General features: G+C 47.5%; 1 protein-coding gene across 2 annotated transcripts; it reads left to right on the plus strand.

The window, feature by feature from the left end:
* Positions 1-9,413: 9,413 nt before the first annotated feature.
* On the plus strand, positions 9,414-38,589 carry LOC144803190 (uncharacterized). Of its 2 annotated transcripts, none has more exons than XM_078671851.1 (2): positions 9,414-9,817; positions 34,837-38,589. In XM_078671851.1, the coding sequence occupies exon 2, from the start codon at positions 35,626-35,628 to the stop codon at positions 36,889-36,891; it is 1,266 nt and encodes a 421-aa protein (XP_078527977.1). In that variant the 5' UTR covers positions 9,414-9,817; positions 34,837-35,625; the 3' UTR covers positions 36,892-38,589. The 2 variants fall into 2 exon arrangements, with proteins under 2 accessions (XP_078527977.1, XP_078527978.1); XM_078671852.1 differs by having other exon boundaries at positions 9,414-9,693.
* Positions 38,590-72,089: the final 33,500 nt, after the last annotated feature.

Below are 72,089 nucleotides of genomic sequence, written 5' to 3' on the forward strand. Positions count from 1 at the left end.
AGAGAGTGTCCGGGGGTGGATTGAACATCCATGAGGTGGAATCAAGACTGCGCAGCCTTGGTATTCAGCACCCGACATTCAATAGTGTCCGCTGTGGGCTTCTGAGCACAACTTTGGGCCCGGCTCTAATTCTTTTACAAACTAAGCACTGGATGTAGTAGTGTACAACGCAGGGCAGCAGGACCCTGCAGTAACAGAGAGTTGTCCCTCCCCAGACACCTGGACATTACTTCTGCTGAGGAGGGAGGGAACAGAGAGTAGGGGGATTATTAGGTCAAGAAGTGACACGCCTGCTCCAGTGGTAGTGATATAGGACTCTGTGGTACCAGCGGTTCCTGTCTCCGGCGCGGGCCTTGCAACCCGGGCGGGACTGGGAACCAGCAGTGACCCTGTCAAAAATGCTCTCATCAGCTTCTTGTGCAATCTCTCTCTCACTTTCCATCCATCCATTCATTCAGCCATCTATTCATCCACTCACCCATCCATCCATCCACCATCCATTCATCTATCCATCCATCCAAAACATCCATCTGCCCATCCATCCATCTTTCCATCTACCCACACATACACCCACATGTTCATCCATCAATCCACCTATCCAACCACCCGCCGACACATCCATCCATCCACACATCCATCCATCTATCCATCCATCCACCCATCCATCCATCTACCCATCTACCCATCCACCCATGAACCCATCCATCCATCCTACGATCCATCAATCTACCCTTCTACCCATCCTTCTAACCATCCATCAACCCACCCATTCATCCACCCACCTATACATCTATCCCGAATCCATTCATCTATCCATTCACCCATCCATCTACCTATCCATCCACCCACACTGCCATACACTCACCTAGTTATCCACCAACCCATCCATCCACCCACCCACCCATCCATCCACCATTGATCAATTCATCTAGTCATCCACCCACACATTCATCAACCCAGCCATCCATCTACCCATCCATCCATCCATCCATCCACCCACACATACACCCACCTATCCACCTATCCATCAATCCATCCATCCATCTGTCCATCCATAAATCAACCCACACACTCACCCACCCATTCACCCACCCATCCACTCACCTATCCATCCATACATTTATCCATCCACCCACACATCCATCCACACACATCTATCCACCCACCCATCAATCCAACATCCATCCATTCATCTATCCATCCACCCAAAACATCCATCTGCCCATCCATCTACCAATCCGTCCATCTACCTATCAATCCATCTATCCATCCACCCACACATACACCCACCCATCCGTCCATCCATCTATCCGTCCATCCATCCACATTTCACCCACCCATCTGCCCAGCCATCCACCCACAGATCCATCCATCCACCCATCCATCAATCCATCCACCCACACATCCATCCATCCACTCATCCATCCACACATCCATCCATCTATCCATCCATCCACCCATCCATCCATCTACCCATCCACCCATGAACAGATCCATCCATCCTACGATCCATCAATCTATCCATCCATCCATTCATCACACCTATCCATCCATCTAACCATCCATCCATCCATCTACCCATAAATTCACACACACATTCATCTATCCATCCATCCATCAAACCATCCATCCACCCATCCATCTAACCATCCATCTACCCACACATCCATCCACCCATCCATTCATCCACACACCTATCTATCCACCCACCCACCCATCCACTATCCATTCATCTATCCATCCATCCAAAACATCCATCTTTCTAACCATCCATCTACCCACCCATTCATCTACCCACCTAGCCATCTATCCCAAATCCATTCATCTATCCATTCCCCATCCATCTACCCATCCATTCATCACACCCATCCATCCATCTACCCATCCATCCATCTACCCATCTACCCATCCATCCATCCATCCATCTACCCATAAATCCACACACACATTCATCCCTCCATCCATCCATCCAACCATCCTTCCACCCATCCATCTAACCATCCATCTACCCACCCATCCATCCACCCATCCATTCATCCACACACCTATCTATCCATCCACCCATCCATCCATCTATCATCCATCCACCCATCCATCCATCTACCCATCCACCCATGAACCCATCCATCCATCCCACGATCCATCAATCTACCCATCCATCCATTAATCACACCCATCCATCCATCTACCCATCCATCTATCTACCCATCCATCCATCCATCTACCCATAAATCCACACATTCATCCATCCATCCATCCATCCATCCAACCATCCATCCACCCATCCATCTAACCATCCATCTACCCACACATCCATCCACCCATCCATTCATCCACACACCTATATATCCACCCACCCATCCATCCACTATCCATTCATCTATCCATCCATCCAAAACATCCATCTGCCCATCCATCCATCTACCCACACATACACCCACACGTTCATCCATCAATCCACCCATCCATCCACCCACTGACACATCCATTCATCCATACATCTATCCACCCATCCATCTACCCATGAACCCATCCATCCATCGATCCATAAATCTACCCATTCATCCATCTTTCTAACCATCCATCTACCCACCCATTCATCTACCCACCTAGCCATCTATCCCAAATCCATTCATCTATCCATTCCCCATCCATCTACCCATCCATCCACTCACACATCCATCCACCCACACTGCCATACACTCACCTAGTCATCCACCCACCTATCCATCCACCCACCCACCCATCCACCCACCCACCCACCCATCCATCCACCATTGACCCATTCATCTAGTCATCCACCCACACATCCATCTACCCAGCCATCCATCTACCCATCCACCCACACAACACCCACCCACCCATCAATCTACCCATCCATCCACCCACACATCCATTCACACACATCTATCCACCCACCCATCCATCCAACATCCATCCATTCATCTATCCATCCACCCAAAACATCCATCTGCCAATCCATCTACCAATGCATCAATCTACCTATCAATCCATCTATCCATCCACCCACACATACACTCACCCATCCGTCCATCCATCCATCCGTCCAACCATCCACATTTCACCCACCCTTCTGCCCAGCCATCCACCCACAGATCCATCCATCCACCCACCCATCCGTCAATCCATCCACCCACACATCCATCCATCCACCCATCCATCCACACATCCATTCATCTATCCATCGACCCATCCATCCATCCATCTACCCATCCACCCATGAACCCATCCATCCATCCTATGATCCATCAATCTACCCATCCATCCATTCATCACACCCATCCATCCACCCATCCATCCATCCATCTACCCATAAATCCACACACACATTCATCCATCCATCCATCCATCGAACCATCCACCCACCCATCCATCTAACCATCCATCTACCCACACATCCATCCACCCACCCATCCATTCATTCACACACCTATCTATACACCCACCCACCCATCCACTATCCATTCATCTATCCATCCATCCAAAACATCCATCTGCCCATCCATCCATCTACCCACACATACACCCACACGTTCATCCATCAATCCACCCATCCATCCACCCACTGACACATCCATCCATCCATCCACACATCCATCCATCTATCCACCCATCCATCTGCCCATCCACCCATGAACCCATCCATCCATCCTACAATACATCAATCTACCCATCCACCCATCCTTCTAACCATCCATCAACTCACCCATTCATCCACCCACCTATCCATCTATCCCTAATCCATTCATCTATCCATCTACCCATTCATCTACCCATCCATCCACTCACACATCCATCCACCCACACTGCCATACACTCACCTAGTTATCCACCCACCTATCCATCCACCCACCCACCATTGATCCATTCATCTAGTCATCCACCCACACATCCATCTACCCAGCCATCCATCTACTCATGCATCCATCTATCCAACCACCCACACATACACCCACCTATCCATCCATCAATCCATCCATCCATCCATCTGTCCATCCATAAATCAACCCACACACTCACCCACCCATTCACCCACCCATCCACCCACCTAACCATCCATTGCCCCCATCCATCCACTCACCTATCCATCCATTCACCATCCATTCATTTATCCATCCACCCACCCATCCATCTACCCATCCATCCACCCACACATCCATCCACACACATCTATCCACCCACCCATCCAACATCCATCCATTCATCTATCCATCCACCCAAAACATCCATCTGCCCATCCATCTACCAATCCATCCATCTACCTATCAATCCTTCTATCCATCCACCCACACATCCACCCACCCATCCGTCCATCCATCCATCCATCCATCCATCCGTCCATCCATCCATCCATCCATCCATCCATCCATCCATCCATCCACATTTCACCCACCCATCTGCCCAGCCATCCACCCACAGATCCATCCATCCACCTGTCCGTCAATCCATCCACCCACACATCCATCCATCCACCCAAAGACACATCCATCCATCCATCCACCCATCCATCCATCTATCCATCCATTTACCCATCCACCCATGAACCCATCCATCCATCCTATGATCCATCAATCTACCCATCCATCCATTCATCACACCCATCCATAAATCTACTCATCCATCCATCTACCCATCCATCCATCTACCCATAAATCTACACACACATTCATCCATCCATCCGTCCATCCATCCACCCATCCATCTAACCATCCATCTACCCACACATCCATCCACCCATCCATTCATCCACACACCTATCTATCCACCCACCCACCCATCCACTATCCATTCATCTATCCATCCATCCAAAACATCCATCTGCCCATCCATCCATCTACCCACACATACACCCACACGTTCATCCATCAATCCACCCACCAACACATCCATTCATCCATCCACACATCCATCCATCTATCCACCCATCCATCTACCCATCCACCCATGAACCCATCCATCCATCCTATGATCCATCAATCTACCCATCCATCCATCTTTCTAACTATCCATCCACCCACCCATTCATCCACCCACCTATCCATCTATCCTGAATCCATTCATCTATCCATCCCCCATCCATCCACTCACACATCCATCCACCCACACTGCCATACACTCACCTAGTCATCCACCCACCTGTCCATCCACCCACCCATCCATCCACCATTGATCCATTCATCTTGTCATCCACCCACACATCCATCTACCCAGCCATCCATCTACCCATCCATCCATCTATCCATCCACCCACACAACACCCACCTATCCATCCATCAATCCATCCATCCATCTGTCCATCCATCTACCCATAAATCAACCCACACACTCACCCACCCATTCACCCACCCATCCATCCATATAACCATCCATTGACCCACCCATCCATCCACTCACCTATCCATCCATCCACAATCCATTCATTAATCCATCCACCCACCCATCTATCCATCCATCCACCCACACATCCATCCAAACACATCTATCCACCCACCCATCCATCCAACATCGATCCACTCATCTATCCATCCACCCAAAACATCCATCTGCCCATCCATCTACCAATCCATGCATCTACCTATCAATCCATCTATCTATCCATCCACCCACACATCCATTCATCCATCAATCCACCTATCCATCCACCCACTGACACATACACCCATCCATCCAGCCACCCACCCACCCAACTATCAATCCATCCATCCATCCACATTTCACCTAACCATCTGCCCAGCCATCCACCCACAGATCCATCCATCCACCCATCCGTCAATCCATCCACCCACACATCCATCCATCCACCCACAGGCACATCCATCCATCCGTCTGTCCATCCACCTACCCACACATCCATCCATCCATCAACCCACACATACATCCATCCATCAACCCACACATACATCCATCCATCAACCCACACATACATCCATCTCACCTATCCATCCATCCATCCACAGATCCATCCCATCCATCCATCCATCCACCGACCCACCCACCCATCTATGCATCCATCCATCCATCCATCCATCCATCCATCCACCGATCCATCCCACCCCACCCATCCATCCTTCCATTCACCTACCCATCCACCCCTCTCCACTTCTTTCCTCTCCCTCTGATCGCTTTCTCTCTACCTCTCCTCTACCTGTTTCTCCCTCTCCCTCCTCCTAGAGACGTGTTAAGGCCTTGGCAAAGAGGGCTCTGGCCCCGGGCCCCAGCCTTTCAGGGGCCCCTGGTAGACCTGGCTCTGTTCTCCACACAGCCCAGCCCTGATGACCTTGAATGTTTTTTAAACACAGCTTGTTTTCATATATATGTATTACAGGTGGGTGGCAGGTATTATGCGCAGTGACGTCAGTGAGCTACTGCTCAGTCATTAGACACACTTTAGAGTTTGGAGCAGTCTGATTGGATCATGAATTTCACAACTGGTCTGAGTAGGGGTCCCAAAATGTTTGGTCCAGGGTCCCAAAATGTTTGGTCCAGGGCCCCAAAAATCGTTAGGATGTCCCAGCCTCCCCCTTCCTCTCTTTCCATCCATCTAACTTCTCCCCCCCCACCCTCACAAGGAGGGCAGAGGGCCCCCTCCGCCAAGTTAAAGCATGGGGGCCCTCCCCCACCCCTACAAGGAGAAGCAGGAAAGCCCCCTTACAAGAAGCAGAGGGCCCCTCAAGCAAAGGCATGGGGCCTTCCCATGGGAGAAGTAGAGGGGCCCCTCCCACAAGGAGCAGCAGAGGGGCCCCTCTCACAAGGAGCAACAGAGGGGCCCCTCTCACAAGGAGCAGCAGAGGGGCCCCTCCCACAAGGAGCAGCAGAGGGGCCCCTCCCACAAAGAGCAGCAGAGGGGCCCCTCCCACAAAGAGCAGCAGAGGGGCCCTCCCACAAGGAGCAGCAGAGGGGCCCTCCCACAAGGAGCAGCAGAGGGGCCCTCCCACAAGGAGCAGCAGAGGGGCCCCTCTCACAAGGAGCAGCAGAGGGGCCCCTCCCACAAGGAGCAGCAGAGGGGCCCCTCCCACAAGGAGCAGCAGTGGGGCCCCTCCCACAAGGAGCAGCAGAGGGGCCCCTCCCACAAGGAGCAGCAGTGGGGCCCCTCCCACAAGGAGCAGCAGAGGGGCCCCTCCCACAAGGAGCAGCAGAGGGGCCCCTCCCACAGGGAGAAGCAGAGGGGCCCCTCCCACAAGGAGCAGCAGAGGGGCCCCTCCCACAAGGAGCAGCAGAGGGGCCCCTCCCACAAGGAGCAGCAGTGGGGCCCCTCCCACAAGGAGCAGCAGAGGGGCCCTCCCACAAAGAGCAGCAGAGGGGCCCTCCCACAAGGAGCAGCAGAGGGGCCCTCCCACAAGGAGCAGCAGAGGGGCCCCTCCCACAAGGAGCAGCAGAGGGGCCCCTCCCACAAGGAGCAGCAGTGGGGCCCCTCCCACAAGGAGCAGCAGAGGGGCCCCTCTCACAAGGAGCAGCAGAGGGGCCCCTCCCACAAGGAGCAGCAGTGGGGCCCCTCCCACAAGGAGCAGCAGAGGGGCCCCTCCCACAAGGAGCAGCAGAGGGGCCCCTCCCACAAGGAGCAGCAGTGGGGCCCCTCCCACAAGGAGCAGCAGAAGGGCCCCTCCCACATGGAGCAGCAGAAGGGCCCCTCCCACAGGGAGAAGCAGAGGGCCCCTCCCACAAGGAGAAGCAGAGGGGCCCCTCTCACAAGGAGCAGCAGAGGGGCCCCTCCCACAAGGAGCAGCAGAGGGGCCCCTCCCACAAGGAGCAGCAGTGGGGCCCCTCCCACAAGGAGCAGCAGAGGGGCCCCTCTCACAAGGAGCAGCAGAGGGGCCCCTCCCACAAGGAGCAGCAGAGGGGCCCCTCCCACAAGGAGCAGCAGTGGGGCCCCTCCCACAAGGAGCAGCAGAGGGCCCCTCCCACAAGGAGCAGCAGAGGGGCCCCTCCCACAAGGAGCAGCAGAGGGGCCCCTCCCACAAGGAGCAGCAGAGGGGCCCCTCTCACAAGGAGCAGCAGAGGGGCCCCTCCCACAAGGAGCAGCAGAGGGGCCCCTCCCACAAGGAGCAGCAGTGGGGCCCCTCCCACAAGGAGCAGCAGAGGGGCCCCACCCACAAGCAGAAGCAGGGGGCCCCCTTCTATAAGGAGACGCAGGGGGGGGGCGTCCTTAATAGAGAAGCAGAAGGGCCCCTCACACAAGGAGCAGCAGAAGGGCCCCTCCCACAAGGAGCAGCAGAGGGGCCCCTCTCACAAGGAGCAGCAGAGGGGCCCCTCCCACAAGGAGCAGCAGAGGGGCCCCTCCCACAAGGAGCAGCAGTGGGGCCCCTCCCACAAGGAGCAGCAGAGGGGCCCCTCTCACAAGGAGCAGCAGAGGGGCCCCTCCCACAAGGAGCAGCAGTGGGGCCCCTCCCACAAGGAGCAGCAGAGGGGCCCCTCTCACAAGGAGCAGCAGAGGGGCCCCTCCCACAAGGAGCAGCAGAGGGGCCCCTCCCACAAGGAGCAGCAGTGGGGCCCCTCCCACAAGGAGCAGCAGAGGGGCCCCTCTCACAAGGAGCAGCAGAGGGGCCCCTCCCACAAGGAGCAGCAGAGGGGCCCCTCCCACAAGGAGCAGCAGTGGGGCCCCTCCCACAAGGAGCAGCAGAGGGGCCCCACCCACAAGCAGAAGCAGGGGGCCCCCTTCTATAAGGAGACGCAGGGGGGGGGCGTCCTTAATAGAGAAGCAGAAGGGCCCCTCCCACAAGGAGCAGCAGAAGGGCCCCTCCCACAAGGAGCAGCAGAGGGGCCCCTCCCACAAGGAGAAGCAGAGGGGCCCCTCCCACAGGAGGCACCGGAGGGGCCCCTTCTAACCTACTACAGGTGCCCCCAGGGGGAGGCAGCAGCAGTTTATAGCAGGAGGGGTTTATTCTGTATTTATTTTAGGACGTTTATAAAGCGTGAAGGGGGGGGGGGGGGGTCAAGGCGCCTCGTATTAAACATTTATTTTCACAAGTTGTGCACACAGTATAACACCCCCAGAGGGACAGACATCAGGAGTGGGGTACAGTGTCAGATGCACAAGACACGATCATCACCACAACAAGTCAGAAATACCCCCGGAGATCTGCCCCCTCCCAGAGAGGACGCTTCCGGGTTTAAGGTCACTTTTTGAGGACGGATCATTGATGGGGGGCAACAGCATCACCGGAACCAGGTCCCGGGGCTGAAAGATGGAAATGGATCAGGACATTTCCCTCATTCCCCTCATTCTGAGGGATGAACACGTGCCTGGTGTGTAGCGCCTCGTGCCTGGTGTGTAGCGCCTCGTGTCTGGTGTGTGGTATTAAAGCGCCCTCTGTCCGAGCCACAGTCCTGCCTCTGGGCAGGTCCAGGGGAGCAGCGTCTCTCTTCGGGGCCTGTGCATAGCGCACCGAGGCTCAGGGTGGAGTCAGAGGCGCTGGATGAGGTGGAATGAACTCGGGGCTCCTCTGTCCTTAATCAGAAATCTTCACCGAGAGGCCTGTCCAGAGGAGGGGCAGAGGAGGAGAGGCCTGTCCAAAGGCGTGAGGAGGAGGTGAGGCCTGTCCAGGGATGAAGAGGCGGTGAGGCTTGTCCAGGAGTGCAGAGGAAGAGAGGACTGTCCAGGGGTGCAGAGGTGGTGAGGCCTGCCCAGGAGTGCAGAGGAGGAGATAAGGCCTGTCCAGGAGTGCAGAGGAGGAGGTGAGGCCTGTCCAGGGGTGCAGAGGAGGAGGTGAGGCCTGTCCAGGGGTGCAGAGGAGGAGATGAGGCCTGTCCAGGAGTGCAGAGGAGGAGATGAGGCCTGTCCAGGAGTGCAGAGGAGGAGGTGAGGCCTGTCCAGGGGTGCAGAGGAGGAGGTGAGGCCTGTCCAGGGGTGCAGAGGAGGTGATGCCTGTCCAGGGGTGCATGGGAGGTGATGCCTGTCCAGGGGTGCAGAGGAGCTGAGGCCTGTTTAGGGGTTCCCAGGAGGTAAGGCCTGTTTAGGGGTTCCCAGGAGGTGAGGTCTGTTTAGGGGTTCCCAGGAGGTGAGGCCTGTCCAGGTGTGCTGAGGAGGTGAGGCCTGTCCAGGGGGCTACAGAGGAGGAGAGGCCTGTCCAGGGGTGCAAGGGCGGTGAGGCCTGTCAAGGAGTGCAGAGGAGGAGGTGAGGCCTGTCCAGGGGTGCAGAGGAGGAGGTGAGGCCTGTCCAGGGGTGCAGAGGAGGTGATGCCTGTCCAGGGGTGCATGGGAGGTGATGCCTGTCCAGGGGTGCAGAGGAGCTGAGGCCTTTTTAGGGGTTCCCAGGAGGTGAGGCCTGTTCAGGGGTTCCCAGGAGGTGAGGCCTGTCCAGGTGTGCCGAGGAGGTGAGGCCTGTCCATGGGGCTACAGAGGAGGAGAGGCCTGTCCAGGGGTGTAGAGGAGGTGAGGCCTGTTCAGGGGTGCAGAGGAGGTGAGGCCTGTCCAAAGGATGCAGAGGAAGTAAGGCCTGTCCAGGGGTGCAGAGGAGGTGACGACTGTCCAGGGGTGCAGAGGAGGTGAGGCCTGTCCCGGTGTGAAGAGGAGGAGAGGCCTGTCCAGGGGTGCAGAAGAGGAGAGGCCTGTCCAGAGTTGCAGAGGAAGGGAGGCCTGTCCCGGGGTTCAGAGGAGGTGAGGCCTGTCCAAGGGGGTGCAGAGGTGGTGAGGCCTGTCCTTGGGTGCAGGGGAGAGGCCTGTCCAGGGGTGCAGAGGAGGTAGGGCCTGTCCAGCGGTGATGGGAAGGCAAGGTCTGTCCAGGGCGGGCAGAGAGGGAGAGGCCTGTCCAGGGGTGCAAAGGAGGAGAGGCCCCTGTCCAGGAGTGCAGAGGAGGTGAGGCCTGTCCAGGGGTGCACAGGAGGTGAAGCCTGCCCAGGGAAGCCTAGGAGGAGAGGCCTGTCCAGCTGTCTAGGGGTGCAGAGGAGGAGAGGCCTGTCCAGCGGAGGGGTGTCTCTCTTCGGTGCCTATGCATAGCGCCCCGAGGCTCAGGGCGGAGTCAGAGGCGCTGTATGGCGTGGAATGAACTCCAGGCTCCTCTGTCCTTAATGAGAATCCTTCACCGATAGTTCCTGCGAGAAGCGCCGAGAGGCCTGTCCAGGGATGCAGAGGAGGAGATGCCATAACAGGGGTGCAGAAGAGCAGAGTCCTGTCCAGGGGAGCAGAGGCGGAGAGGCCTGTCCAAGGGTGCAGAGGAGGAGAGGCCTGTCCAGGGGTGCAGATGAGGAGAAGCCTATCCAGGGGTGCAGATGAGGAGAGGCCTGTCCAGGGGTGCAGAGGACGAGAGGCCTGTAGAGGGGAGCAGATGAGGTGAGGCCTGTGCAGGGGTGCAGAGGAAATGAGGCCTGTCCAGGGGTGCAGAGGAGTTGAGGCCTGTGCACGGGTGCATGAGGAGAGGCCTGTCTAGGGGTGCAGAGGAAGAGAGGCTCACGTCCTGGTCCCTACCAGGCTCCGACACACGTCCTGATCCTCACAAGGCCCTGATCACATCCTGGTCCTCACTAGACTCCTGCTCACGTCCTGGTCCTCATAATCCCCTGACTCACATACTGGTGCTCAACAGGCCCTGATCACATCCTCGTCCTCACTAGACTCCGGCTCACGTGCAGGTCCTCACCTGGTCAAGCCGGAGAGAGAGATCAATTGGTTGTTCTCCCACAATGCCACCTCAAACAGGAAGCAGACATATGCAAATCAGCTTTAGACTCCTTCCAATAGGATCAGTCCAGCCTGAAGAGCCAATCCGGATCCCTTCTGAACTGGAACACAATCAACCTAAGACCGGATCTGGGCCTTGACTGTAGGGTGCGATTTGATTCCAGCGGTGCAGCGAGCATGAGATCCACATCTGGGCACACCTGGCATATTTATGAATAATACAAAATGATGGTTGGAATGTTTGAGTTTATCCCAGGCTCTGGTAATGACTCTGGGATACATCAAAGCCCAACCTTCTTGTTCTTGCCCTCCGTAGCAACCAATCAGAGTCTTTTAGACAACATTACTTCCAGATGTCTGCTCCAGTAGTTACAGCCGTTCTAACTCTAAGGATCGGCCTGTCTATCTGAAAAGATGTCAATATAAAGCACTTTGTCATAAACGCTCTACAATCAGCTGGTTCATTCTTATCTGTCCTCGCTTTTTGCCTGGTATCAGCTTGCCGAGTGGTGAGATCCCATTATACTTTGCTGCGTAAAGTTTCTAAGTTTATGTAAATCAGAATAGATGGCTGTTCTCTGCCTGTGGTGACGGCAGGTACCTGGAATGGAATGTCCTCCCACCTGCCCTGTACGCCCAAGAAAACATGAGTTCTTTCAGGAAACAAATCAAAACCTTTCTGTACATGTTCAGGGGCTGTGTGATTTATGTGCTTATACTAGCGACTGGACACTTTTTTCCCGATCTAGCTGTGCAGCGCTATATAAATTGGATCTCACATCCCATCATAAGCCATCGATCTCTGGGCAACAGATCGTTGCAGCTATAGACGCCCCGGAGGAGGAAAAGCTCAATGATCTGAAGGTCAGGTGTAGAGATTTACAAAGCTTAGAAATAAATACTGGACGCATATCTGCCGGAGGTGTATGCCGAGGCATTAAAGGGTGGTGTGTCTCTGCTGTCTATAAGGGACACAATCATATCAGCACTCCCCAAGCTTTGGACAGATCCGGCTAAGTGTACCTCTTATCGTCCTCTGTCACTGCTTCACTGTGATAATAAATTCCTGCCTGAGGTGATGCGACTCGGCTATCCCTCCTACTAGAGAGAATAGTCTCCCCGGTACAGTTGGGATTTGTCCCTCATAAATCCATAGTGGTTCATCTACGGACGGTATTCGCAGTGCTGCATCATGAAAACACACACGTGAAGGCTGTGATGCTGATAAGGTGTTTGACTCCCTGGAATAGCCTTTTATGATTGAGACATTTAGGCTCAGGGAGTTTGAGATCACTCATAAAGCTGCTGGACACACAGCTTATGGCCTGGGTTTACGTAAATGGGCTCAACTTCAGATCGCCTGGGGCACTGGGCTGGGACGCCCTCTGTCACCCGTTCTTTATACCAGGAAGGAACACTTAGGCCCGTGAACTCCAGGAGAGGCATACCATAACCATACTGGGCTGACTCCTTTTAGACACTGAAACCAAGAAGAAAACACATCTTTATAAATTGACAGGTTTATAGTCACGGTGGCCAGGCTGGGAGGTGGGTTGAGAGTTGAGAAGGTCAGACGACAGAACTTCAGAGTTCAATTGTTCGAAATCCTTGAAGTTAGAAGTTTTCTGGACAGGTCCGCTGTCCTCTGGAGATCTGGTCTTCAATGAAGAGTAGAAAATAAAATATTCTCTAAGAATCACCAAATGGGGGGTGTGGCCTGGCGGCAACCAAGATGGCCGCATAGAATCGTGGCGCTGCCGGGGGTGAGCCATTAGCCCGATAAATCCTGCTTTCATCCTGCCGCGCGAGAGCTGCGGATACCGGATTCGGTGCCCAGAAGTGGTCCGGAGCCGGTGGGGGCAACTCCGGTTCCTCTCCGTCCGTGATCGGCGGAGATTCGAGGCCCGGTGGCTGTGGGGCCTCCAGCGGCCTTCCCGCCGGAAGACCCGACAACGAAGCACCGGCCTCGAGTGCCAGTGGGGTCGGGTGCAGTAGTAGGGAGTCGGTGCCGGATCCAAGGAAAAGCGGCGGCCCATCGAGGCGGGGCCGGCCGGACTTGGCCCTACTGCGGATGAGGAGGCAGTGAGGGCTCCGGAGACAGGCCTTGTAAAGGAGCGTAAGCGGCAACAGGAAGGAGGCGCGAGGCGCACGCTCACCCCGGTGTCCCCCTGCGGTTAATGGCGGCGCTCTAGGAGGAATCTGGCCCCCTTGTGCTGGCACAGTGGGACCTGAGGCAGCCGAGAAGTGGAGGTGTGTGCTGGGCCAGGTCAGTGGGAGACGCCCGGGAGCTGCGGGGAGCATCTGGTCCCTGAAAAGGCGGAGTGGGGGCCCAAGTTCTCCGTATCCTGGGGGAGAGTTGCCGCAAGAGTGGGTAGGACCCCCACGATTTCACCGGCCTTCCTGGGAGGAATAGCCTGGGATCGGCGGAGCACAAGAATGACACGCTGCTTTCTTCACAACAGGAGAGTGGCTCACTGGACAGTAGAATTTGGCACACGGAGAGGAGGGCACCACTTGACTTGGTGTCTGTGAAGCGGCCCGACAGTCCGGGGTGTAGTGCGTAGGGTCCGGGGGGACTGAACCTTCTGCCAGCGATCCTCTCCAGGCGGCCTAGTACCTGGCTCGGACTAGTCAGCTCCAGCAGCGATAGGGGGACAGCCTGACGGGGCGGTAGCAGGTGTACGGCGGACATAGCGCATGGTGTCGGGGGCCCGTACAGAGATAAAATGAAGCCCAAGAAGTCTACCACCACGCAGACCAACACAATGAACAACTACATGGCTTCGACTGGGGGGGGGGGCGGAAGGTGCTCCTCTTGAGGGTCCGGTCCGCACCGTGGAGTCATTCCTGGCCTCCATCATGCAGGCCATACAAGCCTAGGGCACGACGCTGGAAACTAAAATCGATAAAGTCATCATAGAAATGGCTCTCCAGCGGGCGGACCTGAATAAGACCTCGGAGAAGGCCACTCAAAACGCTGCGGCGATCACCGAGCTCCAACGCACCACCAAAATGCTGAAGGACCAGGTCCAGCAGTTGACCTGCCAGCAGAAGCAAATGGAGGCCAGGCTGGAGGACCAGGAAGGGAGGGTCCGAAGGAACAATATTTGAGTGGTGGGAGTGCCGGAGAAAATGGAGGGGCCGAGTATCGACTTGTTCCAAGAGTAAATTATCCTGAACCAGCTAAAGCCCAAAAGACTCTCAAAGTTCTTTGTTATTAAGAAAGCGCACAGGGCTCCGATCCCCCCGCCGCGCCCCGGGGCTCCTCCAAGAACGATTATTGCCTGGGTCCTTAATTATAGGGATCGAGACGCCATCTTGCAGGCTGCCCGGCAGCACGGAGACCTTAGGATCGACAATGCCACCATCCGGTTCTTTCCCGATTTTACCCTCAAGGTCCAACAGGAGCGTCAGTCGTACGACGGAGTCAAAAAGGTGCTTCGGGATCGTGACATTAAGTACATGATGTTTTTCCCGGCGCGTCTCAAGCTTCTTTTGCATGGGAAGTCCTTCTTCACGTCCACGGAGGACGCTCACGCTTGGTTGGAGGAGCATATGAAGCAACCCAATAATCCACGGCCGAGAGACAACTGGAGAAACACCATGTTTCGCTACCCAACCTCCTCCACGTGGTCAGCGGGGAGAGAGTGACGGCGGTGTGGCTGTCCTGCAGGGCCTGGCGGACACAGGTCGAGGAGTCTTTCTGCCTTGCCGGATCTCGAATGAAGTGGCGGAGGATGCCTGGCTGGGAGGGCCAAGTTGGAGCTTACGTAAAGTATGAGTGTCAAATTGTTGGGACTTTGCTGCAACGCGGTGTACCTGCCCTCACTGACTGATGGATGTGACGATGGATCCCAATTTGACATCCAAAGCGGGCATGGCCAATTGGGGGGGGAGGGTTTGATACATATATCAGGTTGTACTATCTATACTGCTTGTCTTGTCTCCCCTAGGAAGCGTTCTTACAGTGGCATGAGATATAGAATGTGGGCTGGGCGAACCCCTCAGGTTGCCCAATTGGTTTTAGCAGACACTCCCCCTAAGTTTTTGTTTATGGGCGACAGACGCTCTGCTGGTTGGGGTGTATCGGATCATGTTGTCCTGAGAAGCAGGGTAGCAGAGAGGGGGAGGGCACAGGAGGGTAGGGGGGGCAGTTGAATGTTTGCAGGTTACATTTTGGCTTGTACAAGATACTGTTTTTGGGCTCAATTGGCACTCACGATGGACATGAGGGTGGCTGGTGGCGGTGAGGGTGGGCACACACCTCTAAGGTTTGTTATTTCAGCTGTTTATGATGCATACACCGAAGGCACAGAGGATTAATATATTGTCTTGGAACGTTAATGGTCTGCAGAACAAGATAAAGCGCACCATGGTCCTCCAGTATCTCCACAGACATGCCCCAGACGTAGTCTTCCTCCAGGAGACACATCTGATAGGTAATCACTACAAGGCCCTTAACAGATTTTGGTACACACTGCAGGCCCAGGCAGGCTTCACCACGGGCTCCAGGGGTACCGGAAACCTAGTGAAAAACTCACTCCCTATGGTGATTGAGTGCAGATGGTTGGATTCTCTGGGGCGCTATGCGGCGGTATCTGGGCGGTGGGAGGGACGCACGCTTAATCTCTGCTCTGTCTATATTCCTCTAAAACTGCACGACACCACTCTCCCAGATATAGGGAAATAGCTCTTGGATATGCCGGCCGGAGTCCTAATCATGGGGGGTACATGAACGAGGTGATGGCCGGAGACATGGCTAGGTCAGCGGCTCTGCCTGACTGGGGGTGGACGTCAAATGCGGGACTTCATACATACGATGGGTTTGGTGGACCTATGGAGGGCACACAATCCCACCTTAGACAAAACATGCACATCTCTGTGGCGCACGGGTCGGGGTCCAGGATTGATTACCTCTTTGCACAGGTGGGACGCAGGAGGCCTTTTTCAAAGTAGTTGTCATAAAGCCAGAGGAATATCTGACCATGCCCCATGAGGGATTGGTCTGCCCCTCCCAGGTTGGATGTCTTCTTGTTCAAGGACCAGGAGTTTCAGGAACAGTTTGGGGGAGCGAGTGGACCAATACTTTGATGAAAATGTGGGCTTAGTTAGATCTCAGTGTACCCTCTGGGAGGCTTACAAAACTGTTGCCAGGGACTTTGTGCAGGCGGAGACAGGGAAATGAAGAAAAGAAAAATATGCCCAAATTGATAGTCTGGAAGCAGAGATTCACGCCTTGGAGTGCGCTACGGGGGGAGTCACAGGATCGGGAGCAGGAAATCAGCCACAAACTGCGCCTCAAAGAAAAAGAACTAAGGGATGTGTTGGCTGACGAGGCGAGATCGCGTGCTATAGCTACGCAGTGGCGCGTCTATGACCTGGGGGATAAAGCGAATAAGATGATAGCCTGGCTTGAGAAACGGGACAGGGACCGTAACTGGGTACCTGGAATCCGGACCACAGCTGGGACTATGCGAGACACCAGTGCTGACATAGCTGAGACATTTGCACAATACTACGAGACTATTTATCAGCCGCACACTGAGAAGCGGGAGTGGGAGTGCGACGACTTCTTACATGACATACCTCTGCCCTGCTTAGATCCTGATGACAGGGCAATCCTGGAGTCGGATATCACGGTGGAGGAAGTCGAGGCGGCCATGGGAGACCGGCAGGCGGGGAAGGCACCAGGTCCTAATGGGTTCCCGGCGGAGGCGTTTAGATGTGTGTCGGGAAGGGTTGCTCCACATATGTTATGGATGTTTAATGAGGCCAAGCAGGAAGGGCTGCTCCCGAGAGGACTCCGATCTGCCACAATAGTGGTGATACATAAGTCTGCCAAGCCACAGGATTCATGCAGCTCCTACAGGCCCATTTCACTCCTTAATTATGAAACCAAGATCCTGGGCAAATTCCTAGCCACCAGGTTGGGGGTGGTCATTCAATCCCTGATCCACCCGGATCAATCGGGCTTTATGCCCCACAGGAACACAAGGCTCACTTGCGACGCGTATTTGGAGTGCTACAAGCGGTACACGATCGCCCGACAGTGCTGGCGGCTCTACTTTCACTCGATGCTCATATGGTCACTGATAGTGGGGAATGGCAGTATATCTACGCAGTTTTGGCCAGACTGGGCTTTGGTCACAATTTCCGAGCATGGGTGAGGTTGTTGTACACAGCGCTGCTCGCAAGGGTCCGTGTAAATGGTGCCCTATCCAGGGAGTTTCCACTGAGGTGGGGCACGAGGCTGGGCTGTCAGCTTTCCCCGACACTATTTGCCCTGGCCCTGGAGCTGCTGGCGGCTTGGGTGCGAACTGATCCCATGGTGTGGGGCATTGACTTGGGGGGCGGCTGGGAGGAGTGTATATCGTTGTACTCTGCCGATGTGCTGATGTATGTCCAAAAAACGGCCGAATCTATTCGGAGGCACACGCTGCTCCTGAGCTTGTTTGGCGAATACTCCGGGTACCGCATTAACTGGGACAAATCCCTGGGTCATCTGATGGCAGGACCTCTGCCGGACTTAGCAGCAGAATGCCAGGGGCTGGCACGGAAAGAGACTTTCCGATACTTGGGTATCTGGATTACGACATCGGAGGAGGAGTTCATGCGTCTGAACATGTATGCTCAATTTGAGCCACTACGTGGGGATGTAGCACATTGGAGAACTCTCCCGCTCTCCTTGATGGGACGGGCTGTCCTATTTAAAATGATGGCCCTTCCCCGTTTGCTGTACGCTCTGCAGAGCACTCCCTTTCCAGTCCCGGAGAAGGTCTTCCGGGCGATTGACTCGGAACTGCGTACACTACTTTGGGGAGGGGGATGCTCGAGAATTGCTCTGACGAAACGCCAGAGAGAGGTCTATGAGGGAGGACTAGCAGTCCCAGATGTTAGGCTCTACTATTGGGCGGCGCAATTAGTCGCCGACAGTGCTGGCGGCTCTACTTTCACCTGATGGCCATATGGCCTTTGATAGTGTGGAATGGCAGTATATCTACGCAGTTTTGGCCAGACTGGGCTTTGGTGACAATTTCCGAGCATGGGTGAGGTTGTTGTACACGGCGCCGCTCGCAAGGGTCCGCGTAAACGGTGCCCTATCCAGGGAGTTTCCACTGGGGCGGGGCACGAGGCAGGGCTGTCCGCTTTCCCCGACACTATTTGCCCTGGCCCTGGAGCCAGTGGCGGCTTGGGTGCGGACTGATCCCATGGTGTGGGGCATTGACTTGGGGGGCGGCTGGGAGGACCGTATATCGCTGTACGCTGCCGATGTGCTGATGTATGTCCAAAAAACGGCCGAATCTATTCGGAGGCACATGCTGATCCTGAGCTTGTTTGGCAAATGATTCGGGTACCGCATTAACTGGGACAAATCCCTGGGTCAACTGATGGCAGGACCTCTGCCGGACTTAGCGGCAGAATGCCAGGGGCTGGCATGGAAAGAGACTTTCCGATACTTGGGTATCTGGATTACGACATCGGAGGAGGAGTTCATGCGTCTGAACATGTACACTCAATTGGAGCGGCTACGTGGGGATGTAGCACATTGGAGAACTCTCCCGCTCTCCTTGATGGGACGGGCTGTCCTATTTAAAATGGTGGCCCTTCCCCGTTTGCTGTACGCTCTGCAGAGCACTCCCTTTCCAGTCCCGGAGAAGGTCTTCCGGGAGATTGACTCGGAACGGCGTACACTACTTTGGGGAGGGGGATGCCCGAGAATTGCTCTGATGAAACGCCAGAGAGAGGTCTATGAGGGAGGACTAGCAGTCCCAGATGTTAGCCTCTACTATTGGGTGGCGCAATTAGTCAACGTCAATGGGTGGGTGTTCGCCCCGATGGAGGAACCGGCATATAGGGTGGACCACATGGTATTAGGCAGTGGTACCTACTTGGACGCACTGTATCGTAGGGGTTGAGGATGCTTACATCTGCCGAGTCAGATAAGTGTTTCATGGCCCTTCCTTTGATCTGTGGCTCAAAGAGCAGCACAGGACAGAATAACAAGTAAATAAAGCTAGAATAATCACTGTGATGCAGCTTGAGTGTGTGTGTGTGTGTGTGGGAGGGGGGGGGGTGGCGGGTGCAGAGGGTGCCGAAGTAGCCAAAAGTGGCGACAGAAAAATTATGATAATAGTAAATAAAAAAAAGCACAAGCCAAATAGCAGGAGAAAGCGAAGGAAAAATAGAATGCAAATAATGAAAGAAAGCTGGAAAGAAAGAGAAAGATTTAGATTTAACAATGGAAGGAAGGACAAGAGGATGATTAAATGGGAAAAATGAAACCAAATGAATGTTAATGTGGAAAATGGAAATATGAAAAGAAAGTGAAATATGAATTTAAAGAATAGAGAGAGACTGAGAGACGAAATGAAAAGGTTCACAGACAGAAAGATGGAAAGAAAATAAATGGAGGATGTAAAGAAGAAAGAGAACAAAGGTGGATAGAAAGAAGGACATAAGGAAAAAAAGAAAATGAAAAGACGGAAAAAATAAAAGACAAACAATCAAAATAGGTAAATGCAGTTTTTGACTAAGTTTCTTTCCAGCTGTAAAAAGCACAATTTTGCATTATTTTTGCTAACTTTTATCAGGGGAACAATTTTCACAGACTTCAAAAGGAAAGACCAGGATAGCTCACTATCCTCCTTTATTTAGTGCCATATAAAGTGTGGTTAATTTATTTTTCTGCCTACTCTCTTGCAATGGGCCCTTGTGTAGTTACAGCATGTGGTGTGCCCTCCTCTGCATAGGCCTAGGGCACTGCATGCTGGAGGACTAAGCTACATTTTGAAATATCCAACAGGATGAAAGGCAAAGACTTCTGAGTGCTTTGCGCTACTGCAATTTTCGGGCCATAACAAAACTGTCTATTGTACCTCTGGTGATTAGTGTATCTCTTGGAGAGATCTGAGGTTTCACTAATCCCGGTTTTGACTCATCATAAAAAAGCATAGAGGCATAATGCATCTCTTGTAAAGCACAAAGTGTAACATGCAGAGTAAAGTATTTATTTGTATTATAATTGTAAAGACAACCCCCACCGCTATGTTATGTGTTATATCCTCAGTTTGTATTTGGGGTCACTGGAATTATGCAATTGTGCGGCTTCAACAGTTTTCGCATGATTATGGATTTGTCGCATGTGCCACATAATCCATCATTAGCTGAATATAGATGGAGATTATAATTTAAAAACAGTTGCTACCTCAAAAGGTTAAAAAATAACTAAAAAGGCAGTGATGTATTGTAAAGGTCGACGGGTCACCTTCCTTTGCATATGACTATATTTGGGTGTTATACGGGTACTGATGAGGTGCAACCTACGACCAGAAAGTTTTAAAATGTGCAAAAATGAGAAAATAATATGGTAACACTATGACAAAATTTGCAGCATTATGCTGCATACATTCCTTTGTGTTACCAAATAATTTAGTCAACCCTGCAGCATAATTTGGCCCTCTGAGCTGCATTATTTCAGTGGCTCTTCATATAGAGGCTACCAGAATGGATGCCATGTGACTCTTGCACGCTGTAGCCCTCCTTGTCTTAAGTAACATTAACTATATATTGATTTACATTCTTATATGAGTCATTGTCTCTGAACAATAAGTGTGTGAGCTAAAGCGCTCAACACCCTACATTGGACTGAGCACCACTATAAATGACATACACATGAGCGAGGGTCTATACAGCGATGAGGGGCACCCTGGGAGGTTGATAGTGAGGGAATCTGTGCAGAGGGAGGTCTTTGGTGAAGGGGTGTAATGAAGGCTGAAGGCGTCTGCATCCCGTGCAGTGCAGGTGGGACAACACTTCAAAGGAACCCCAAACTGAAAACAATACATCATATGAAATACCACAAAAAGACCTGCACAGTTGCTCAAAACTGTGCACATACCAAAACAGGGAGTTACACAACTGTCTCAACTTAATATAAACGTATTTTGACATGTATTATGTTGGTGGTCTATTTACTTACTTATGCACTATTGTACGACTTCCTCTGATGTGTCTGAAAACGCACCTTTTGTCCCAAATTTCTGTCCTGAATTTTGACCTTTTGTCCTGAATTTTTACACTCACTCTCCTGAATTTGCACCTGTGCCAGCTGGTTACCCTAGGGACTTGTGACCCGAGGCCACAGCCTCTCCTCCATGACTGGTGACCCGCAGCCCCTCCCTCATCACTGGGGACCACAGCCCCTGCCACATCACTGGTGACCACAGCCCTTCCCTATCACTGGTGACCACAGCCCCTCCCCCATCACTGGTGACCACAGCCCCTCCCCATCACTGGTGACCCGCCGCCCCTCCATCATCACTGGTGACCACAGCCCCTCCCCATCACTGGTGACCACAGCCCCTCCCTCATCACTGGTGACCACAGCCCCTCCCCCATCACTCGTGACCACAGCCCCTCTCCCATCACTGGTGACCACAGCCCCTCCCCATCACTGGTGACCAGCAGCCCCTCCCCCATCACTGGTGACCACAGCCCCTCCCCATCACTGGTGACCACATCGGAGGAGGAGTTCATGCGTCTGAACATGTACACTCAATTGGAGGGGCTACGTGGGGATGTAGCACATTGGAGAACTCTCCCGCTCTCCTTGATGGGACGGGCTGTCCTATTTAAAATGGTGGCCCTTCCCCGTTTGCTGTACGCTCTGCAGAGCACTCCCTTTCCAGTCCCGGAGAAGGTCTTCCGGGAGATTGACTCGGAACGGCGTACACTACTTTGGGGAGGGGGATGCCCGAGAATTGCTCTGATGAAACGCCAGAGAGAGGTCTATGAGGGAGGACTAGCAGTCCCAGATGTTAGCCTCTACTATTGGGTGGCGCAATTAGTCAACGTCAATGGGTGGGTGTTCGCCCCGATGGAGGAACCGGCATATAGGGTGGACCGCATGGTATTAGGCAGTGGTACCTACTTGGACGCACTGTATCGTAGGGGTTGAGGATGCTTACATCTGCCACCGTCGACAGCAGCGGTTGTGGTGGCATGGAGGAGGGCGACAAAACTGCTGGGGTGGGAGGCGAAACTCACGGCACAAACCCCGCTGTGGGCTGGGACTTATCTTCCTGAGGTTGCGAAATTGAAAGGCCTTCGCAAATGGAGCCTAATTGGCATAGATGTGTTGGGTGACATATGGAAGAGAGGGGACATGCTAGAGTTCTCTGCCCTGCAGGCGGAATTTCAGATGGGGAAGGGGGAGTTCCTTCACTACCAGCAACTTGAACATGCTATCTACCAACACCTTCACCACGGGTACCAGCTGCCTGACTACGCCCCTCTGGAAGATAGATTGTTGCTGGACCCTATGATTGATAAGACCATTTTCCTCACGTATAAAAAGCTTATTAATAACCTGAATGATCCCCTGCAGTCTTTACGAGAAAAATGGGAATCGGAGGTTGGGTTGTTAGAGGAAGATGAATGGAGAGAAGCCCTGCAGAGCCCCCGGGAGGTGGCGATTCGGGCCCATTTTGGACTAGTTCAGCTGCGCATCCTTCATCGCTCCTATACCCCGCGCACGACGCAATACCGTATTGGGTATGTTGACTCGCCGTTCTGTTTGAGGGGCTGTGGAGAGCAAGGCACTTTCTTCCACATTTTGTGGGATTGCGCCAGGATCCGGGGTTATTGGTCCAGGCTGGCGAATATAATGTCTGAAGTGGTTGGCGAGGAGGTCCCTCTAGAGGCACGCTGGCACATCTTGGGTGTGACGAGTGACATCACCTGGCCTAGGTGGGATATGGCCTGGCTGGCATTGGCAAGTATGGCCGCCAAGTGCAATATTGCAAGATTGTGGGGCAGTAATGTATTGCCAACAGTGGAAGAGTGGGGTAATGATCTAGATTGGTGCCAAAGGGCTGAAAAAGTGATATATAAGAGTAGAGGGTGTCCCAAGAAGTGGGAAAAGATCTGGGGGCGTGGAGGCCGTACAGGGGGGATTTGGTGGATACCCAATCTTATTCTGCAGCTAGCTAATGTGGTGCGTGAATTTCAGACTATGTATGCAGATCGAGATGTTCAAGACGACTACTGTGTATGTCATTATCAATTGTATGTCCATTTGCCATCGGATGTTTTACAGTGTCGCTGTTTTGGAGCTGATTTATTTTAATAAAAAAGTTTTTTTTTTAAGTATCACCAAATAGGTTTAGCCACCAATCAATCCACTCTACTGAATCACATCCACACAAGATCTGTTAATTATACATATATACCACCACGAAAGAAATTCCACATAATAGCTTTAATATACAAAAATTCCAACTCCTGTTATTTCCTTTGTACGTAAAAAGGAGATTATATATGTGACTCCCTATAACCAGTTCTAATTTTAATCCTCCAGTACAAAATATAATTTGGCGCACTAAAACACTTCAGATAAAAATACATGAGGTACGGGCATCAGTGTGGGTTTAATGTGCTGAGAAGTTGGATACCAAACTTCCCAGGTTTCAGTGTAGCCATTATGGTGTTGCGGAGTTCATAATGACAAACTCCCAGCACCATATACTGTTAATGTAAGCAATGTACTTACAATGACCAAGAATAGACTTGGGCACTGAAGGGGTACAGGGCTCATTCACCTGTACCCTCACCACTGGTATAGTGCACCAAGCTGGAGTGGTGGCTGATCTAGGCCAGGGCAGTGTGTTGTAGGCATGGCACACACTTTGTATTAATACAACTAGATATTTACACATTTTCTTTCAACCACATCTCGGTGGCTTACGGTGTTTTTATCATCTTCAGCATCGTTCTGTTTTGACTGCAAGTAGGCACATTAGAGTTGATATGTTTCTTTTGTACACTGCTAGTTCCTTCTTTGGACATTGTTGTGCGTTGCATCACTGTTATAACAATATTAATGTAACAGTTTTAGTAATGTTCCTTTCATTGTATGTTTTTCTTTTTACCAGTGCCCCTGAAGAAGGGATAAATCCCAAAATGCATTGGGCATGACCAAGACGATTTACTTAATCACAAGTATTCAGCAATTATTTTTGTATAGTGGACTCACTATTGTGTAAACTATATTATTTCCTCAACACAAATTGTCACAGTAATATTCATTGTTGTGCAATATACATGATTTCAATACAATGAAATAATTGTATGTCTTCGTGTTTCAATTTCAAGCCAACATGTTTACTTAAAATGCTATGTATGTTTTGTATGAATATGCGCTAAGGTGTTATACTTTATAGCAGCAGTGCGCTTGGTATACTAGTGGTTTCCCACCAGCAGTTGTTAACTTTGACAAATTATTTGGTTTCACATTGTAGAAATAGGGTGTGCACAGACTATTCTCATATTTTTTGATCACACAAGGATGTGTGCCATGTCGACTCTTCTCTTTCTTCTGTATCAAAACACGCAGTCTGCAAAGGCAGTGTGTGTGTGTGTGTGTGTGTGTAGAGGTACAGGGCCTCTAAGGGTGGCACAATAAGTGCTGCAGCCCTTAGAGGTCTTCCCTGGTCACAGTGCCCTGGGTATCTGTATTACGATTTACCAGGGGCTGACCTGTGGCCAGAGAGGCCAATTGGGTTAGTTTTGGGGAAAGAATACAGGCCCTGGGAACCTGATTGGCAGGGTACCAGGGCACATCAAGTCAAAGTGCATCAGTGGTCTGGCAAAAAGTGGGGGGTTACTACAACAGAAACCCACTTTCCTACAGGTAGTCTTTGAACAAAATGTGGAGATGCATACCATGCATTCTAACTTGTCATGTGCTGGTCTGTGTACCAGAAGGGTCTCTCTTGGAGTCCACCAAGCACGTTTCATCGTATTTTCAGCAACTTGTTTGGGTATCCGCGTTACTTTAATTTGTTCTCAAGAATTTCTGCATTCATGAAATAATCACATTTACCTGAGCAAATCCGTCTTATTCGGAGAAATTGGCTCTAAGGCAAATTGTCACATAAACTGCGTGGATGATGACTAGTATAATGCAGGGCATTGTTACTAACCCTTGATTTGGTAAACAATGTAGTTCATAATCGGCCATTGTAGCCAAAGACTGCTACATCCAAAAATTTGATAGATGACTGGCTACTGGACACACAGAATTGTATATCTACTGATATGGCATTCAACTATTCAATAAACACATTTAAGATATCCTCTTGTCCATCCCAAATGCAAACAATTTAATCAATAAACCGAAACCATTTGTGGATATGATGCACAAATGGATTGCTATCATAGGTAAATTTCTCCTAAAATTTGGCGATGAATAACACGGCCAGCTCTGGGGCAAAGACTGAGACAGACCATCGCTGTCTCTTTCATTTCCTCTCCATGCGCAGCTCGCTGGTGTGACAGTGTCTCCATGAAGACACATTCAGATGTCTGCCCAAGTAGTTATGGCGGAAGGTCATCCCGGAAGACTTGCAGAAACTAGGCAATGTGCCCCCGCCTACAGGGGTTCGCTATCAGTGATGCTTATCTTGAAACAGCGGCTCTTCGTGTCGGGCTGGAAAGCAACTTGAGTTACAACAAAGCCCATATGATTGCCACCCATTTTTCTGTGGTATTTTCAGACCCTGAATGCTTATTCCCTGTCTGGGTTTACCGGTTTCCCTGGTTGCATTTCATCATCCATTTTCTTCTGCTGCACAAACAAGGACTTTGTGGAGAGTGATTGCTGCTCACAGCAGGTAGCGATGATGCTGCCTCCATGCGGGAATACTTACAACATGAGCACAGTAAGTGTGACCGTTCTAAAAGGTCGTCCTGACTCCATCCCTCCACCCTTGTGTCCAAAGTTACACCCTTCATGTCTGGATTGCTGACAATATTGCCCATCTTGTGCCATGTTAGATGATGGGCAATCGAACATGGATGTAACCTCACAGTAATCTTTCAAAAAATTACTCTTTGTCACGGGGAACCTCCAGGTTTTTCGCACCCTTGGGTGGTCTGCTCCATTGTCCGCACTCATCTAGTGCAGCTCGGTGATGCCAGCACAACTGGAACAGCCTGGCAGGGCGCACACAGCTCAGCTATACAAGTCCTGCTTGTTTGATGCTGGGTGGCAGGAGCTGCCAGGCAGCAAGGATCCCGTAGTGAGTGTCCACATGCCAGTTTGTGGATCGTGTTTGCAACCCAACCCAACCATATCAGCATACTACAAATATTTGCCCCACCACACAAGCAAACTGACCCATGATTACAAATTAGCCATGGCGGCTCCGGGCTTACATTGATGGTTCCACCCAGGTCTCTGGTCCTCTGGACAGCTATCTAAACAGAGGACATGCCTTTTGAGAAGGTGATAACCCCTGTGCTTCTTCGAACAGTTCTTTTATCGTGGGACTCCATTTTAAGCGACCAACTGTCACCCCAATGGCCTCCGCAAAATGGTGTGATGTTTGGGTGACGATTCGTTGCACGAAGTCCTGAAGCTTACATAAAGCACAAGCCCGAAACCCATCGACCTATATCTTCCAGGATCAACACCTAACAAGAAGAACAAACGGAGAATTCAAATGTTTTGATAGGCCAATGTCAAATTCACAGTTTGATGCACTGTAGTTGTTCACTGTATTAGCAGGTCTTTTGTAATTAGGCACTCCTACGGGGAGACTGTTGTTATGTGGTCACTATTAATAAGGGTTTATTGTTCTCCATTGTGGTTTCACTGTCTACCTTGATACTTCTGCTTTTCCTTAACCTTTGTATTGCTCTAAAAGTACCAGTAACATTTATAAGAAAAGGTTGGTAAGCTTTATGATGTTGTCTATCAGTTGTCAATTTGTCTAATTCTTTTAAAATATTTAAGCCAAACTTGAAATAAGTACATTTGTTGTGAGAATAGCTATTGTTGCTGGTTATTTCTTTTATTGCAGCACAGCAATGCCTCTATTCTAAATCTAACATTGATTATTCAAATAGTATTGATTTCATTCCAGAGTGTCTTTTGCACCATTAAGGCGATAAATGATACGTTGACCTCATATTTGAGTTGGATCAGTTTATCCTGTTAGAGTCCTGTCCTTCGTCGTCGTTTTCTAGTAGGCGGTCTAGGCTCTAGAGGGTTAGAGGGTCATACGGGCTCTCTCCCTCCCTTTGCTTCAACATTGTTTGCCTTTAGAGATGCTGATATGGAGTGCGGAGACCTGCAGTTAAGCAGCTGTGAACGAGTGAATGAAATCCATGCTGGTGGTTTGTGCTGGGAACATGCCTTTCATGTTTATTCCTTCCATCCAGCCTCTTTCGAGGTGCATACATTGTCAGATCAGGGGACAGAGGCACAGAAAGTTTAGGATTTGCCTACTACTAAACAGTTTAAGTCTGATATACGCAAAACTACTTTTTCCAAAGGTTATTAGTTGGCCACGTTACATTCTGGTGAATAGTCGATGAGAGTGGGCGCTGTGCACCCCCCACACTCCCCACAAAGGGCAATATCTATGTGGTATTCAAACTCTCGTGTCATCGGTAGGCTAAGGGTAAGATTATTCACCACTCACCCAACTGCACCAGGAATGTAACTGCCGTGAACACTCCTGGCAACGCATCAACAACACTCCTGGCAATGCTCTTTTCTTCCACTCTCATGAGATGGTTTTAGAAGGCAACTCTGAGCTCACCGAGTGTGGAGCTTCCTCGAATCTCAGTGACAGGCCGTTCCAAAGACAGTAACAGAGAAGGTTGAAAGATCTGAGTCGGGATGCTTGCAGATAGAATGGTAATCCCAGAGGGGGTGTACTTGGTCTGTGTGTTGCCACGGCTGTCCAGGGGGTGTCAGCAATTTGTGGAGGACCCTCTTTTGGGTGAGAACCACCCAGCTTCATGCAATATGTACTTGAGGGTTTGTGTGTGCGCAGGATGAATTATATTCTGATAGCAAAATGGAGGACCTTGTCCAAAGGGGATTGATGTTACCAAGGATTAATATCTTCAATTATGACAGATAGAGAAAGTCCATGTACCTCGAGGTGCTTCAAAAGTTTTCTGCACTCTGCTGGTGCAGGCAGGATGTTTATTCTCTAGTTGGCATTTGCCTGGGGATGTTCAGAAGCAGTGTTTGAATTAAACCTTGGAGCAGCACTTGTAGCGTGGACTTTTGGTGTCTTGTAGTGTGTGCTGGATGCGGTAGAACTGTCTTAATGTTCTAAGGAGCTCAGAAAATCCAGACTCTCCTTCATCTCAGAGCTCCAGCTCTGTGGCTTGACCAGTTGAACTGCAATAAAGAAGATGACCTACCAGTTCTACCTCTCCCGACCTTTGAACTGATCATTGATTAAACCCTTTACTGCGGCGGCTATTCCGCCGCAGTGCTACGTGTTTTGGGCGGCCGCGCGGCGTCGCATGCTGGTGACGGAACCACTCCGTCACCAGCGTCGGTTGAGCTGTGCTCGTGATGGAGCGGTTCCGTCACGGCCCGCCCCGCTCAATAGAAAGCTCAGCGCAGGCGCGGAATTCGCGCCGCGCATGAGCGTTCTATCGAGCTGGGCGGGCCATGACGGAACCGCTCCGTCATCAGCACAGCGCGACCGCGGCTGATGACGGAGCGGTTCCGTCATCAGCATGGAACGGGTTAAAGAAGCCCTTGTCTGGAAGGAAGATCTGCACAAGGCACCGCTGACAGAAGTCCTGCCTGGAAGGAAGATCAGCACAAGGCACAGCTGACTTCTGTCTGGTCGGCCCAAATGGCCTGCTTGTATGGGATCTTATCACAGGGATCATAGTGAATGTGCCATTTCCTTTCTAGCCTTCTGCAGGTTTGTTAGTGAGCTCTAACGTTCTCGTCAAACCAAACTTTGGAGGGAAAAAATCTTCTATTTTTCGGATTTTTAAATGGAGCAAGCAAATGTAGACTGGAGTCAATCCACTGACGATATACATACGTGGCTGCATCGAAATCTGCAGTAATCTCAGGCATAGATAGAGTGAGCTGTGCCATCAATAGTTCAGGGATCATTTTATGCCAGGAGCAGCATAAGGACCCCAGCGGCTGAGGATGAACATGAGAACATCCGCTTCCAAATTCAGTTGAAGCATAACTGCACGATGGTCCTACCAGAGAAGTGGACGTGCAGTAGTGACTTGAAGAGAGAGATTGTCTGAGAAAATACCATCTAATAAGTGGCCGGCTGAGTGTGTCAGAGCTGTCACTAACGGGGTGAGACTTGCCCCAGGGTCTGAGAGATCGACCCTATCTTTATCCGCAGAATTTTCAAGATGGAAATTGTAGTCACCGAGTAGAGTGAAATCGAGGGAATTGGGTTTAATGTCCTAGAGCTGATTGTTACTATTTAAGAAGGCTGTCCTAGGGTCTGGGGGTTGGTAAATAAGTACCCCATTGAAGGAGTAATGCTTAGAAAGAGGAATTTTATATGCAAGTGCTTCATAATCAGATGCGGCCAGTAATGTCTCAAAAGAGGCATTGAGGTTGTCCCGGTAAATGATTGCTAACCCAACGCCCCTTTCCCCAAATAATCAAGCCTGCAATTGGAAAAACCGGGGATGTCAGAACAATTAGATCTGGGTCGGATTAAGCATATGCTCAGGTCTCAGTGATGAAAACAAAATCCAGTGTCCAAGCTTCTAGGAAGTCCGCAAAATAGGATGCACTCTCAGTTAGAGACCATGCATTAATAAACATGCCTCTGATTTCTCTCTGAGGAGTGGGTAACCTGAAGACATGCGGTGCAGGAGAGATAAGTGCGATTCCTGGAGGTGTTCAGAGTGAGCTTACAATCTGGGCAACTATTCTCGGCTATAGTATCAGATGCAATCAAAGTAGGGCCTAAACAAGGCTTACCTAAAGGTTTAAAAGCGAGCAGCTCATCCCATGAGTAGCAGATATGAATAGTCGGATGGGGGTGATACCAGCAGGAGGACCGGCGATTAGCACAGTCTGAACATGAACGGGCATAGACGAGCTTGCCTTAGGCGCAACTTCTGCGAGCTGTAGATCTCTCTTCATAGCACAACATCCGGGGGTGTGCTGGAGAAGCATGTACGAAACCATAGTACTACTCAGCACAATATTAGCAAGTTTAAAAGATAATGGGAGGGCAAAGTATAAAGCAAATTAGGGTACGCCGATCCCTGCGACCTTCACACGCTCCCTGGTGAAGTATCCGCTACTAGTAACAGAGATAAAGAAAAGAAATGTTAAACGCTAGGAACACATAAAACAAAAGTCATAACAATCCACCATTCCAGTGTGGCGACAGGGGAGCCAGACACCTCCCAAAATGACATCCTTGTGTAATACAGGGAAATCAAAAATCAGCAAAAGGCCCCGCTGACAGAAGTCCCCGCTTTGAAGGACAATCCGCACAAGATGCAGCTGACAGAAGTCCTGTCTGGAAGGAAGATCTGCAGAGGGCACAGCTGACAGAAACTGTGCCTAGAAGGAAGATCCGCACAAGACACAGCTGAGAGAAGTCCTGCCTGGAAGGAAGATCAGCACAAGGCACAGCTGAGAGAAGTCCTGCCTGGAAGGAAGATCTGCACAAGGCGCAGCTGAGAGAAGTCCAGCCTGGAAGGAAGATCCGCACAAGCCACCGCTGACTGAAGTCCAGCCTGGATGGAAGATCTGCACAAGGAGCAGCTGACAGAAGTCCACCCTGGAAGGAAGATCTGCACAAGGCTCAGCTGACAGAAGCCCCTATATCGAAGGAAGATTTGCACAAGGCGCAGCTGACAGAAGCCCCTATATCGAAGGAAGATCCGCACAAGGCGCAGCTGACAGAAGTTCTGCCTGGAAGGAAGATCTGCACAAGGCGCAGCTTACAAAAGCCCCTGCCTGGAAGGAAGATCTGCACAAGATGAAGCTGACTGAGGACTTCTGTCAACGGTGCCTTGTGCAGATCTTCCTTCCAGGCAGGGTGGAAGGAAGATCTGCATAAGGCACCGCTGACAGAAGTCCTGCCTTGAAAGGAAGATCTACACAAGGCACAGCTGACAGAAGCCGCAGCCTGAATGGAAGATCTGCACAAGACACAGCTGACGAAAGTCCTGCCTAGAAAGGAAGGTCTGCACAAGGCACAGCTGACAAAAGTCCTGCCTGGAAGGAAGATCTGCACAAGGCGCAGGTGACAGAAGTTCTGCCTGGCGGTGACCTCAAAGCAGTGAGAGACCCACAAACCACAAGATCCTTCAAGCCCAGCTAGCCACACTGGACACAATGTACACCAAAGGCCTGATTTAGATGCATTACATCCTGTGGCAATTATAATAAGGCAGACAGGATATCTGTCACGTTTTGATTAGTCCTTGGTGTAGTTCGCAGAGTTTTACTTTGCGGAACTCCACGAAGTGCCAGAGAAACTCAGCCGCACTCCGCGGACTTCCGCAAGTGGCAGATTTTGTTAAGTTGCGCTGCTCGCACTGATTTTTAGTGCCAGGAGTTTGTCCTGCACTGTAAAATCAGCACAAATGGCACTATACGTTGGACCAGAGGGTGCTGTTGCTTTCTGCAACTCGAGTTGACATTCTACTTGATTGGCAGCTTCATCAACGAGAATGGCAGATTTAAACACTCGAGTGGTCGGGACCTGCCGCGACCTCCAGCAATGAGAAATTTCACCTGGCGGTCTAGCATGTTATTTTTTCTCACAAGCGCTCTCCACCTTACCGTTGGCGAACCGCTTGTGAAAAAACTCTGTTCTGCATCACTTCATAGAGTTTTTGGGATAACTTTGTGAGCTCCGCTGGCAGAGCAGAATTCTTCACCCACCCATAGTTTTGAGGCAATAATCTGTTGGACAAACTCTAAATTAGGCCCAATGTCTGCAATAAGTAATGTAGAAGATGTGAGATCCATGGCCTTGTGACTATGAGGCCGTTATCTGACTTCTGATGTCCCCCACAGAGTGAGTGCACAGCAAGAGGGCAGTAGGGGGGCCGAAAGACAGGAAATTGCCTAACCTTAAATATGAGAAATATGGAAAGGTACAAATGCCGCATCACCTATGGATTATTGATACCTCCTCCTGCTCTGCCAAATGTCCATTCGGTTACAAATGGCATCCTGGGCCCCAAACGAACAACGTCATATCAGAAGCCATGACATTCTACTTGATTGGAAGCTTCATCTACGCGAATGCAGATTTCTACACTCGAGTGGTTGCGACCTGCTGCGACCTCCCGTAATGAGAAATTTCGCCAGCAGGTCTAGTGTGTTATTTTTTATCACAAGCGCTCGTCACCTTAACGTTGGCGAACCGCCTGAGAAAAAAAACTCTGTTCTGCATCACTTCATGGAGTTTTGGGGAAAACTGTGCAAGCTTCGCTGGCAGTGCAGAATTCTTCACCCACCCCTAATTTTGAGGCAATAATCTGTTGGACAAACTCTAAACTAGGCCCTATGTCTGTAAAAAGTGTTGTAGAAGAAGTTAGAACCATGGCCTTGTGACTATGAGGCCGTTATCTGACTTCTGATGTACCCCAAAGAGTGAGTGCACAGCCAGAGGCAGTAGGGGGCCGAAAGACAGGAAATTGGGTAACCTTGAATATGAGAAATATGGAAAATTAGAAATGCTGCATCACCTGTGGATTATTGACACCTTCTCCTGCTCTGTCAAATGCCCATCCGGACACAAATGGCATCCTGGGCTCTAAACGGACAACGTCATGCTAGATGCTATGTAATGGTGGAAAAGGGTGGATAAAGAGTAATATGCACACATCTGCTGCAGGGATATGTCAGGTAAATTATTCGTTCTGATGGATTCTCTATAAGTACTAAATGACTGATATTGTTGGATATTAAATGATATGAATCAACATTTATTTGCCTTATCTGCGCTTATAATGTAACGGATGGGCCTTACAGTGAACCCCTTGCTTAGACACAATAGCGCCGGAAGGAGCTGCACCTTACAGAACTTTATCTGCTTTAGGAAGAACTAAAGACTTGCTTTTTAAAGGCTTTCAGGGCAAGGACCGGGTCATGTAAGCTGCACTAGTTTCAGGGAGATGGACAGATGTTATGGTGATAGGAAACCCTCCTCAAGTCACAATAATGTTCCAATCTTCCAGGGAAAAAGAAACCAGAAATGCTTGAACCAAGGGAGCTGTTAAAAGTGTCAAAGGTGACCTATGAACAGCAAGGTAAAGACAGGAGTTGGCATTTGAGATGATCTTAAGTGAATAGGTAAGGAACGAGAAGAAGTGTGTGGAGTTAGTTTTGTTGTATGCTTCATGAAAAGTTACTGGAAATTTTGCAGCCCAGCCTGATCCATCTCTTTTTGAAACTCTATTGTTTTTTAAATGAAATCTTGACCATATGCGTCTATCTTAAGCTATACCTCTAGCACTTGGGTGCTCCCTGAGCGCCCTTACTTTGCTAAGTTACTCTGTGAACACTGGTAAATCACCTCCTTTTCAGACCTTAATAAGATGTCACGTGATCAAATTAACTTTTAGTTAAATATCTGTGTAAAATGAAATATTCCTTGGTAAGTTTCAAAGGCGGTAAAGAAGAAAGGGGAGATTTACATCACAAAAGTGGCACAAAACAGCGCAAATATATATATTTTTTAATTTACTTTCCAGCGCTAAACTTGTTTAGCACTGGAAATAACATAAAAGTAATGTGAAGCAGCACATAGAGCTGCTTCGCATTACTTCACACCATTGGGACCTTCCAAGGGGGGTGCATGGGCGTTTCTGTGCAACCACCCAATGTTTCTCATGCTAAACCCAATTTGCCAAACACAGTAGATTGGGTTTAGCATGAGAAAACTGCGCCATTTTAAACTAGGCGCAAGGAAGGAGAAATGCTTTAATTTCTCCTTCCTTTTCTGACTTTGCATGCATGCTGCACTGTGTAACACGCATAAAAAAGGGGGAAAAGCTTTCCCTCGTGTCTAGCATAGTAATTTGTACAGGAAGGCTGTCCTTCCTGTACAAAACCTATGCAGGGCTCACACACACACACCCTAGCGCTCTGGTGCTAAGGTGTGTGCATGGCGCAGGGCTGCTGTAATCAGTGCCGGCGCAAGGGAAAGAGAAGGAGAGAGCCATATCTTTGAAAATATGGTGCTCTCCTGCTCCCTCCCTGTCGTGCAACGCAGCGCAGCCTCTGGGGTGGGGGGGACTGCGCTGCATAACGTGGACATTTGGTAAATCTCCCCCGAAGTGTTTTTTACAACCATTTAAACATTGTGAATTCTCATTCCATTATGTTTCAATTTAGTAATTTTAAATATCTTTACATCCAACAGAAAACAAGCCTTGACTGTATGAAATGACCATCAATATAGAAGCTAATGCTGTAAATCTTCTATGATAGCAGAAATAATGAGCTACAGTATTCAGGAAAACATCAGCGCAGTCGGCAACAGAGGAACCTGCTCATAAACTGACAGATCCCGGATGAAGCAACAAGGGCAGTTCAGTGATTGCAAGAGGCTGAGCTATGCACCTCCATGCCACAAGATGAAGAAATGACCTTGGCAAAATTAAGGCAACAACAATAACAAACCGCCTCCTGTATAAACAAGTGTCCAATACCAGCTTTGATCATGGGATTGGTATGATGTGATTACAGCTGTGCTCTGTTTCCTATTATGACAACAAGCCATCAAACCCGTGCTCTAGGTGAATTGTAAACTCTTTCTGGCCAAACCACAGTAACCAGAGAAAAGCACAACAGAGCAGAGCCGGACAACTGACGGGTAAAGGAAAGAGGAGTTTTTCTATCTACAATACAACAGACTGTCCCAATTTGCACCGGCCAGAAGGAAAATACATCTTTACCCGCAAGTGTGCACAGCCATAATCCAATCTAAAGGCACAATCGCCTACAAAGACACGTTCTTCATATTAGGAGTGTGGCAAATGTTTGGTGGCTATTGCATTTTATTGTTAAAGTAGAAATCAAACGTGCAAAACACTGCACACATATAAAGTGTGTGAGAAAATACACGAGTGCTTTATCAGCCATGTTGGCCCATCAGGAAATACAGTCATGAGATGTAGACAAATATATATCCGACCCACAAACACTAACTATGAAAGAAGAATCATACACCTGCAGCAAGAGCTTTAGTTTGTCATCACTACTGAAGCTTCATCAGCACACATGCACAGGACAAAAACCATTCAAGTGCAGTAAATGTGTAAAGAGCTTTAGTCATTTATCAAGCCTCCAAACACATCAGCGAATACACACTGTGGAAAAGCCATTCAAGTGCAGTGAATGTACAAAGTGCTTTAATCAGTTATCACGCCTTCTAAGACATAATCAAACACACACAGGAGAAAAACCATTCAAGTGCAGTGAATGTGTAAAGAGCTTTAGTCAGTTATCACACCTACGAAGACACCAGCGAACACACAGAGGAGAAAAGCCATACCATTGCAGTGAATGTGTGAAGAGCTTTAGTCAACTATCAGAGCTACAAAGACATCAGCGAAAACACACGGGGGAAAAGCCATTCAATTGCAGTGAATGTGGGAAGAGCTTTAGCCGTTTATCAGAACTACAAAGTCATCAGCGAAAACACACAGGGGAAAATCCATTCAAGTGCACTGAATGTGCAAAGTGCTTTAGTGAGTTATCAGGCCTTAAACGTCATCAGCGAACACACACGGGGGAAAAGCCATTCAAGTGCAGTGAATGTACAAAGTGCTTTAGTCAATTATCAGTGCTAAAAAGTCATCAGCGAACACACACGGGGGAAAAACCCTATCATTGTAGTGAATGTGACAGTAGGTTTAGTTACTCTTCAGCATTAAGGTATCATCAGCGAATTCACACAGGAGAAAAACCATTCAAGTGCAATGAATGTGGGAAGAGCTTTAGTCGAATATCAGTGCTACGAAGTCATCAGCGAATACACACGGGGGAAAAGCCCTATCATTGTAGTGAATGTGACAGTAGTTTTAGTTCCTCTTCAACATTAAGGTATCATCAGCGAACTCACACAGGAGAAAAACCATTCAAGTGCAATGAATGTGGGAAGAGCTTTAGTCGATTATCAGTGCTACAAAGTCATCAGCGAACACACACAGGGGAAAAACCCTATCATTGTAGTGAATGTGAAAGTAGTTTTAGTTATTCTTCAGCATTAAGGTATCATCAGCGAACTCACACAGGGGAAAAACCATTTAAGTGCAGTGAATGTGTAAAGAGCTTTAGTCAATTATCAGACCTACAAAGACATCAGCGAACACACAAGGGGGAAAAGTCATTCAAGTGCAGTGAATGTGGGAAGAGCTTTAGTCATTTATCAGATCTACAAAGTCATCAGCGAACACCCACGGTGGAAAACTGAAAGTGTGAAGGGCTTTTGTCAATTTTCGATCCCACACAGCCCTCAGTGAATACACTCCTTCATTTACCTCACATTGAAATAATCCTAGAGATGCAGAGATTCCGGAAAGAACTTAGGAACATCAAAAATAGTATTGACCCATCTGAGGACATAGACAAGAGCTAAACAGTGCATTTATTGTGAGAGGAATGAATTACGGAAAAAGATAAAATTCAAATTATGTGGGACATTGAAATACCAGATGATAGAAGACCCGACTAGCAGTAAAGAAGAAAAACAGATAACAGTATTTGCAAAATTATAAAAGTGTTTGTTACCAGTGATTGTTCACTTTCGTACACATAGCAAAGTGACATGATGTACCAGGATACACAGTGGGAGACTAGCACAATGTGGATTAAAAGAAAAGAAACATTGTTGATTTTTATTTGGTAAAGAAGAGATACAAAGAAAAACATTCCATCGCACCTGACCATATTATCTGTAAAAGCAACACTGAACAATACTGGGACCAACAGCGCTATTCTCAGCTAACTTGTCGGATTAGAGATAAAACCTATACACCGAACCCACCCAGAGTGGACATGTTGTCAGGGCTCTGGAGATGGGAAACGTCATTGGTAAAATGTATGTATTACTATTAACAAATGCCACTGCAGTATATGTAATGAACTAAAGCGATGCACAGGTGTTAAAAAAATAACCTATTTTTAGATATAAAAGAGCATATACCTTGTTTTTAAGTAACGTTTGCTGCATCTTTTACGCACTGTTATCGGTTGATGGATCAGCTCGTGCCTCGGGCCTTATAACTAAGTGTGACCCGTGGCTCTTCTCCCACTTGGCTCTCCCTATTCATTTTGTGACTTGCCAAACTCTACTTTTTACCAGAATTGAGCCATTGTAGGCAGTAGACTCTGTTTGAAGAATGTGGTGAAATAGCTAAATCCCACATCAAAAGCATATATGTGCCAGGACAATCAGTTGCACTCCCAGCAACTCAACTTCCACACTTGATTGTCCCTTGTCCTCAAATGTTCTGAAGGATTTGTCGTATGAATGCCAGAAGTGGCAGTGACATTCATGAAGCTAACAGGAGTGTGTGGAAGATAGAGAGGGGAGAGAGATAAAGAGAGCAAGAGAGACAAAGAAAGGGGGAGAAAAAGAGAGAAATGGAAGGAGGGGGAACGGCACGTTATTTGCACTCACACAATAATAGAAGAAGCAGCTGAATACGTCAATCTGTGACATCACCAGAGAAACGGGCTGAATACCTGTGAATTTATATCTTTATTTTTTTTTTTTTTTCATAACCGTTTATATCTTTATTTTTAATACCTACATACCTATGTCATGCCAATAAACAGGGCACAAGTAAGGAAAATAGTGAAGGAGCCCATTATCTTATGCAAATCACAGTGACGTCACATGTAGTGACATCACAAGAAGTGATGTCAGGCCCTTATTATAATTTTCACGTGAAAGGTTGATGGCCTGTTTTAAAAATAAAAAACAAGAAACATAAAATAATGTAAAAATAAGTTTTTGATTTCAGTTTTTATACATCGTGTTTTTCTCACTATTAGTTTGTAACTAAACTCGGAAATAACTGAAAGTGTAAATATTTTTAAACAGATATGTGGGACTTGGAAATCAAATTTTTAAACAGTTTTCAGCAAATAAATATAATGTGCTATTAATTTGCGTTTGTTGCCTGACATTCTTTATCCAGCCCCTAAGCCCCGAAGTATTTCACATTTACAAAGTATGAAGCAATAGAAGTGCTAATTTTGTCCAAGTTCTTTGTTCCTCTCTTGCACCACTCACACAAACAAACACACGGAGGCCTGTGTTTGCAATGCTGGGGCACAAAGTAATAATTATCAGTCTCAGTCTATGGAGCTAGGTGGAACTGAGTCCTGTTTCTAGATAATAGTGGGGGGACCCCTTCAAACTGTGGCTACCCCAGACTTGTGCCGGGCTGATAAAGCAATAGTGAATTTGAGTAATTTATGATGAATAGAAATGAGAGGAAGAGAAGAAGAGAGCGAGGTGCAGGATATATTAAAGAAAAAAAAAAAAAAAAGAGACACAAGACTTTACCCTGTTCTGTGTACTAGCACTTTACATAAACAAGTTGTGCTGTGCGATGTCAAAAGGCTGTCACCCCCTTTCTATGTAAATGAGCTTCTGTGACCAGACACCCCAGGCTCCCATCTCTTCTCACGCGGATGATAATGTGAGCACTGTAAGGTAATCACAAACTAGCGCTGCATTGAAAAACAATCGGCTTCCAGGTCACACAGCTGTGGTTATGTAGTTCTTTATTAGTTTTTTTTAAATTACTATAATTTGCAGCAATTCTACAGGTTACTTTTTCTCAGTATTATGCTTCAGGTCGCTCATAGCTCTCCATCTGTTAAACGTGAGGTTTGATGTTGGATTTGTTGTTAGTGTCCCTAGACCATGTCCCAATCTCTTTCTCCTTGATTTGTCGGCATGTGTTTTGTCCACACACTGGTCTAGGATGTGTCTCCTCAAGGTAGAACGTGCTGAAATAGGAATAATAAATCAGGCATATATGAAATTATAGGTAAACAAATATGTGCCTTTCAGTTATCAGGCACCACCAGACTTACATCTACACATGAAATTGAGCACCAGACTAAAGTGACTCCTCCCTGTATAAATATGTGCCATCAGTAATCAGGCTGATGGTTTCGCTGATTCGCACAGCAAATAAAGTTTCTGTGACTGTATGTATTGGCCTAACTTTTAATTGCTGAAGTTTCACGCAGTTTCGCTGATATGCAGGGCTTATAAGGTTTGTGGATATTGCGCACTGTAAGCAGATCACTGAACTTCACACATAGTACGTACAACATGCAAAATGCCACTGCCCCACCCTTCTTGTTGTCATCTCCAGGAGTTCCTCCTCTCTCGTGGCTGAAGTGGAAGAAGGTTTTCACACATTATGCTCGTGTCTGTGGCACTTCTTAAGCGCAGAGAGGAAAGCCTCATGGTTAATGCATTGTTTGGGCTCTGAAGGACAAGAATTCTTTGAAAAAGTTGGACTTGCACTACCTCCCCAAAGTGAGTACTGTCCTTCAACAATATCACTTCGGGAGAAGGATGCAAAGGCAGGATGAGTCGGTTGAACAGTAATTTATTTAATTTAAAACCATTTGTAGAGCGCCTGGTTACTCAAAAAACAGAGTGTCCCCACGCTGAATACTGTAATGAAGCTTAGAGGAAGGACCACGGGTATGCCAACTCAAGGGCGGGGGATGGGAAGGAGTTACGTGCGTGGGAATAGGAAAGTTTTAAGTTTTCCTCGAAACCTAGTTTCAGAGGGTTCCATACGGATCTCAAGTGGGAGCTCATTCCAGCACTTAGCAGCCAGATATCTAAACGAACGGCCGCCCATCCTAGCTCTGGTGACTTTAGGGATTTTGAACAACATTGCTCCAGAAGATCTCAGATTTCTTGTGGGGTGGTGTGTTGTAAGAAGGCATTTTAGATATTATGGCCCGTGCCTTGGGCGATACGATGGGCAAAGCATAAGGACTTACATTTAATTTGTTCCTCAATGGGGAGCCAGTGGAGTTTGGACAGGGCAGATTTCCCTGAGGCTCTGCGAGGAAGCTTGAGCACCAGACGTGCAGCGGCATTCTGGACACACTGGAGTTGGTGAAGTCCTTTTTTGCTCAAACCTAGTAACAGGGCGTTCCCGTAGTCCAGATGAGGAGTTACTAGGGCATGGACAATGGTCTTCCTGGAATCCATGGGGAGGAGGTCTAATACCTTATGAAGAACATTCAGTACACTGAAGCATCTAGCCGTGACTTTGCTGACATGAGGCATGTATGAAAGATTAGAATCTAGTGTTATGCCCAAGTTACGTACCGCGACCGCAGGACAGGGCAGGCTGCCTAATTCCGCAGGCCACCACATGTGGGACCATGCGGAAGAAGATTTTCCTACCACCAACAGCTCGGTTTTATCGCCATTAAGGCGAAGACAGTTATTATTCATCCAGGCTGCCACAGAAGAGAGACAGTTGGAGAAATTGGTGGCATCTTCTCTGTGGTCGGGTGTGAGCTTGAACATCAATTGGGTGTCATCAGCGTAACTGACAATGCCCACCCCATAAGTCTCCACTATGCGAGCCAGGGGTTCCATATAGATATTAAATAAAGTAGGGCTCAAACTAGAGCCCTGAGGAACCCCATGGCTCGCCTTCCTGAGAGAAGACTTAAAGGGAGGGCAGTGCATCTGAAAGTTCCTGTTGACCAAGAAGGACTCCATCCACGCAAGGGCATGCCCCTTTACTCCCATGTCAGATAGCCAAGACAGCAGCGTTGAGTGCAGCACGGTGTCGAAGGCTGCACTAAGATCTAAAAGTACCAACGCTGCTGTCTCTCCATCATCCACTATGTGCCTTAAACTTTCGGTGGAAAAAAGTAGGGCAGACTCCGTAGAGTACCCCGCTCTGAACCCAGATTGTGTGGGGTGCAGGAGAGAATGTTCTTTTAGATAGCTCATGAGCTGTCTATTAACTACTTTTTCCACAAGTTTTGCGCAGAAAGGGAGGAGGGAGATAGGGCGAAGGTTTTGAAATTGGGAGATATGGATGTTGGCCTTCTTCTTAAGGGGGACATAACTACCTTGTGCAAATTGGCTTCCATGTGCAATGTTGGTGCAGCTTTAGAGGAGCGCTTAAGAGATCAGTTTATGTTGGGATGCGCCCTCGACAAAACGAGACACGCCCTATGGCAAAAAGACACGTCATCGCTTCAAGAAGTGCTGACCATAGCCAAAAATCACGAGCATTCAAAAGTGTGTGTTGATATTATATGCAAAGACAGTACAGGTGATAAAAAGGAGAACATTAATGTCAAAGGGCTGGTGGATAGATTTGTTAAACCCAAATCGAGCACCACTTCAAAGCCCTTTAACACAAAGAATTTTCAGAGGAAGTGCTTCAAGTGTGGCAGCTCTGGCCTTATGGCCAACTTTAACCCGTTGCGTGCGTCGGACGGCCCCCAGCCATCCAGCGTCACAGTGAGCACATGCGGAGGATGACCGGGCCGTTGGAACCGCGCCCACTCATTAATATGCACCCACTGCGGGGAAATTCGCACTGCAGTCAACAGGTTAAAGACTACCCAGGCTGGAAGGCCATGTGCAAAACTTGTGAGAGTAAAGGGCTCCTCTCAAAGAGCTGCAGAACAGGCAACGAGCATAAAAAAGTCAGGGAAGTTGATCTTTATGAAGAAGAATTGGAAGGAATCAATATTCTCCCAGTCACAGGAAATATTAGTGATGGCCCTCAGGAGCTAGTTTTGATCAATGATGCTCCAGTGAGCATGCTCTTCGACTCTGGGGCCAAGATAACTCTAGTCCAAAAAACATTTTATGAGCGTAATCTGCTGGGCAAACTCACCCTGTTGAAGCCAGACATTAGACCAATAGGTTAAGGTGGAGTGACTATTGAGTTGCTGGCTCTTTTCTGGGGCACAATTGACTTCAAAGGGAGAGGCATCCTTGAAAAGTATGTTAACCAGCAACTGACTCAATTTGTTGAATCTACTAACTTTCTACACTCCTCTCACTCCGGCTTTAGAGATGGTTATTCCACCGAGACAACTCTGCTTGGCGTATCAGAAATTATACGGCAGTGACTGGATTCTGGGGACACCGTGGCCCTTATATTGCTCGACCTGAGCGCTGCATTTGACATGATGTCCCATACTGTGTTAATGAAATCTTAGCAATCCATTGGCATTACTGGCTCTGCATTTGGCTGGCTTTCATCTTTTCTAGCCAAACAGACTTTTCCATTTCTTTCACCAGAGCCACTTCTAAAACTCATTCCTCTTTTTATGGGGTACCCCAGAGCTCTATCTTAAGTCCTCTTCTATTTAATCTGTATATTAAACCTCTGGCAACAATAGCAGAAGAGGCGGGTTTGTGCCTTTTATCTTATGCTGACGATACCCAGATCATCTTTTCCCTTTCTTTGGAAAAGACGTTTGGACCCTCAGTTCTTCAGACTGGTTTGAGGAACATTGCATCTTGGATGCAAGCCAATCTTCTTAAATTAAACGGTGAAAAAACTGAGGTCCTTATTTGGGGTATAAAAAAAAATCTTTGGGGCCCCCAGCATTGGCCTTGTGAAATGGGTGATCTTACTCAACCTTCCGAGTACGTGCGCAATTTGGGAGTTCTCATTGACGTTAAACTATCTATGAAACAGCAGGCAGTAAAGGTAGCAGCCACCTGTTTTACCATCTTAAAATGGTTGAAAAAAATTATTTGGATGCTTCCGGTTTCCACTCAGAAAACCGTAGTCAAAGCACTTGTGACATCTAGAATGGACTATGGAAATATCCTTTACTTGGGATCAAATAAGGATGTTACACAGAAACTAGAGGTGGTACAAAACTCTGCTGCCAGGCTGCTCTGCCAGCTCTCTAAAACGTTGTCCACTTCCAATGCCTTGTGCAATCTTCATTGGCTTAAGGTTGAAAATCGTGTGAAGTTTAAGGCCATGAGTTATATGCATAAAATTAAATCCGTCTCTGCTCCTAAACATTTGCAAACTGTAGTTCACCCTTACCAGCCCCCTCGCCTACTTCGTTCGGCCACGCAGGGTAAATTCTCGGTGCCCAGAATTAAATGGAAAAAAATGGGAGGTCGCTCATTTGCCTGTCTTGGTCCATCCATATGGAACTCTCTTCCCACTACAATTCGTAATGAAACTTCATATATGAATTTTCGTAGACTTTTAAAAACCTGGTTATTTAACCAATAATATATCTGAATTGCTTCCCTTTTCCCCTGTCAGGTTTAGCTCTGGGAAACCCTTGATGGGTAGCTGTGCACTGTATACAATTAATTTAACATTAACAGAGTACTTAGGGCATTTTATGTCCGCTGCAGGCATCGAACCTAAAGACTCATTGGTAAACACCCTTTGTAATTTGCGCACCCCTTTGAACAAAGAAGAGTTTGTAAAGTTTCTGGGTATAGTTGAATTTTATCACAAATTCGTTCCGAACTTTTCAGGGAAAAGTTCTTGTTTGAGGTCTCTCCTCCAGAAGGGAAGCACATTTGTTTGGTCCAAGTGCTGTGAGGAAGAGTTTGAGTGCATTAAGAAACATCTGAATGAAACACTTTTTCTAGGAAGTTTTGACCCCACAAAGTTATCTTATCTCATGACTGATGTTAGCTTGAAGGGGTTAGGAGCAGTTATTTTACAGAAGGCTGATGGGGAGGTTAAAACGATTCTTTCGTCTCTAGGCCCTTGAGAGGTGCTGAATGCAACTGTTCTGTTGTGGAGAAAGAAGCTCTGGGTGTTTTCTGGGTGGTGAGCAAGCTGAGAAAGGTTTTGTGGGGGAAAAGGTTCAGAATTCTTACGGACCACAAACCTCTTAAGGAGGTCTTCTCCAAGAAAGGCATTGACTTTTTCTCCCATAGGATACGGAAGTGGGTTGTGGTTCTACAGTCCTGGCAGACTGTCTGTCAAGACTTGGGTTGAGTAGTGTGAAACGACAGATGATGTTGAGTGGTTTAGAGGTGAAGACCTGGAGGAATAAATTAATGTGTGTGCGATTAGTGAAGGGTTGATTTCCGAGAGAGAGTGGAGGGAACATCACCGATTTAGACTTGTGGAAAGTCCTAACCATGGTCACAGGTGGTTGGTGTGAGAAGAAGGACTGTGAAGAGGTCCTTGAAGGCTTTTGGCGAGTTAGGGAAGATCTGACGGTGGAGGATGGCCTCCTCATGCGTGGTAGTAAGTTGGTTGCACCCTTTGCAGTAAGGGATAAGCTAGTGAAGAGTGCTCACACCTCGCACATGGGCATTGCCATGACAAAGGAAAGGATCAAGTAAGCATATTGGTGGCCTGCCATGGATATACATGTAGAGAGGTTGGTTGGTGAATGTGCTGAATGTGCGTGTTGTGACACGATATTAAGGTGAAGGATGCAACCCATGTTTATTAGGGAACAGGCTACTGGTCCATGGTGGACATTTGTATAGATATTTTGGGATCTGTTAAGTTGAAGACTCGGGATCGCTATTTGATCGTGTGTATTGATATGTTTTCCCATTGGCCTGATATCAAAGGTGGTTAATTCCGTTGAGTCTGGTGAAGTGATTGAGTTTCTAGAAGAGTTATTTGAATATGAGGGTTTGACAGCTAACACTCTTGTCAGACAATAGTATTCAGTTCACAACCTTAGTCATGGAAGAGTTTCAGAGTTCCAGGGGGATCAAGCATAAGATGGCGTCCCTATCCCATCCACAAAGCAATGGTGTGGTGAAAGGTTTGTCAAGTTTGTTATAGATACTCTGCAACAAGCTGTTGCCTGTGGTGAAAGTTGGGAGTTGGCCATGAGGAAGAAGGTTAGCACGTATAGGTTCACTTCTTGTTCATTCACTGGTGAAACTCCCTTTCGTTTATTTAAAGGAAGGGTCCCCAACATGGAGGTCACTCTGTTGTGGGTAATGGCCAAAAGAACCTTAGTGGATGAAAAGGTGGGTTTTAGAACTGAGGGTCTCTAGTTGGCAGTGACTGGCATCTTTGTCCAAATAGGGACCCTTGCTTCTAGTCAAGAGTAAGAGGGCTACACTTGTAATATAACCCCTGCTCAACCCTGTGGTAGCTTGGTTCAAAATGAAATTAAATACCAGTATTTGTAAAGCTCACAGCTACCTTCGAAGTGGTGTACTGGCACTAGAAGTCCTCTGGAAGATTAAGTAAGCTATTGTCCAGAGTCACATGGTGCTGGGCTAACCTGCCGCCGGCAATCGATCAGTGAACCCCATAGTCCGGAGTTAGGCACCCTGGCCGCTGCGCCACACCTCTTCCACAGCAGGAAGGTTTATCTCAGAGGCATTGTGTAAAGCATTTGTGAACACATACAGTAATACAGTGAAAACACTACAGATGGACACCACATAGGTTTTATAAAAATAAGTAGTCTTTATATAGACTTAACACAAGACTCAAGCTACAAAAATCCACAATACCGTAATCAGAAATAAGATAGGAGAAGTAGCTAAAAAATAGGTTATTCACTAAAACGCAGTTTTTAGCAACAGATAACCCCAACTAGAGTTATCACAACGTCGAGGTCATAGAAATCCTAAAGTACGGCTTAGACCGCTAGGTGCACGGCTTCGGGTGCGGAGTCAAAACAAACCTACAAAGAACAGTACCTTGGAAAAGTGAAAACAAAGACAGCTCGCAGCGTCGAGGAGATGTGGCGTCGTTGGCACTGTGCGGCGTCAGTTACTTGGGGAGGCGACGCATCGGGTCCTTGATGCCTGCGATGCTTGCGTAAAGCAAGGGAGAGGAGGTGAACTCACAATGTCGATGAAACCACGGTTCCATACGATCTCACGATGTCGATGGATTCCTGACCACCCATGTCGAGGATCGGCTCCACGATGATGTCAGCTTTGGAGTCAATGCGGCACAGCAGCTGGCGTCAGGCCTAAGTCACAAAGTCGGAGCAGTGCTCAGGGCTTGTGGCTGGTTTCGATGTCGCCCGCTGGTGTTGATGTGGCACTGTGGCCGGGTCTACGTTGTAATTCAGAGCAGCGCTCGCAGGTTCGATGCAGATTACGGCGTCGCTCGCCGGCGTCAGTATTGCAATTTCCTTCTGTAGCAGCCAGAAAAGCAAGTTCCAGATGCAGGCAAGCAGAATGGGTGAAGTCTTTGTATCCCTGAGGCTTCAGACAGGAGGCACGCTCAAATTCAAGCCCTTGGAAATGTTCTGCAAGATGATGAAAGTTTCAATAAACGTCTTTTCTCCTTTCGTTGGCAATAAAGAAACCATTGCAGGCCATCCCCAGCAAACAACACACTGGCATAGGGGTAGTCAAAAACTCCTGCAGATTCTCTGGTCTTCTCCTGATTTTGTTCACCGGAAGGTGTTGCTGATTTTGTTCGTTCGTCGGGAGACTTTGCTGATTCTGATTTTGTTCACCGGAAGGTGTTGCTGATTTTGTTCGTCGGGAGACGTTGCTGATTCTGATTTTGCAGATTTTGTTATTCTGATTCGTCGGGAGACGATGCTATACATACCCTCTGAGCTATGATTTATAGTATCTTTAGCTGTTAGTGTTATTCCTTTCTCAGACAGGTATTCTAAAAGTGTGGTGTTTGTAGGCATTCTGAGAAGGGCTGTGGTAAGTAGTGGCTGTGTGATTGGCAGAAGCTCCAAATTGCACCAAATCTGCATTCATTACAGCCTGAGAAAGCTAGTTGTAGGCCGTAGTGAAGAGCAAAGTCTGTATCTGTTTTCTGAATCGCAGATAGTCTCCCTCCGATAGAATCATGAGACCACCATGAGCCAGACCTAATTACCACACCCGTAGGATCATGAGACCATCATGAGCCAGACCAGATTACCCTACCTGTAGGATCATGAGATCACCATGAGCCAGACCAGATTACCCCCACAACCGTAGGATCATGAGACCACCATGAGCCAGACCAGATTACCCCACCCATAGGATCATGAGACCAACATGTGCCAGACCACCCATAGGATCATGAGACCAACATGAGACAGATCAGAACCCTACCCGTAGGATCATGAGACCACCATGAGCCAGACCAGATTACCCCTCCTCCCTCCCATAGGATCATGAGACCACCATGAGTAAAACCAGATTACCCCACCGGTAGGATCATGAAACCACCATGACTCAGAGCAGATTACCCCCCACCTGTAGGATCATGAGACCACTATGAGTCAGACCGGATTACTCCTCCTCCCTCCCATAGGATCATGAGACCACCATGAGTAAAACCAGATTACCCCACCGGTAGGATCATGAAACCACCATGACTCAGAGCAGATTACCCCCCACCTGTAGGATCATGAGACCACCATGAGCCGGACAACCCATAGGATCATGAAACCACCATGAGTCGGAACAGATTACCCCATTAGTAGTATCATGAGACCACCATGAGCCAGACCAGATTACCGTACCTGTAGGATAATGAGACCAACATGAGCCAGACCAGATTACCCCCCACCCATAGAATCATGAGATTACCATGAGCCAGACCAGATCACCCTCCCACACTCCCATAGGATCATGAGACCACCATGAGCCAGACCTGATTACCCCACCCATAGGATGATGAGACCAACTTGAGACATAACAGAACCCCACCCGTAGGATCAGGAGACCACCATGACCCAGAACAGATTACCCCAACCATAGCATCATGAGACCACCATGAGCCAGACCTGATTACCCCACCTATAGGATCATGAGAACACCATGACCCATACCAGATTACCCCACCCGTAGGATCATGAGATAAACCCTACCAGATTGAACCCCCCCACCCGTAGGATCATGAGACCGTCATGAGCCAGACCAGATTACCCCTGTAGGGTTATGAAACCACCACAAGCCATACCAGATTACCCCACCCATAGGATCATGAGACCACCCTGAGCTAGACCAGATTACCGCCCCAACTGTAGGATCATGAGACCACCATGAGCCAGACCAGATTACCCCACAAATAGGATCATGAGTCCACCATGACCCAGAGCAGAAGCAACACTGCGACACCCGGTTTCCTTTCTTCTTCCCGTCTCGTCCATTCACCTTCAATTCAACGTCCTCATAGACTAAAATTCGAACTCTACTTGTTTCTTAACTTTCACTCCATGTCACACTATCACGTTTCTTTCACCGTGATCTTAATTATTGCACAACGCTTTTGGTTACACCTCCAGCTTGCACGTTCACATGGAGCACCATTACCATGTATATATCTTGTGAATTCCATAGTTGGAGTAACTGATTTGGTCCTGTTTTACCCCTTGTTTCAGACCCCTGACGAAGGGTCCTGGTGTGTTGACCCGAAATGCATTGGGTGGATGTAAAAATTGTGATGATGATGAAAATTGCGACATAAGATGGACATTATGTATGCAATAAGTCAGTGAATTCAACATTCAAGTTCAAAGATGTTTTTAAGAATTTTCAATATCGCAAGTAAATAAATGTAATCTTGTGAAGAAACTGATGTGCACTGAGCGCACATTCCAGCGGGCAGGTGACTCTGCCCACACCACATCCTTCCAGACCAGATTATCCTACCTGTAGGATTATGAGAACACCATGAGCCGGACCACCCATAGGATGATGAGACCACCATTAGGCGGAACAGATTACCCCATTAGTAGGATCATGAGACCACCATGAGCCAGACCAGGTTAGCCCACCTGTAGGATCATGAGATCACCATGAGACACACCAGATTACCCCCCACCCATAGGATCATGGGATTATCATGAGCCAGACCAGATTACCCCACCCGTAGGATCATGAGACCACCATGAGCCTGACCAGATTACCCCACCTATAGGATAATGAGACCACCATGACCCAGACCAGATTACCCCTCCCCACCTGTTGGTTCATGAGACCACCATGAGCCAGACCAGATTACCCTCCCACACTCCCATAGGATTATGAGACCACCATGAGCCAGACCTGATTACCCCACCCATAGGATCATGAGACCAACTTGAGACAGAACAGAACCCCACCCGTAGGATCAAGAGACCACCATGACCCAGAGCAGATTACCCCAACCATAGCATCATGAGACCACCATGAGCCATACCAGATTACCCCACCCGTAGGATCATGAGATAAACCCTACCAGATTAAACCCCCCACCCATAGGATCATGAGCCAGACTAGATTACCCCCATAGGGTTATGAGACCACCACAAGCCATACCAGATCACCCCACCCGAAGGATCATGAGACCACCATGAGCTAGACCAGATTAACGCCCCACCTGTAGGATCATGAGACCACCATGACCTAGAGCAGATTACCCCACCCGCAGGATCATGAGACCACCATTAGCCAGACATGATTACCGCACCCGTAGGATCATGAGATCACTGAGAGCCAGACCAGATTACCCCACCTGTAGGATCATGAGACCACCATGAGCCAGACAAGATTACCCCACCACCAGTAGGATCATGAGTCCACCATGAGCTAGACCAGATTACCCCCACCTATAGGATCATGAGATCACCATGACTCAGACCAGATTACCCCCCACCTGTAGGATCATGAGACCACCATGAGCCAGAGCAGATTACCCCTCTTCCCTCCCATGGGATCATGAGACCACCATGAGCCAGACCAGATTACCCCACCCATAGGATCATGAAACCACCATGAGCCACACCAGATTACCCCACCCATAGGATCATGAGACCACAATGAGCCACACCATATTACCCCCCCACCCGTAGGATCATGAGAGTACTATGAACCAGACCAGATTACCCTACCCATAGGATCATGAAACCACCATGAGCCACACCAGATTACCCCACCCATAGGATCATGAGACCACAATGAGCCACACCATATTGCCCCCCCACCCGTAGGATCATGAGACCACCATGACCTAGAGCAGATTACCCCACCCGCAGGATCATGAGACCACCATGAGCCAGACCTAATTACCACACCCGTAGGATCATGAGACCATCATGAGCCAGACCAGATTACCCCACGCATAGGGTCATGAGACCACCATGAGCTAGACCAGATTAACGCCCCACCTGTAGGATCATGAGACCACCATGAGCCAGACCAGATTACCCCACCCATGTGATCATGAGTCCACCATGACCCAGAGCAGATTACCCCACCCACAGGATCATGAGACCACCATTAGCCAGACATGATTATCGCACCCGTAGGATCATGAGATCACTGTGAGCCAGACCAGATTACCCCACCTGTAGGATCATGAGACCACCATGAGCCAGACAAAATTACCCCACCACCAGTAGGATCATGAGTCCACCATGAGCTAGACCAGATTACCCAACCCATAGGATCATGAGACCACCATGACTCAGACCAGATTACCCCACCACCAGTAGGATCATGAGTCCATCATGAGCTAGACCAGATTACCCCCACCTATAGGATCATGAGACCACCATGACTCAGACCAGATTAGCCCCCACCTGTAGGATCATGAGGCCACCATGAGCCAGAGCAGATTACCCCTCTTCCCTCCCATGGGAACATGAGACCACCATGAGCCAGACCAGATTACCCCACCCATAGGATCATGAAACCACCATGAGCCACACCAGATTACCCCACCCATAGGATCATGAGACCACCATGAGCCACACCATATTACCCCCCCACCCGTAGGATCATGAGAGTACTATGAACCAGACCAGATTACCCTACCCATAGGATCATGAGACCACCATGAGCCAGACCTAATTACCACACCCGTAGGATCATGAGACTATCATGAGCCAGACCAGATTACCCCACGCATAGGGTCATGAGACCACCATGAGCTAGACCAGATTAACGCCCCACCTGTAGGATCATGAGACCACCATGAGCCAGACCAGATTACCCCACCCATAGGACCATGAGTCCACCATGACCCAGAGCAGATTACCCCCCCACAGGATCATGAGACCACCATTAGACAGACATGATTACCGCACCCGTAGGATCATGAGATCACTGTGAGCCAGACCAGATTACCCCACCTGTAGGATCATGAGACCACCATGAGCCAGACAAAATTACCCCACCACCAGTAGGATCATGAGTCCACCATGAGCTAGACCTGATTACCCAACCCATAGGATCATGAGACCAGCATGACTCAGACCAGATTATCCCCCCACCTGTAGGATCATGAGACCACTATGAGCCAGAGCAGACTACCCCACCCATAGGAACATGAAACCACCATGAGCCACACCAGATTACCCCACCCATAGGATCATGAGACCACCATGAGCCAGACCAGACTACCCCACCCATAGGATCATGAAACCACCATGAGCCACACCAGATTACCCCACCCATAGGATCATGAGACCACCATGAGCCACACCAGATTACCCCACCCATAGGATCATGAGACCACCATGAGCCACACCAGATTACCCCCCCCCACCCGTAGGATCATGAGAGTACTATGAACCAGACCAGATCACCCTAACCATAGGATAATGAGACCACCATGAACCAGACCTAATTACCACACCTGTAGGATCATGAGACCATCATGAGCCAGACCAGATTACCCCACGCATAGGGTCATGAGACCACCATGACCCAGAGCAGATAACCCCATCTGTAGGATCATGAGACCACCATGAGCCAGACCAGATTACCCCCACAACCTTAGGATCATGAGACCACCATGAGCCAGACCAGATTACCCCACCCATAGGGTCATGAGACCACCATAAACCAGACCAGATGACCCCTCCTCCCTCCCATAGGATCATGAGACCACCATGAACCAGACCAGATTACCCCACAGGTAGGATCATGAAACCACCATGACTTGTATTGTGTTTACTATGGGAACTGTACCGATATTCCTGTTTCTGACCCTTGTCCGGTTAATAACTCACTAGTGGCCATACAACGACACATAAACCCGTTCTCTGATTAAGTCATAGCACATGCTGTCAGAAATTAGGCAAGCAATATCCCTCCAGCCCACCTAGAAAGCATACCGAGTTCTCAAAACAAATCAAACCTCCAGCCGACCTGGGAAATCCCCCGCAGCTATTGTTTTGATTCAGCCAAGAACTCCGTAAAGAATGTAAGAACGACCAGTTCTTATGACATCCTTATTGACGTATTTATGTCCATCCTTACGTCAACCTCGGCACCTTTCAGGTATAAATATTACCGACATTGCCCTAAGCAACACACGGTGGTGACGAGTTGGAGCAGCGCTACTTGCCGAGGAGCCCAGCTGATGCAGAAAAAGCCCACGGACGCTGCCCCTCCCTTTTGACGCGCTGAGAGAGAGATGCTGCCTTTCTCCTGCCGAGAAATCCAGCTCCGGCGTTCCCAGCCGCCCTCGCGGGCAACTGGGATATCGAGTCCTGAGATTGAGATACCAGCCCTCCAGCCTTCTAAATCCCAGGTACTGAACTGAATAGCCCCTTACAGAGAATTCTTGAGTCAGATCCTTGGCAAAACAAACTTAACTTAAACTGCTACTTATCTACTCCCGCCCACGTATTAGGCTTAGGTCAGGTACACTGGGGTAGGCGTAGCTAGAAGCACCAGTTGAGTACGATTAGTCAATGTATATATGTATGTATCTATTTTATCCATTTTAAGTATCATATGGCTAAGAAACCATATCAATGCTTTTACAGTATTATTTTATAATCCTGCTTTTACTGTATGCACTTTACTTAACTATAAGTATTGCAATAATAGCGATTCATTTCTCTTGTATGAGAAAGGAGACTGATCAATAAATAACACCTTTTTATTGAACACGCCCGTCTCTTCCTTTTCTCTACAATCTGGTGAAACTAAGAATGCACGTACTGACTGAGTGAAATAGTTGCCTTTTGTTTTCACACGACTCTAGAGATATACTCTTGATTAGGGGGAGCAAAGTTGTCATGTTCTATGGTTGTCAGAAACTAAATCCCTTCTTGTCTTTCCAGGGAGGTTGAACTCCTCCTTGCCTATTCGAGAAAGTTTCTAGTGAACTCTGAGCTAGCTGGCACACATCACTTTAAGTCTAATATAGTCAGTAGAAGACCTAGTTAACCACAGTCCTACGTCTATACTATTGAAGATATTATTCTAATGCGCAGAGCCTATTGGGAAAATAGGAACTACACTACATGGCGCCCAACGGTTTGGATAGGCGATAAATCTAACGCAAGACATTAGAGTAACTCAGTCGTGCTTTTTCACACAGAACCTTTTTTTTCCCATAAAACTCCAAAGACGTCTGGAGTGGGTGAAAGGTAAAATCCGCCAAACTTAGTAGGAGGAGACTCCTATGTACAGTTCTTGGTTTATTCAACGTTGAAGGATACAGTGTTCCAAAATATTGTGAATCTAATCTTTGTTTCCATAGAAACCTGATCTGCAAATAAGCAAAATAATCTTCCTGTCAGTAAAATGTCAGACAGTGAAGAAGGAAGAGAGACAGCTAGAGTAGCAGCTCAACTCCTAGCGGGTGACAATACTCTCCTACAGCAAGACCCGGAGGCAATACTAATCCCGGTCAACATAAGAAAAACTATAACTTTAAAACTTATAGAAAATGGACTGACACCGAGAGGTGGTACAGTCATATTCGTAATTGAGGCACACGAATATGGGCAGACAGAGGTATTCTATTCATGGATAAACTTTCCAGCAGCAAACGCTGTAACAAAGGAGTTCCACTATTATAAATTAGAGGAACCACCGGATATCTACACTCCTTTCGAGGAGGTGGAGATACCACTCAAATACCAAGAGCACCTGCTCTGGTTTAATGGCGCCCTAAAACATAATAATCACACCACCAGGCTCGGTCCACTAGGTAGACCAGGAGCAACGTGGCCGGTCCTAGCCGGATACACACCACATCCAGACATTGAAGAAATGACTGCACCAGATCTTTTAGCACAGCTAAAACAACTAATACAAATACACAGACAATTAGTCCAATATGTAATGCGGACTTCAACAGTCCAACCAGCTATTAAAATTCCACAGCTGACCCCTCATCAGGGGAACACAAATAAAATTACACCACAGAACATACAGTCCTGTCTAGGTAAAGTACCCGCTAAACGGGAACAAATTCCATTCTGGTTAGCACAAAAAATCACTCAAATAGAGGCGGTATTTCCAGATACCACCCCTGTTGAGAAACACAGGATTCTGACTATCTGTCTTCCAATGGGAATCGCACCACATGTGGAGGACTGTGACACTTGGGGTACAGTTTTTGCTTCCGTTTACACGAAAACACATGGTGTTCCATCCATGTCGGTAATACCAGATGTGCTAAAACAGATTCAAAACGAATACGGTCCAGAACCTGCTTTAACTGGTATGAAATTACTGAAAGACTTCAAGCAGGTCTCGGCAATATTACTAGCAAACATAAAGGGGGAAGCAGCAAATGTGGCGATCCGCCAGAGGTTGAAAGAAACAGATATAGCAGACCAACCATTTGAAATTGCCCGAATCATAGAAAAATCCTATGAAGAACTAGGAAGAGATAGTTTGGGTGGAATACCAGTGAAACCGCAACTAATTGAAAATCCAGAAAAGGTATTTATTAAAAATAATCTAAACACTCCAAAAAAGAGCTGGGATGGAAATAAACAATCCACTCCCAAAGAGAAAAAATTCCAGTACAGCGGAAGGTCTCCTCGGCGGAGAGAAAGATCTCCGGACCAAGGACACAAGTCTCCCCAAAGGGAGCCCTCTGAGAAAAAATATTTCCTTAGAAATAGGGATAATTTGAAGAAACCTGATAGATATCAAGATATTGATACACGTCCCTCTCGATCTTTTCAGACTTCCTCGCAGAAATCCGAAAGAAGAGGACGGGCAGAACACAGGGAAGAGCACATCAAGTCCAAAGACAAGGAACCTGCTCACCAAAATAAAAGGTTAAAATTTCCAAAGAAGAAGATAGCCAGTATCAAAGTAATCAAACATGCCGAGGATACTGAGGACACAGCTGAAAAACGGAGAATGGGCTCAGACAATGCTAGACAGCGCAGCAGAAGTGAGCATAGCTCGCAAGATCCTGATGAATCATCTGGAGACAGTGGACACGAATGAATACATTCAGGTGGAAACTGCAGATACCAGAGTTAGCAAACCTCATAAAATATATGAAATAACATTGCGTATAGAGGGGGATAAGACTAGGAAAATAAGGGGTCTATTTTGGGATAATCTCTCCAAGGGCTATGACATCCTTCTAGCTGAAAAAGACTGGCCACCAGAGTTTGTCAGAGAGTGCCCTCATGGTGAAGAAATGATTATGCCTGCCTTCTCAAATCCAATTCATAAAAAATATACACTTGCAAGAAAGTGGGCAGTAGCCCAAGCTCCTGCATTATATAAAAACCATGTGGGATGGGATGAGGACTCTCCTCCTCACAAAATCCAGTTAAAATCTCAGTTAACCACAGTCCTACGTCTATACTATTGAAGATATTATTCCAATGCGCAGAGCCTATTGGGAAAATAGGAACTACACTACACTACAGTTAAAATCTCAACCTACTGCACAGAGGCAGTACCCAATTAAGCAAGAAGCTAAAAAACAGGTAAAAGAGATCCTAGATCAACTTGAATACCAGGGGGTGATTGAAGCTTGCACCTCACAAATGAACAATCCTTTGTTTCCTGTCTCCAAACCAGATGATTCATATCGTCTTGTTTTGGACTACAGACACTTGAACTCATGTTGCAAGACCTTTGCAGTACAAAACTCATACAGTACAGCACTAATGAATAACATAGTGCGCAAAAGATATAAAACAACATTAGACATCTCTAATGGATTCTTTTGTCAAAATATAGCACCAGAAAGCAGATATTTGACCGCGTTTTCAATAAATGGCGCGCAAAAAAATTCTGTCGTTTGCCACAGGGGTTCAAGAACAGCCCAGGATTATTCTCAGCAAGAGTAACAGAGTTACTACAAATATATGATGACGAGGCATTATCTTATGTCGATGACATCTATCTAACAGATGATGACTTGGATACTCACTTGAAAAGAGTGAACACCATAATACTTGGGTTCGCAGCAGAGGGTTACAAATTCAACTTTAAAAAGTCAAGAATTGCCCATCTAACTGTCCTGTTTTTAGGATATGAACTATCAAGTGAAGGCAAAAGCCTGGCTGACAATTTCCTAGAGAAATGTGCTGTAATCCAAGCACCTAGAACACTAAAAAACTTACAATCTATTCTAGGATTCCTAAATTTAGGAAGAACTTACATTATAAATTATGCAGAGAGAGTTAAACCTCTCTATGACCTGATAAAACCAGATTTTAAAAGAATCAACTGGACTCAAAAACACACAGAAATTTTGAGATCTTTACAAACAGATATGTTAGTTAAAACAAAACTACAAACACGCGACAACACACGCAACCTTGTGATTTGTGTCATCCCAGGAAGATGCGGATTCACATACCTAACCTCTAATGAGGGAGAAACGGTACCAATAACATACAAATCACACTTGTACACAAAAGCTGAAATGAAATTTAGCCCAACGGAAAAAAATCTAACCGCGGTACAGACTGCTGTAGCGAAAGAAAGAGCCCTAGCACAAGGTAAACGAATAATTATCGTGACACCAATACCAGCCCTGGAGGCGGTAACAAAGGCAAGCATTCCGAATGCTAAAGCACTACATCCGAGATGGATACAGTGGGCTAATTCCCTTGCTGCAACAGACGTGGTATACGAATTTGACCCTAATTTAAAAACACAAGATTTTCTCCAATATGAATTTGAATGTCCTCTGCCAACTGAAATTCTGCCTCTAGAACATTACGGCTGTATAATATATACGGACGGATCAGCACAACTCGCAGTGGGGGGTAAACATGCTTACAGTGCTGCGTGCGCGATTGTTAAAGGTCGCTGGCACGAAGGAAAATTTAGACCACTGGTAACTAAAACCCAATCGCTAGGAGATTGTACAGCTCAGCGAGCTGAACTACTAGCATTCAAGATGGCGCTTGAAAATACAGATCGAGAATTCCCCACACTCATAGTGTGCGATTCGTATTATTGTGTTCAGTCTTACAATGAATACCTGCAGATCTGGGTTCAGAACGGTTTTAAAGATGCAAAAGGTGGCACAATCAAGCATAAAATGCTTTGGGAACAAGTAGTTCTTTTACAAAAAGAACTACAGAAGACTCACGTGATACATACACTGAGTCATCAACGTGATGGCGTTCACGTTGCAGGGAATTCATTGGCTGATGAGGCCGCGAAGGCAGCTGTGCAAACGGCTTCCGTAGCTGCCATCACCCGGTCAAAAACAAAAATAGACAGCGAAATATTACAGGCTGTCTGCGCTACGGTAAAAGATGCAATAGAAACACTCCTGAAAGGCTTTCCAGTAAAGTACTCATACATAACTGATGCAAATAATGTTCCATTTGCTCGAATCCCTGGAGTGGGGGATAGGGCATTTCCAAACATGGAACATAGGATAGGACTCATTATAGCGGCACACGAAGGGCTTGCTTCTGTACATGCTGCCGTTTCAGCCACAGTATCATTATTAAAACAGAGATACTGGTGGCCACGAATGAGGAGACAAACTAGGAACTATGTTCTAGAATGTGAAATATGTCAAAAAATGAAGGTATCAACAGTGAAACGACCAGCCCAGACGCCCCTTCTAATCTCAGATAAACCATTAGCCTGTGTTTACCTGGACCACTGTGGTTCCTTACAAAGGGACGACAACTATAAATATATCATGGTCGCAGTGGATTCATGCACGAGATTCCTATGGATGTGGCCCCAGCGATCAGCTGACGCCAGAACTGTTATAAAAGATTTGCGAGTCTATAATGGCATATACGCTAGAAGCATGTTACGTTCTGACCAAAATCTTTCCTTTGGCTCTAAAAAGCTTATGGGGGGTGCCTGGCCAGAATGAACATTGCATTGCGGGACTCTTCTCACTTCCTTCCTGAGGGAAACGGAATTGTGGAAAGAAAAAACCGTGACATAAAGCAATCTATAACAGCAAAGGTATTAGGTTCGGGAGCTGGGTGGGTCAAACAAGTGTCCAACGTAGTCTTAATAATCTGCCAAGAAATTCTCTGAGAGGTTTCAGTCCGTACGAACTATTGTTTGGGACTAGAATGTTAGTCCAGGACCTTGATAGTCAGACTTCAGTGGTTAAAGAAAAATGCTTTGATATCAAAGATCGTTTGGCTATTTTACAGGACTTAAATGAAACAAGAAAAGACCTGAGCAACATAAAGTTGAAACAGCAGCCAACAACCACTGAAGAGAAACCACCTGTCCCAGCAAGGCCTGTCTGGATTCCAAAGATCGGGGATCTGGTCAGAGAGAAGATCGCGGTAAAGAAGGAATTTGGGCCTTCTTACAGAAAAGCAGTTCCTGTCTTGTCTGTCAACGGGACATGATCAGTAGTACTACCGCCCCTTGCTGGTAAAAAGGAGAACCGAGTTGTATCCATCGACCTGGTTAAACCACAATCATGTGGCCGATAACAAGTAGTAGGCCAAGTGGACTCCCAAGAAGTAGCAGAACACCAAAGTTTGCTAAACCACAGAGGTTCAAACTGAAAGACTAATCACATTTGATAAACCTACAGTGAAACAACAAGGACTATGCAACAAAGCAATGGAATTTAAACCTCTTGAAACCCAAATCAAAGCTTTACATCAAGAAACTGCATTCTACAGTGATGTAACCACAGACTATTCTAATGAAACAAAACAAATTCCAAAAGCAAAAAGTAATCCAGAAGCAATTGAAACAATTGACAGAACAGCATCCGGCTACTTCATCAACTTCCATGATTTTTCTGAGGATCTGAGTGAACCTGACGATCATCCAACGAAAAAAACTTTTAAAGACAAAGCAAAGGAACTTTTTCATCAACTAAAAGAAACCTATCTGATTTCTCCATGGATTGAAATTTGGGTGGCACTAGGTGTATTTATCCTCATACTTTGGCTCATCATGGTACTATGCTTGGGACATTTCATTGAGGGAAAATATGCTACAATGGACACAGCAAGCCAGAAAATCAACTTGGTCCTTAAACCACACACGTCTTCACACATCGAGAAAAGAGAACTTTCTTCAGTAAACTTCACAGCCAATCTATGGTCCGGTTGAACTCCTAAAGTATCCACACCAATTTAAGATTTCATTGAGTGACTTTGTAAAACCAAGCACATTTGCTGATGATTGGGACTTTGAAAGTATTAATGATATGATGTCTGATCTAGTGATGTCAGCCAAATTTACAGAACATGATTATTTGCAAGGTTCATCTAATTATGATCAGATGTTTTGCTACAACCATTATGGTAACCATTATCTGCATAAATCTACTCAGCCTAGAAATGTTTTACATTTTAACCAATGGGAACATTGTGCAACTCCACCAAAAGGCAGTTCAAAAACATTTTATGATAAATATTCATATTTTTCAGGGTTTAACGCAAGTAATGCAGAAACATTCTATTTCAAATTGGTAAATAAGACAGGAGTGAAAAACATGCTTACAAACACAAAATTGATATATTCAGACTCATTTTTTAAAAAAATGAATACATTGGGTTTTGATTTCTGGAACAATAACATTGAAACGAAAACGATCTGGGGCACAAAAGATTGGCAAGTGCAAGGTAAAGAATCATTATTTAGAGCCTGCATGATCCCAGAACAAATTATATTTTTGAATGACACAATTCAACAGACTACATGTCTTGGCCTAGCCAAAATCAAAGACTTAAACAAACCGTCTATTCCAAAGCCAACAACGGATAGTAATAGCACTACGGATGTTGAGATAGACGTATCCCATATTTTAAACCAAAACAGAACACATCATGATTGGAAACAATGGTTGATCTGGCCCACAGACACAAATAACTGTCAAGACAGATTCCTGAATAAGTTACAGGGGTTCACATTGACCAGGCCAGACCCAAGAAACTCCCAGAGACAACATCCAGGGATAGTAACTACTTACAGTGTGGGAAAGCTCTGCCTTCAATGGCTACACACATCCACACTGGCAGAAATTAAGCAACACCTAACTTTACTTAAAGAGGGTGCTGACTTGCGTGATTTCATTTTGGGACCACGCAACCAGCGTCCAAAACGTTTCATAGCGGCCTCTATATATGCAGCTTACAACGAAGCTTGGAAAGAAACTCAAATTGAGACAGCAGAAAAAATACGGGAAATTGACCGTGTTAATTTGGAAAAATCACTTTCTGTTGTGGACAATGGGTTAATGACTCTGTCTTCCAGAATATATTCATTGGACAGTATTGTATCTTCTGCAATCGATATAATAGAACAAGACTTACTGATGTTACAACACGGCCAGTCTCAATTACGTTCTATTGTACAGCTTGGCTGGACGTTACAAAATCTGCGTTCAGGCTATTTGCGTTGGCGTTTAATCAACACAACGTCACTATTTAATATCTTTAACCTTACTGATAAACAAATCAGTTTGGCACAGAAGGGTGCTGACTATACAATTCTGAGCATTGAAAAAACTTGAGAGATTACCATTGACAATGTCAGAACGACCTGTCATTGAATGGATAATACATGGGATAATAAATATTCCGATAACAACTTTCCAGTTTCAATACTGCCAAAAATATATACAGGCAGGCCAGTATGAAAGGTTGGGTAAAGGATACATTAAGTCAACATGGAACTTGCCCTATACACACACATGTGTCAGTAACAAAGGACAGAGTGTATTTCTTAGTGGTAATAATTGTGAAAAGTCACTAGGTGGTATACTTCTGTGTCAGGGTATAAGTTTGCATGGGGCCTGTGAAGGGACTTCAAATAACCTTTCATGTCACCAGCTCGGCACACCTGCAACACGAATAGAACCATTCTTTAGAAGACTTTCGAACGGGAGTTACATTATAATTGTAGATCGCAGATGTTGCAGCCTGCTGCCAGGGAAACCTTATCTCATAAGCGTGACTACCAGGGTCATGTGCTGTGAAAGAGTATTGTTCCCGAATGATACTCCAGACAGGGAGGGAAGGTTATGGCCCAGTTTAAAAATCTCTTCTATTAGAATTGATACTTTAAGCAGAATGAAGACTGTGCTCCTACAGACGCCAACCCAGTTGACGTCATCAAAAGAAACGTATGATCTCCAAGTTGCAAGGACAACGGCAGAGATTCATTCACTGTTATCAACGAATAGCCCCCTACACTTCGCAGAAATGCTAAACGAAATCTTAAATATTTCTGATACAAGTGGTATCGCAAGTGTATTAAGACAGTTTTTTCAGGAGCTTTGACCCCATTCAAAGCCATCCTGGGTATTTTTCCTAACTTCGTCCATTCCATCTTTGGCGGACTTCCTCTCCTGTTGGGACTAGTAGCAGGCGTCCTATTTTTGCTACTTTTGCTTCGCTATGGCAAACCGTGTCACAGACATGACTCCAGCAACAATGGAAGAAACGATCCTAGCTATCCGCTACCGGGACCGCATAACTAAAGTCCTTGGATTAGCACGGCTACGAGATTTAAATATGACCTGGTTTCTTTCATTTAGACCCTTGTGGCAGACTTGTGTTATGCCTGTATAAAGGTGCTTGCTATGCGGCGAGGAATGCGTGTTGGACACCTGTCTCACACTACAATCAGAAGTGCCATTGGATGCAGAAACTTTGTTGCGTCCAGTAAAGGCTCATGCATTGTGCTGTCCCCAGCGGCTACCTATCCTGATGACGGCATTCGTGGAGACTTCACCACTACGATTGAAGGGTAGTGAAGTACTAGATGAAAGCAGCATCGATCAGGTACGACCATCTGTCAGCTATGCTGATCAAACCATCATTGAAAGCAATCATGCGCATGAATGCATGGTAGCGTCATTTTCCAACCTAGTCGAACTCTCACCTGAAGCTGTAGTCTGTTTTTTCGAACATCTAAATGATATGATGTTTTCACCAGAACAGAAAGAATGACTTTTGAGCAACGTGCACACAGCGTTCCCTGAACTCTGAATTTGGCCTTCAAACTTTGAAAACAAAGCCACTAAGAATTTTTTCCAGTTTTTCTCATGAAAACAAGAACCTTTTCTCCAAGATCAAAATATTTACATTTTTTTTTGGGCACTTATCTTCTGCTTAAAGTAAAACTATTCTTAGAGAACAGAAAACTTCTATTTTTAGATAACCCTAGAAGACATTACCTCGACCTCTAGGTTGTTTACAAGTAGAATTATATTTTATGTGATGAAGTGGTCTCGCAGTTTTTCTTCTGTATTAAGAGCCATTTCATGTGTTATTTTGGAAAATCATTCATGCTGATATAAAAAATGTGCATCCCTTTTGAATGATTACACTGCTTAAATGCATACAGTAGCTATACTCATTTTTCATGTATTGCGCAAAACCATTTTTTAAATACAAATTAATGTATTTTGGGGTGGTTTCATATACACATACACTGTAGTTATGTTTACTATGCTTAGGTTAGTAAATATGGACATAGATTCCGGTGTAATGTGTTTACTATGGGAACTGTACCGATATTCCTGTTTCTGACCCTTGTCCGGTTAATAACTCACTAGTGGCCATACAACGACACAGAAACCCGTTCTCTGATTAAGTCATAGCACATGCTGTCAGAAATTAGGCAAGCAATATCCCTCCAGCCCCCCTAGAAAGCATACCGAGTTCTCAAAACAAATCAAACCTCCAGCCGACCTGGGAAATCCCCCGCAGCTATTGGTTTGATTGAGCCAAGAACTCCGTAAAGAATGTAAGAACGACCAGTTCTTATGACATCCTTATTGACGTATTTATGTCCATCCTTACGTCAAACTCGGCACCTTTCAGGTATAAATATTACCGACATTGCCCTAAGCAACACACGGTGGTGACGAGTTGGAGCAGCGCTACTTGCCGAGGAGCCCAGCTGATGCAGAAAAAGCCCACGGACGCTGCCCCTCCCTTTTAACGCGCTGAGAGAGAGACGTTGCTTTTCTCCTGCCGAGAAATCCAGCTCCGGCGTTCCCAGCCGCCCTCGCGGGCAACTGGGATATCGAGTCCTGAGATTGAGATACCAGCCCTCCAGCCTTCTAAATCCCAGGTACTGAACTGAATAACCCCTTACAGAGAATTCTTGAGTCAGATCCTTGGCAAAACAAACTTAACTTAAACTGCTACTTATCTACTCCCGCCCACGTATTAGGCTTAGGTCAGGTACACTGGGGCAGGCGTAGCTAGAAGCACCAGTTGAGTACGATTAGTCAATGTATATATGTATGTATCTATTTTATCCATTTTAAGTATCATATGGCTAAGAAGCCATATCAATGTTTTCACAGTATTATTTTATAATCCTGCTTTTCCTGTATGCACTTTACTTAACTATAAGTACTGCAATAATAGCAATTCATTTCTCTTGTATGAGAGAGGAGACTGATCAATAAATAACACCTTTTTATTGAACACGCCCGTCTCTTCCTTTTCTCTACAATCTGGTGAAACTAAGAATGCACATACTGACTGAGTGAAATAGTTGTCTTTTGTTTTCACACAACTCTAGAGATATACTCTTGATTAGGGGGAGCAAAGTTGTCATGTTCTATGGTTGTCAGAAACTAAATCCCTTCTTGTCTATCTAGGGAGGTTGAACTCCTCCTTGCCTATTCGAGAAAGTTTCTAGTGAACTCTGAGCTAGCTGGCACACATAACTTTAAGTCTAATATCGTCAGTAGAAGACCTAGTTAACCACAGTCCTACGTCTATACTATTGAAGATATTATTCCAATGAGCAGAGCCTATTGGGAAAATAGGAACTACACTACAGACTCAGAGCAGATTACCCCCACCTGTAGGATCATGAGACCACCATGAGCCAGATCAGATTACCCCACCTGTAGGATCAGGAGAACACCATGAGCCGGACCACCCATAGGATGATGAGACCACCATGAGGTGGAACAGATTACCCCATTAGTAGGATCATGAGACCACCATGAGCCAGACCAGATTACCCCACCTGTAGGATCATGAGACCACCATGAGACACACCAGATTCCCCCACCCATAGGATCATGAGATTACCATGAGCCAGACCAGATTACCCCACCCGTAGGTTCATGAGACCACCATGAGCCAGACCAGATTACTCTCCCACACTCCCATAGGATCATGAGACCACTATGAGCCAGACCTGATTACCCCACCTGTAGGATCACGAGACCACCATGACCTCGAGAATATTACCCCACCCGTAGGATCATGAGACCACCATGAGCCAGACCAGATTACCCCACCCATAGCATCATGAGACCACAATGAGCCAGACTAGATTACCCCCCCTGTAGGATCATGAGACCACCATGAGCCAGACCAGATTACCCCCACAATCATAGGATTATGAGACCACCATGTGCCAGACTACCCATTGGATCATCAGACCAACATGAGACAGAACAGAAGCCCACCCATAGGATCATGAGACCACCATGAGACAGACCAGATTACTCCCCACCTGTACGATCATGAGAACACCATGAGCCAGACCAGATTACCCCCCGTACGATCATGAGCCAGACCAGTTTACCCCCTCCTGTAGGATCATGAGACCACCGTGAGCCAGACCAGATTACCCCCCTACCCATAGGATTATGAACCACCATGAGCCAGACCTGATTACCCCCCCACACCCGTAGGATCATGAGACCACTGTAAGCCAGACCATATTACACCCCCCCCCACCCGTAGCATCATGAGAACACCATGACCCAGACCAGATTACCCCCCCACCCTCCCATAGGGTCATGAGACCACCAAGAGCCAGACCTGATTACCCCACCTGTAGGATCATGAGACCACCATGAGCCATACCACATTACCCCACCTGTAGGATCATGAGATAAACCCTACCAGATTGAACCCCCCACCCGTAGGATCATGAGACCGTCATGAGCCAGACCAGATTACCCCCTGTAGGGTTATGAGACCACCACATGTGATACCAGATTACCCCACCCGTAGGATCATGAGACCACCATGAGCCAGAGCAGATTACCCCTATTCCCTCCCATAGGATCATGAGACAACAATGATCCAGACCAGGCTACCCCACCCGTAGGATCATGAAACCACCATGAGCCACACCACATTACCCCACCCGTAGGATCATGAGACCACCATGCGCCACACCAGATTACCCCCCCCCCCCCACCCGTAGGATCATGAGATTACTATGAACCAGGATCATATTACCCCACCCATAGGATCATGAGACCACCATGAGCAAGACCAGATTACCCTACCCATAGGATCATGAGACCACCATGACCCAGAACAGTTTACCCCACCTGTAGGATCATGATACCACCATGAGCCAGACCAGATTACCCCCACACAGTAAGATCATGATACCACCACGTCAAAATAGCCGCCTTTTTTTATTTTGGTAGACGTGTTTTGACGCTTGTTTCCATGGTGGATGGAAGTAAGGGCTGCTGGTGAAAGACGTGCAGGGCCCATGGGAACCTTGCTACATCACTGCAAAAAAGACCCTAATATCTCAACTTGAACACAATAAGAAAGGTCAATCCTTTTTGGGCATAGAGAAATCTTAATGAAATACTGAGCCACTCCGTTGGAAATTAAGTCGTTCAGACTTTGCAGATTTTGAGCTGGTTTTCATCTCGTTGTTGATGGAGGAGTGTCTTTGCAGAAGAGAAACATCAACAGAAGGACTAATGAAGAGTTTATTAAACGTCTGGCTAAGAAAGCAGTAAAAACTGAGTGAGGCTAAACAGAGAGAACCAGTAAAGGGATACCCTACCTGCTGGACAGACGCTCGCTCGCTTGTTCCTGGGGCCCAAACGCTGTGGTCTCGCCGCCACTGCATTCCACCTCGCGGCTAGAGACTACAGTTCCCAGGGAGCCTAGCGGCCACTTCCTGCTTCCGGCCACAGTGCGTCCGGAGGCGCTACTTCAACAGGACGCTCCCTCGGTGGAGCGGGGGCTAAACAGAGAGAACCAGTAAAGGGATACCCTACCTGCTGGACAGACGCTCGCTCGCTTGCTCCTGGGGCCCAAACGCTGTGGTCTCGCCGCCACTGCATTCCACCTCGCAGCTAGAGACTACAGCTCCCAGGGAGCCTTGCGGCCACTTCCTGCTTCCGGCCACAGCGCGCCCGGAGGCGCTACTTCAACAGGACGCTCCCTCGGTGGAGCGGGGGCTAAACAGAGAAAACCAGTAAAGGGATACCCTACCTGCTGGACAGACGCTCGCTCGCTTGCTCCTGGGGCCCAAACGCTGTGGTCTCGCCGCCACTGCATTCCACCTCGCGGCTAGAGACTACAGCTCCCAGGGAGCCTTGCGGCCACTTCCTGCTTCCGACCACAGCGCGCCCGGAGGCGCTACTTCAACAGGACGCTCCCTCGTTGGAGCGGGGGCTAAACAGAGAGAACCAGTAAAGGGATACCCTACCTGCTGGACAGACGATCGCTCGCTTGCTCCTGGGGCCCAAACGCTGTGGTCTCGCCGCCACTGCATTCCACCTCGCGACTAGAGACTACAGCTCCCAGGGAGCCTTGCGGCCACTTCCTGCTTCCGGCCACAGCGCGCCCGGAGGCGCTACTTCAACAGGACGCTCCCTCGGTGGAGCGGGGGCTAAACAGAGAGAACCAGTAAAGGGATACCCTACCTGCTGGACAGACGCTCGCTCGCTTGCTCCTGGGGCCCAAACGCTGTGGTCTCGCCGCCACTGCATTCCACCTTGCGGCTAGAGACTACAGCTCCCAGGGAGCCTTGCGGCCACTTCCCGCTTCCGGCCACAGCGCGCCCGGAAGCGCTACTTCAACAGGACGCTCCCTCCGGGTCGTGGCCCTCAGAGGCCTGAAGAGACTGGACTGGGCCACAGACTTTGATCCTGGTGGGGAGATTTACATATTTTGAAGTGAGATTTTACCTTATATACGGTGTCGGTGAATTAGCGTATTTGCACGATTTGGTATTGTACTCCAACATTCGAAGACACACTAATTGTATCCATAAGGTTATTAGATGTCTCGGCCTAAAAACGTTAATATTGCTCCTGGCTTAGGCACTATGGACAAGTACCTAATTAAAAAGGTTAATCAGATCAACCATGATAGAAGGGCATCACTAGGTCGAGGGAGTCCTAATATGGCACAAGAAGATACCCCCCTCATAGTGGTGGATAAAGTTACGCCTACTAAACTTGAAATCGGAGTAAGGAAGGTCATGACGATTGTAGCACAAGTGCATGCTGATAGGCATCAAGACCGGCCTGAGATTGTTACTAAAGTTTTTGAGCATACTCCGTCAGCTCCTAAATCGGTGAGAAAATACAGAAAAGCACGTGTGAGACGTGGGGGGAAGTACTGCAAGAAAAGAGTAGATGTAGTTGAACCAAAGAGGGGACCTGCTCTTAACTTAATGACTGGAAAACAATCATCCTTGGGGCAAATAGGGACTATGACGTCGCCAAATTCTACAAACCATGCAGGGGGACATAGTGGGCTGATGAATTCTGGAGACATGGAGGGTAGAGTAGAAATGTTTTCTAAATCTAACATTGATGTTCCTCTGTTGTGTTCGCCCACCATTTCCGATTTGTCCATCCTATGCTCATTCAATAGCATTGATGACGAAGATCTATCAAATTCCCCGAGATTTTCTACTCCATCTCCATCCCCTTCTAATACCAGTGCGATTATACCACTTAAGGTGAAAACTAAAAAAAGAGGGGGTGGCCCCCTAAAAACTAGGGAAGCTAAAATACAAAAGAAGGCGTTGACCTTAACATCGCTGAATGCGGTTGACTTACTGACTCACAATAAGTCCCCCTTATTTACAACAAATCGCCATTCTGGGGAGGATGGCCTGCCGGAAAAAATTGAAACTCTGATAAAAACATTTATGCATCCCCTGCTAGAAAAGACTAGGATGATTAACACACACCTAGACTTAATTGATAAAAAAGTAGAACGAAATGCAAACCTACTGTCAGATTTGATGAAGGGGCTGACTAATGTAAATACCATAGTAAAGCCCGGGAAAACGTTGCCACAAGTAGAACAAGTCCCAGTACATTCTACCCTCCCTACAAAAGCTTGCCCCGGCGGGAAAAAACCATCCGGTGTCCCCCCCCAAAAAGGTGCAGACCCTCCTACCAAAGAAGAAGTCAGAAATTATAGCCCAACCCACAATCAAAGCGAGTGACCAGACGCCGATTGGGGGGAATAATTTGATTACAAAAGACAAGGTAGAACTCCCGCAAAGTAAGGCTATTAAGGATAATGGGGGTACGAACACAGATAATATAAACTGGCAAACACGTAGAATAGTAGATTTACCGCCTGAAGCTGCGCCTTATGTGATTGTCATGGCGGGTGTCCCTGAGCTTCCTATAGTCACTAAGGAAGGTAACGGTGCCTTAAGTAATAAAGTTATATATTGGTTACGTAATATCAGACCCTTGCCTGCCCATATTAATGGGGAAATCCTAAACGTCAGGCGGTCAATATGGGTGGGCTCTCGACCAAAAGATAGGAAAGCGGATGTAATCATTATAAACTTTAAAGATCACTGAGCTGTCAGGGATATTGGGGATTGGTATGAGTCAAGAAGTAGTGATTTTATTTCTACACACTATCTTAGCTACTTCTATCCGTACGTTTCAGCCCATTATTCTAAAACTCATGAACCAGAAAGGCAGTTTACAAAAAGGTTTGGTTCCAATCACTCAGGATATACTCAGAATCTTTCCTTCCAAACTCAGAGATTACCCAATTTCTATCCTAGGCAGCATTATCCACTAACCCCAAGTCTTAATTCCAGGAATAATTATTTGTGGGATAACAGAGGCATAGCTCCATGTGTTTATAACATTCCTGTCCACAATCAGTTTGATGTATTCTCGGGTCTTGATTATGTGGATTGACAAAAACAGGGTATTTCTCCCAACAATATATCAGGATTAGGGGAGAATAGTGATGAATTTAAGGAGAATAGAAGAGATCAGGAGGCACGGGAGGGCGACGATAACATTATTCAACCTGCCACTGCTACTGTACCCACTGTGATTTATGGTCACAATGAGGAGGAAGGTTGCATGATATCCAGTAACCATGACCTAAAAGAAGGGAAGCGCAGAATAGTATGCCACTCGATAGGACACAGGGATTTGAGTAATGTACCAGTGGGTGACCGCCCAGTAAAAGAGAATAAAAAATCCTGTACATTTTTATTCTGGAATGTGGCAGGATTGAGGCAGAAAATTAGTAACCCAACTTGGGAAAGCGTTATAAATGGATCAGACATTCTGGCTCTACAAGAAACCTGCACCACTGATCCAGTATTCCTAAATGGGTATAGAACCTTTTTTACTCCGGCCATGGGGGGTCAATTTGGGAGAGCAAAGGGCGGTTTAATTACGTTCCTTTAGAATTTAGAATCGGCTTAAGTATGAGCAGGCACATTTTATGTCCAAATCCAGTTATTATCAAGTAATCAGGTTAAACAATAAGGGAATTAACTTGGTCTTGATAAACTTCTATAATAATATCCCTAAAAACGAAATCCACAGCACTTTAACAATGCTGAGGGAAGATATACAACATGAAATTGATAAAAAGGGCAGGGAAGTAACAATCTTATGGGGGGGGGTTTTAATTGTCCACTCTGTGAAAAGGGCAAACAGGGCATCTGTGGCCTAATGCTAGAACAGGATATCAACTTAACGCACTTTGATCACTCTTTGTTGGGGGATAGTTTAAATGAAATACTGTTTATGTACAATATGGGTTATGCTAATGAAATTGCCCAAAAACCAAGCCCTTTTGCCCCCACATTTATAGGTAGAGGAGCTCTAACCACAATTGATTTTATTATCTCCTCAAATAGCTATAGTCATAATATTAAGGGGCTAAAGATTATGGAGGTACCTTTAAGTGACCATCTGTCCCAAATAATGGAGGTTGAAAACCCATTTCTGGAGCAGCATGATGACATGCACCCTTCATGTATAGTTCCAGATGTAGTCCTCGGGAGACAAAATGGGTATACCCTAAATTGGGGAAAGGTGGTTCCAGAAATGCTCCTAGAAAAATTGTTGAATGCCTGTTCGGATAGCTTTGCAATATGCTTGAATGAGCAGTCTAACAACAAACAGATTATAAAGCATTTCAACATTATAGCTTCCACAATCAGAAACTGCTTGTGGGTGGAGGCAAAAAATAAGGTGAAGGGTAATAAAAGTTGGTTTGATAAAGCATGTACAAGGCACTAACTGACTTGAAACATGCTATTCATAGCACACCCCGAGATCCCCTACAAATAAGAGCCCTTAGGAAAATATATAATGAGGCCCTAAAGAAAAGGAAAGATGTTATAAAGAAGGAGGCCCTAGAAACGTTATGCGTAGCATCACAGTCAAATGATGTATCTGCTTTTTGGAGGGCCGTAATTGCCCCTCTTCTTTATGACAATTGCAAGGCACGAATAGAGATTGGGTGAAACATTTTTCTAACCTTTATAGGTGCCAAGATGACAGTCCTATAATAGGCCCAACTAAAATGGACAATATAGTGTCAGGGGTTGAGAAACTGGTAGTAACATTGGAAGAAGTCACGTCGGGCCTGAAAGCAACTAAAGGAGGCAAGGCCGTAGGTCCTGACGGGATCCCAGCAGATCTATACAAAGCCAACTGCGAGATCTGGGGCCCTATGCTAGTACAACTCTTTAATGCAGCACTAGCAAGGGGGCTGAACCCGTCTTGGTTTACTTCGGTCATTGTACCAATATACAAGAAGGGAGATAGGCAAGATTGTGCCTGCTATAGACCAATCTCCCTCTTGGAGTCCTCCATAAAAATCCTTGGCAGAATCATTCTGGCAAGACTCCAAAGCTGGGCTGAAGAGAATGAGATAATGAGTGATCTACAGTTTGGATTTCAGAAGGGCATAGGGACAATAGAACAATGTTTAAATTTAATGATTGTCCAACAAAAATACACAAGGGTAAAGGGCGAACCCTTGTATCTTACGTTTGTTGACCTTACGTCAGCATTCGACTGTGTGTCACATGCGAAACTGTGGGAAATTTTAAAAGATTTGGGTGTGGAAACCTCAATCATTTGCTTTTTAAGAGAATTATATGCAGAAGCTACGGCTTCGGTTCGCTATGGAAAAGGGGGCGAATGTACCAGAAATTTTGGTGTTGAAAGAGGAGTACGCCAGGGGTGTGTCCTGGCTCCTTTTTTATTTCTGGTTTACATTAATGGACTTGAGCGTCGTCTGCTCCAGGAGTGCAGGGATGTGCCTAGGGTTGGCCAGAGGCCCATCCCTGCACTCTTGTATGCGGATGATGCAGTCCTGATGGCTCGGTCCCCCTTGGCCCTCCAAAAGTTGATAATAGCCTTTGAAAAGTTCATGATGAGTTTGGACTTGAAAATAAATTGCAGTAAAACCTTTTCCATGAACTGTGGTAAAAGAACTGGAAAGCAAATGAGAAGAATGTATATAAAAAATATTTCCTTGGAAAATACC

The sequence above is a fragment of the Lissotriton helveticus genome, chromosome 1_2 (assembly GCF_964261635.1).
Source record: "Lissotriton helveticus chromosome 1_2, aLisHel1.1, whole genome shotgun sequence".
Taxonomy (NCBI): domain Eukaryota; kingdom Metazoa; phylum Chordata; class Amphibia; order Caudata; family Salamandridae; genus Lissotriton; species Lissotriton helveticus.

Bases quoted from the DNA above. Each gene is read 5' to 3' on its own strand.
- LOC144803190 (XM_078671851.1), top strand. From the start codon at position 35,626: ATGAAAGAAGAATCATACACCTGCAGCAAGAGCTTTAGTTTGTCATCA.